Raw genomic sequence first — 72,089 nt, forward strand, 5'->3', positions numbered from 1 at the left:
ATCCAAGTGCAAGTTGGCCCAACCAATATAGAGAGTAGTATTTTGGCATAAGGGTATATGCCAAGGCATGTAGTGGAACAAGTTTATTCCACCATGCACACACACAAATGTGAATCATTGTATACAAGTTGGGATCTTTTTCCTGAACAATATCTTTTATTTTCCTGAACATGCTATCCATTTGTTCATACACCTCCCCAATCATTGGTTTATTTGTATCTACAAAACGAATCATGTTGTAATTGGGCTTGGTGAATTTCAAAACTTACTTCACACATGCCCAAAACATACCATCAAGAGCGATCTCCTCCACCTGTTCAAAACCTTGCCTGTCAATTGTGGTTGGAGCCATGTCCTTTAATACCTACCAATGTTGACTTGATACCATGCTAGCCAATGAATCTCTTACCTTCAAAAGGCGCCTGAAGGTGAGGTAATAACTAGCAAATCTAGTCTTCATAATCTTCAATAGCTCCAAACTTGAGTGATTGTGGAAAATCCCATGGGTATTGATAAGATTGGTAATAAATTTTATCATTCTCTTGCCTCTTATACAAATCATCAATCCATCTGTATTGATGTTGTTTGTTTTTAATAATATCATGCATCAAAAGGTTCATTGTGTGAACCAAACACCCAGACCAAAATATGTTGGGGTATCTATCCTAAATAATTGCTCCCACTACCTTACAATTAGAGGCATTATCAATGATGACTTGGATAACATTGTGTGAACCAATACGTTCGATTGCTTCAAGTAATGGTTATGCAATGTTGATGGCGGTCTTGAACTTTTCTGAGTAATCATATGTTGAAAGGAATATTGCACCATTATTAGATACAACAGGAACACTTATCAATGGCTTGCCTTTTACATTTGTCCATCCATTAGATACAATGGATACCCCATGCTCATTCCAAGAATTTGTCATTTTACCCAAAGAATGTGTTATTTTTTCTTTTTTCATGATCAAGTCCCACGGTTCTGACCTTTTCATACCCAGGGCTCTTGTATCCTTTGGGGGCATCATTAATGGAAAAAACCATTTCATTCCAATTAGGTAAGCGAAGAACATTGAATGGCATCCCACATGCATAGAGAAACCAATAAATTTTTGAATCCACGTTATTCCTACACCCTTCGTTAAGGAAATCTAATATGGTTCTATGCCTTAAAGGGATGTTTGTTCCTGTGCCTCCATATCCACTGCCATGGGAGGATGTTGATGGAGTTCTTTGTTCATGTGATTGTGGGCTATCATGTTCAAAGACACCCTTTGATCTTTTAGATATGTATTGAGCTTCCTCCTCCTCCCTTATATATTTGGCTCTTTGTGGTGCCGACACACTTAAACAAGTTTTGATTCCTATTTGTTTATCTCCATCCCATGGCCTTTTCCCACAGAGGTGCCTTCTGGTACAGATGTATGAACCTATGTAAGTGTTTTTGCAATGGAGGCATGTAAATTTATTGGTTCCACCACCTTTCCCTCCTTCAGGCTTAGAAACATATTTCCACAATGGGGTTTGGTCTGGTTTCATTTTTGTGCCCTCATCATCTCCACTGTCCTCTTCCTCCTCACCAATGTACTCCTCTCTAGGGTTTTCATCAAACCCACTAAAACCCACTTCTTCATCCTCTTCATCATGATCAACCCTTCTTCTTCTACTCTCCAACACCATAAATTATAACAAAAAAAGGAAGCAACAACAAGAGAATGCCAAGCCATATAGCCATGATGTTTGGAGTTTGAGCCTGCAATAAAGTGGAGGAATAAGGATGCAAAAGAGAGAAGAGAGCATTTTCATTTAGCAATGAACATATAAAAAACACAAATGTTAGATTAGAGTCTAGATCCTACCTCTTTAGCCTTCAATCCCAAGCTCTAATCTCCCTTGCAAGCTCCTCAAGCTCCCAAGCAATCCTCTCAATCTTTTTCTCAATCTCCCTCCTCAACTCAAGCTCCAATTCCAAAAGCCCTCTCTTTCTCTCTCACTGTGCAAATGGTGAAAAATGGGAGGGGAGGAGGGCCTTTTATCTTATTTTCCCCTCCCCTTCCCTCCTTAAAAATTTCGCTCTAGGAGCAAAAGGGAGCAGTGAGGGAGAAACCACTCCCTCCTAAAAATTTCGCTCCTGTCATCGAAATAGGTGTGCGGTAGACAGGTGCTCCCTCCTTAAAAATTTCACTCTGGGAGTGAAAGGGAACGGTCAGGGAGAGAACGCTCCCGACCACTCCCTCAAACAGGGAGCACAAATTTTTTTAGGGAGCATGCTCCCAAGGACGTTCATTATCCACTCTCGAGTGGAGCGCACTCCGAGAGCAGATTCTAGGGCGACGTTCCCCACAACCCTGCTTCAAATTATTATTATTTTATTATCCATTTTTAAGGTCAGACCAAGCCAGGCACCAAATTGGTGTATGAGACCCCATTGTTTGTGGGACAAAGGACCCACCTCCGCGTAACAATTTGACTACTAAATCTACAAAGACATACATACTCCACCCCTCTGATTTTGAACTTGTGATCTCTTAGGAGAAAACATATACTCTTAATCATTAGGCCCACTCAAATATCTGCCTATACATGTAAATTTTATATTAAAAAAAAATACTCTCTTAATTTAGAATTAAGAATTAACTTAAAGGGCTATTGTGAACTTGAAATTTTTCACATAAAAATAATTTCTCTGAAATTTATCCTTGCGGCTCATCATTTGACGGAAACTGTGATCCAACGTGCGTCAGGTCAGCGGCAATAAGAGCCGCAGCTTTAGAAATGTAGTGTTTGATGAGGTATTTACGTACATTATAAATTTTACTACGTGGCATTTTCCTATCCGGTATGGACAAACGAGGAAACTCCATATAGTAACATCCCTTTATAGAAAACATTGAAAAGAGCAAATATATATATATAATTTTAAAATATATATTTTTATAAATCCACCTGCTACCATTCACCAATAGAACATTTATTAAACATATATATTGTCATGTGATGGACCTCCTCGTTTGTGAAAGATCTTTCTATAAAACTCCTTACGTACCATGAACGTAGTCATGGTTGTCATGATCATGTCATATGCCACGTAAGTAATCACGTTACATGTCGTATGCCATGTAAGTAATATCACAAATAAGTTACATGCCATGTAAGTATTGTCATGATCATCTCATATGTCATGCATGGAGTTGTTTTGAGAAAGCATAAGGAGAATTGTTAGTGTGAGTAAGTGACCTAATCCCACGTCATTTGTGGATTAAATGTCTAGGTGGCCATAAGCTTATTTATAAAAATGGCATACACTATATGCCATAAGCTAATTTATAATAATGGCATACATTAAATGGATTTGTAATGTTGTTTTATGGTGTATCATAAGTTATTTCTCAGTTACATTATTATGCAATGGGGATTAGGCTTCATTTTGTTGCTAAAATTTAAAGTTGTATTTGAAGACAATATCCTTATATTATATTCAAATTTACTATCATATAAATATAATCTTAAAATAATCCCACTGCATAAATAGGATAGTAAATTTGAAATATAATGATATTATATATTAGTATAATACAAAGAAGTTATTTAAATAAAGTTTTGTTTGCGGTTTTATAAAAAATATATATGGGAAATATTATATTAAGTAACAAATAAATAATAGGTTGATTTTGTTTTGTTTTTTTGTTTTTAAATAAATAGTTTTTTTAAGTAACACATGAATAATGGGTTGATTTTATTCATTGATCTTGTTGTATTTTTTAGGAAAATAAATGTATTCTTTTCTCAATCTAATTGTAAGAGTAAAATTGATGGTATCCAACACCACATTATATGTTAATTTAAAAACATCATATAAATTGCTTTATTCAAAAACCAAGCATGTCAATTTATAGGATTTGAACTTTAGTGGGGAGGATAACAAGTATTCCTCCCAACTACTTAATCTAAACCTAATTGACTAATCTCATTGTATAATTGCATAAATATAATAATTTTAAGGAAAAAGTAGAGTTTCAAGCTTCTAAATGGATAATGATAAATATATATCAACAAAATGATAATCATAATATAGTAAAAAGGCATGGTAGTTGAAAGAAAGAAGAAGATGTCAAAATAGAATTTGAATCATTACTTAAATATCAAAATTCATGTATATAGTTGGAAAGACAATAAAATATATATTTCTTATATATTGATGTGGATGGTTCACTTTATTGTAGTTGGATAGATTGGCAAAAAATTCTAGACATGATTTTAAATTAGGATGTAAATTGCTTTGGGGTAGAACTATGGTTGCTTAATAATTGGCGATATCTAGTAGGACTACTCAGGGTAGGAGCTAAGGGCATGAGTTAGAGATGCAAACCTTGTTCAAATCGATTGAATCAACCTTTAACATGCAAAACTGAATGAGATTTTTGTTTAAAAAAGGTGTCTGCCTATGGCTAGAAACACCCTACTATTTATCACTTTATCTTTAACCCCCTAAGCATGTGGCTATATTGTAGTCGAGTTCCACCAACCTTCAAAACTAGGACTAGTTTGACCTATGTTAGTCTCTTGATTTAGGGTTAAAATATCATTGCATCAAATTTGTGAGACCTTTAACTGATACTAGGGAGAGAACTCACTATTGAGATTTGGAGGGCATCTAGAAACGCCCTAGTATAATTTCCAAAGATACACCAAGAAAAATATTTTTTCTTGGTGTTGGAAACATTCCATATGAATGACGGTCAATTAGGTGTAGCTTGGATGCACAACTGGATAAGTTGTTATGCTTCGCACCTAGATTCAAATCATACATGTGACACTTTTTTCCTTGGGCTCTTGTGAGCTTATTAGGAATAACAAGGTACCATCAATCTCCCTCTCACATAAGAATTAAGGGTGGGATGGGATGTTTCCAAACATTTTAGTCTCAAGGGATTAACTAAACTAGTTGTCATTTATATTGTTGGGTATTTGGCTAGTTTTGTGCCAACAAGTGATTAGTTCAAATCCCCTTAGGTGCAACAAACTATTCTATGCTAATAAGTCTACTAAGGATGACATCCACAAATGTGACAAATCATCCCTTTGGTTTTCCCTCAACGTTTTCCTTGGAAAAAGAAATATCTTGATGTTGGTCTAAGTATTTTGTTTGTTATTTTTATGTGTTTTCTAAACCATGATATTGTGAATCGTATGATTTCTTAAATTTCTAAAGTTATATGGGGTTTCCTGAGATGCATTTCATCGTCAATTTCTATGTAGCTCTTTTATTTGAATAAAATAAAAATTAAAAAATGTTATATTTTTTCCCTCTAGAATAGTTTTCCCAATAAAGTGCACATCCCAAGGAAATTGTTTAGGAACTTCTCTCATTCAAAGGATTTTATCCAAGATAAACTAGTAAATTAAAGTTTTTGTAACTTAACACAATGAGGATATGGTGTGAGGTCAATGATATCCATAGGGCTAGCCAACTTGGAGACTCGACCCATGACCTTCTACTTGTAATTTAGAGTGCTCAACCACTCAAGCTAACCCACTAAGCTTTCAACCCTCTAAAATATGTGTTTTTATGTGCACACATGTATAAGACATTCACCTATAACCTTCTAAATATTTTGGCAATCATGAGTAACTTTATGGTTTTGTGTTTGAAGTATGGTTGTAATCATGATGGTTAAAATCCACTAAGACCAAATTTGGTCTATTGGACCTTAAGAAAGGTAAGGGATCACTTGGGTTTCTTTATACTTTTTTTTTCTTCTTAAAAAGCATTAATAAAAGTGTTCGAAGATCAACATAGTTTTTATGAGTTAAAATATTAGGAAGGTTGATATTGTGATAAATCTTTTAAAATAAGATATAATTTGGGTATGCATATGAAATTCTAAGAGAAAGTGTTTTTCATAATCAACCATCAAAATTGATTTACTCCTTCATCCCACAACATTTTTGGGAATTCAATTTGGCACTCGTTTTAAATTTCTCAATCAACCAATTTAGATTTTATGTGATGTGTTAAAAAATTATAACATAAGGTTTTCATTTTCTTCTTATACCTCCCAACTCTATTGACCTCACCCTACCTCACCCTCATCCCTTATCACTCCACCTCACCCACCTTATCCCTTTGTTGACTCCCCACTTACCTCCACCATACTCCTCCTCACGTAATCTTTGGTTTGTTTTAGGTTTGAAATAATACGAATCGGTTTAAGGTTTTTAATAAAATATTATATTTTTATTATAATGATTATATTTTAATTATAATAATAATATAATATAATAATATTTTAAATTAATTATAAAATCAATTTTTTTAATTAATTTAATTCCATTAATAATTGATTTATAATTAATTAAGTTTAATAATGTAGCTGTAATTAATTAGCATTAATTAATTAATAACTGTAGTTTAATTTAGAATTAGATTTAATTTAAAAAAATTCAGATTTTTTTAGTCCGGGCAACAGAAATTCCAGAATTCTGACAGTTTTAATTCTCCAACTTTAGAAGCTCATAAATGGAGTTTTACTTGGCCAAATGAGGCCCATGAGGGCTCATTGGAAATATCATATTATGGAGAATATTTATGAAGTAGTTACATTTTTAGATTTGATCATTTATTGGGTTTAGAATTCAGCAGAAGATCAAGCTCCGAATTTTTAAACAAAATCAATTTTTGAGTTTTATTTTCTGCATTCTCATTTGCCCACGACTTCTTTTGAGTGCAAATCCATTCGTCAATGGTATCATTAACCAATTAAATCCTCATAGGCATCAATAGAAAACTTTGATTTCTTTCTAAATTGTTTATTTAATTAAATTTGATTAGATTTGTTTTAATCCTAGATTTGGTATTTTGATTTTATTTTTCCATTTTAATTTAGTTTTGATTTGTTTTTACAGGAAAATAGTTGAAGAGATGAGGAGAAGAAGATCTCAATAAATGAGAATGCTCCAGCAATAGAAGAATTCAGCCAATGAAAATTGATGGAGCAGATTTATTTTTCAACAAACTTTCTTATTGAGAATTCTTTTGTAAATATTATAAATAACATATTGTAGAATTAATGAAAGGCTTTTCTCCTCTGCATTTCTGGAATTCTAAAAGCACTAATGTAATAGGGATTAAGAGTTGTAGGTGAGAGGAGAGAAAATCTCAGGTTTTGGGATTATTGAGGATGTTTCTTTTGCATTCTGAATTATGTATGATGGGTAGAGCTTGCACTACTACAACGCTTGTTGTAACAACAAAGGTTCAAAGATTGTAGAGGACTCTCGGAGACCAGAGTCAGAGAAACGGATTCAATAAATTGGCATTTCTAATACTATTGTTTTAAATACTAGTTTCATTTTATGATGGCAGGAATGTGGCATTTTATTCATATTTTCTGCACTATTGTCAATATGAGTAATTTGTCTCAATCATATGTTATTATTAATCACTGCTCTTATGGGTTGAATTTTTATTTCTGAGTAACTATTTACTCATAAATTTATTAATATTGATTTAACAAATAATGATATGTTGTGAACTATTTCCTTGAGTATTATTGTTTAATTATTCGAATTATTGATTTAACAATCAATATCATTTTGTGAACTACTTCCTAAATGTTGTTGGTTGATTATTTCAATTCAGAGGTCTTTGAATAGAATGTGTTTTGGTATTCATAATGTCATTTAATTGAACTACTTCGTTAGTTTGATATTCATTATAAGCCAGACATATTTAAATCCTAATCATTTAAATACCTTTCTCTTAGTTGGGTTAGATCTATATCTGCCTAATTGAGATAGGATTAGGATTTAGTTCCTTTTGCTTACATTTTAGAATAATTTTGCATTTAGATTAATTCTACATTCCTAAAAATTCCTATTCACAAAGAGGAAAACTTTAGTTGTGGCTTGGTTGAGCCCCAGATCAGCTTAAGGATCAATTTCTGACCTAATCAACAAGAGGGATGATCTAATGTCTCTTCTCCATTGGTGGATGAAAGTCATATTTTAAGCCATTGGAGATTGAGAGAAGGTAACTCGACCTAGTTAAACCAGTCAGAACCCCCATTCTAAACAAAAAAGGAGTTTCTTCAAGAGGGCGATGTACCTTGGTTCCATCTTCCATCTTTGTTCGATGCCTTAGATCAAGCAAAGGGACTCATTATTCCCCTTTGGCTTGGTTGTTTCTCACATGCTCGACATTAGCTCCTTATCGTGCACTTGAGAATCGTATGCTTGATGGGTTCGATGATCTAGACGATTGTCCCAGTGATTCCCGGGTGTGTGTGAGATTTTCCAAACCTCATGAGGGGGTGGCCCTTTAGGTAGCCCCCCACATGCCCAGATGACCACAGAAGTTGATCCAGCCTTCGATGCAGTTCCATAGATTTGATGGGTTCGGTTTCCGCTGCTTGCAACACCCATAGCATGCATGTCTCCTCTAGATGATCCATTCAGATCTTCCAAGCCCTTTCATGTTCAGCATGGCTTCGTTGGTTGTGATCCCCCCTCCCCATGTCATCTTGAGGGGAATTATATCTCATGTACTCAGATGTTATTGTATTCGGTCCTGGCCAATGTCTTCCAGGTGCATTCTGTATATGGGATCCATTATATTATTTCCTGGCCCATTGATGCTAGTGTATCATGTATCATATATCATGTACTTTATAGCTCATTCCAACATTGTTGGCCTCCCCCACCTCATTTTTGATCATGTACTACCACATAAAAGGAGACTTTTATCAGTATTGTAGGTCTTGCCCCCTCCATTATTTGTCCATCCTTGACTTGCTTCAGATCTTTCTCACTCTCTCTGACTCCCCTTTTGGCGTCTCGTGGAAGTTTAATTTACAATGTATTTCATTCATGTAATATGCTCCTAACACTCATACGTGTGGGGGAAATCTATTGTCACAAAAAAATGATGACCTAGCCATTTCTAACTAGGTGGATCAAAATACACCATGTAGATTTAATTTTACCATAGTAAAATCACTTTCACCATGGAAAATAATTTAGTAAGCCACTTTTATTAAATTATTTTCTTATTTAAATAAAAAAACCCCATGAGAATAATTAGATAAATCATTATTTATTTATTTTTCTCTAGGAATGATTATTAAATCATTATTTAATTATTCTTTGTCACATTTGACTAAATCCCTTAGGAATATTTAAATAAATCATTATTTATTTGAATTTCCTTATTTTTGTTATTAGAATAATTATTAAATCACTATTTAATAATTATTTCGCTTTCACGTCTTTCTTGTTTCTCGCGAAATAGTTAATAAATCAATTTATTTGTTAATTATTTCTAAATAAATGTATTTAACCATTTTAAATTCCTTTTCCATCTCCAATAAATATAGTAAGGTATTCCAAGTAGTTAGATCTGAATTTGGTTAATAATATTTTATTAGTCTCTATTTTTTAGATTAACTCCATACTTTGCTATATAAACGAGGGTTTTTCATTCATTCTTCACCATGATCATTATCATCGTCAACATTATCGTCATTTTCTTTGAGCTCCCATTTTGAGTTCTTCATTTTGTTTGGGTTTTTCACGTTGAGAGAAAATATCAATTTTATGAAGCTTCAAGGATATCAAAGGACCCATCCCACGGAGGGGGACTTACAAACCAATCTGTGGATCTCCTTCACCAGGTATTATCAATAACAAATTAATTCATTTGAAATTGTCTTTCCAATTGGGTTATTATACTGGATTCTTTATATTGATGCTTTCTATTTTGGGTTATATCTTCTTTTACTACATGTTTTCTATTTGTGTTTCAGGTCTAAGACGACAACAACCATCAACTTGTTGTTAGGGTCACTTGTCACCTAGTGACTTAAGTGAAGTATTTTTGGTATAACTTCCAGGATTTTTCACACTAACAAAAGTGATAAAAATATACTCATCTTACCAACATTTAATTTAATTAAAGAGAAGGAAAAGATAGAAAGAACTCGACATTTTCATGTACATTTTATGAGCATGAAAAGATAGCAAAAGGAGCTCGAGATTTTCATGAGTTTAATGGGTCTTGAAAATAATAACCAAAATGGACTCGAGATAGGTTTCATTTTTACAAAAGCTTGAAATATAGGAAAATTTTGCTTGAGACTGGTTTCATTTTTACACAAGCTTGAAATAGAGAAACCTATGCTTGAGATAAGTTTTCATGCCCCCAGCGTAATGAATGCAAGGGCACATGCCCCCCAAACTTTGTTTCATTCACCTGATTAGACTACAAGTTATTAATAGGTGGATGAAATTAAGTCTTGTTTATGGGATCAAAAAGATTCGACTTAACATTTATGAGATCTAGTAAAAGAATCAACTCAAATAGGGGAGGATTTGTTTCATTTTTTAACGAGCTTGACACAGGAAAAGAACTATTCTCATGAAGAGTTGCTTCATTTTTTAACGAGGTTGACACAATAAAAGAACTATCCTCAAGAAGAGTTGTTTCATGTTTCAACGAGCTTGACACAGTAAAAGAACGACCCTCAAAATGATTTGCTTCATTTGTTAACAAGGATGACACAGTGAAAGAACCATACTCATAAAGAGTTGTTTCATTTTTTAACGAGATTGACACAGTAAAAGAACCATCCTCGATGCCACTTTCCAAGAGATCCTTAGCCTCTTTGAACTAGCTACTAGCATGTCAGTGAACCATTCCAAGTCCACTATCACTCTGTCTTGCATTACTCCACTTGAAGCTAGATCTGCCAATCTTCATTTTCAGTACACTCCCCACAATCTCTCAGAGGGACTCAAATATCTGGGATTCCGGATCAAACCAAACAGCTATAGGATCGTTGACTGGATCTGGTTAGTAGTCAAATTAGAAAAAAGGTTAAAAAGTTGGAATCATAGGCTACTCTCCAGAGCAGGGCGACTTGTCCTGATCAAATCAGTTCTGGAAGCCACCCCGGTTTACTGGATGTCCCTTGCATGGATCCCTCGGGGAATACTCAGCCGATTACAACATCTCTGCAGCCGATACCTTTGGAATGGGCACAAGGAAGGTAAAATATTTGCTTGGGTGTCTTGGAAAACCATTGCCCTACCTAAGAAATGGGGGGGCTGGGGGATTAAAGAGTTGCCTTACTTTGCAAAAGCACTAGCAACAAAGATGAGTTGGACTCTCCTCACTGCTAGCAATCTCTGGACAATAGTGTCATATCATAAGTACATCTGGCCACTACAGATCATGGACTAGGCGTGGCAACAAACCTAGCCTAGTGGAGGCATTTCCATTGTTTGGAAATCCATCTTACAAACAATGCCTTTCATCAGAGCTGATCTGGCATGGCGCATTAACAATGGTCATTCGGTAAGAATTGGTATCGATCCGTGGATAGGGAGCGACAACTTGTATATTCTTCCTCTGGAGCTCATCCTTTTCCTAAACCGCAGAGAGGTCAAGACAATAGCCCACATTGCAGAACAAGATCCCCGAACCTATCTCAGACAACACTGGAGATCAGCTCATGATCTGGATATCCCTGAACAGTGGCAGCAATCATGGGATATATTCTTAAGGGCTCTTCAGGAGGCACATATCATTCTCAACCAGGAACCTGATGCCCTCGTTTGGACCCCTGCTGAGCATGGGATATACAGCCCTAAGCTTGGATACCTTCATCTTATTCAGGCTCGAAAGCCCCATCACCCTCAGAGCTGGTGGCAGCAATTATGGCGGCTAAAAGCTCCCCCTCGATCCCGGCTATTCATGTGGTCTGTTCTTAATAACAAAACCCCCATGGGAGAGGCGCTCATGCATAGATCTGTATATGGGCCAAGCAGATGTGTCCTCTGTCAACAGGCATCTGAAACTAACGAGCATTTGTTCCTGCATTGTACACAAGTCTCTCATTTCTGGCAAGCCATCACCCAGTAGCTCGCAATCAGGAACACTTGGCAGGGACCTTCTCTTATACAAGCCTGGAATAGCTAGACATCTGCCCATCAAAAGAATAAAGAACAATGCCTCCCTCTTATACTCTGTTGGACTATTTGGCTCGGGCGCAATCACTTCATATTCAAAAACCAGCCTGTAAATTGGCAACTGCTCTCTGTACAGGCACTGTCCACCTTCCATGATGTCCCTGAGGACTTGCCTCCTCGCACTCGCAGTATAACAGGCCCCAGAAACATTAATAAAACCCGGCCATGGGCCTTCTTCGACAAGGCAACACAACCTCATGGATGTGGGGGATTCTGCCTATATATCTCCGATCAACATTTCTACAAAGTCAAACTTGGCCTGGGAGAAGGAACTAACAATTTTGCTGAGCTCCTTACACTTAGACACCTGCTGCATTTCACCCTCGCGCATAATTGCATATCTGTTCAGATCTTTGGAGATTCACAAATCATCATAAACTGGTTCAATGCTATTAATCAATGCCATGCCATTTCTCTTCAAAATATACTAATTGACGTGCTTAATCTCAAATCAGGTTTTAATTTGATCTCTTGTCAACACATTCACAGGGAATACAATGAGGATGCTAACAGGCTTTCCAAGGAGGGCTCATTACTTCCCAGAGGCTTGTGGATAATCAGTGAACAGGTGGACTCAAAAGTCTATCAATACCACCACAGACCGTACATAGACCAGGATTATCACAAGGTGGATCGGCCATAGACTACTATGGAGATGCGGCCGATGTTTTCTTCTTTTAGTTTATATATAGAAGCTGAACCTGTATATTTATTTTTTGCTATCACAACACAGACAATATTATTTTGAAAATGGCCAGCAAGGTCAAGGTTTTTTGCAAACGCAAAATATGTATATAGCTCTAGAATGATCATTCAGATAACGCATATGCCTACAAGCATCTACTACATGTAATTTTTCTCACATAAATGAAAGATTAGGATTTTTCTCTTCAAAAAAAAAACCATCCTCATAAAGAGTTGTTTCATTTTTTTAATGAGGTTGACACAGTAAAAGAACCATCCTCATAAATATTTGTTTCATTTTTTAACGAGGTTGACACAGTAAAAGAACCATCCTCATGATGACCTTGGTCATGGCTTCCATCTACATCCTCATAAAGAGTTGTTTCATTTTTTAATGAGGTTGACACAGTAAAAGAACCATCCTCATAAAGAGTTGTTTCATTTTTTAATGAGGTTGACACAGTAAAAGAACCATCCTCATAAAGATTTGTTTCATTTTTTAACGAGGTTGACACAGTAAAAGAACCATCCTCATGATGACCTTGGTCATGGCTTCCATCTACATCCTCATAAAGAGTTGTTTCATTTTTTAATGAGGTTGACACAGTAAAAAAACCATCCTCATAAAGATTTGTTTCATTTTTTAACGAGGTTGACATAGTAAAAGAACCATCCTCATGATGACCTTGGTCATGGCTTCCATCTAGAAGGAACACATGCCAAGGGACACATATAAATAACATCATTCCAATGGACAAATGTAAATAACATAAACCATCGATGAAATTCATCAATTAACTCATTAAAAAATGAAGTGAGAAGAAACGCTTGTTTTTATTAATGTTGTGAAGCTCCTCCCATTGATCTCAATCCTCTCCAAGAATAATAAGCTCTCCAACCTGTTTCCCCCAGCATGAAATTACTCTCAGTAGCCTCCCTCAACTCCCCCCACCTATGGCTTGATTAATAGACCAAAAGGAAGTAGTATGAGATCCTTAGTCCAAGGATGAGATCCACTAAAAAGAGGGATGAGGGTTTCTTGAAGAATGGTAATTAGTTACATCAAAAATGAGGTTAGGCTTGAATAAACATGAGTTCAAGGCTTTCTGTTGGGAATGATTCGCCCAACAATTCTTCTATATCACACTTTTTATTTTTACTTTTTATTGATTTACCTGTGGAATTTACAGTCGAAGACATAGCGTAGATATGCAAAACTTATAGTGGAAGAAACTGCACATGTGCGGATTATGTTCAGAAAAATTGCACAAATGCTAAAAAACAAGGTTTTGTACCATGAGATCCAGAAATTCCACTTTATTCAAGGTATATAAGTTGTTGACTTGCAAGGGAGTGCTTCATGACACTTGGATGGATGGTGAGAGATCTAATTTTGATGATTATTTTTCATGATGATTTTACATGGTCTATAAGTATGCAACTATCTCTAGAGCCATCTTGCGTCTTAGAACCATCAAAGTATAAAGTCCAAATATTGTTAGCCACTAGAATTCTTCCTATACTATTATTTTTATCACTATGTACATCTATATTACAAGATTTATTTGTACCAGTTGGAGAATAAGGAAGGAGCTCCAATTGTGTATCTGGTGGGATGGGTGATGGTTTTTCTTGATAACACTTGTATTCAGTTTCTAAGAAATGATTTCCAAAGATTAAATCAACAAAGGAAATAGGATCATTGTTGTCCTCGAGTGATGTCATAATGTATTTCATGTATGACTCACTTTCCACTCGAATTTGATTATTTATGCCCTTATATGGAAGCCATAAATGTGACCAATCTGTAGCAAAATACCCTTGAATTTTACTAGACTAGTCGGCTTCAGGGATGTCTACAATTACAATATTTATAAATTGGTGAAATCGGTGATCAAATGATAATCAAATAAGAACATTCTTGTGTTCACCAATAGCTTAGACAAGAGATTTGTCTAGCTAAATGATTTGTGCATTGGTTTTATCCTATTTAGCATTTACTCTCTTAGCAACAGATAATGGCATTACGTTCACAGATGCACTGGAATTAACTAAAAAATTATGTACATTGTAATTAAAATTTTCAAAAGTTAACAAAAATGGAGGGAAGAGAGTGTTAGCATCTAACGTTACAACATTAGCCATAGATTCAAGGCAACCAGAAGACTTTCCAGACACCTTTTGAGAGGTAGAATATTTGTCACCTGGTGAAGGTTGTGAAAATGATTGGAAAAGTAGTTCATGTTGTCTTGCTATGTTCACAAGCTCATAGACAGAAAAATTGGCTCGAGCTCTCTTCAAATCTTCAACTATGTTGTAATCAATTGTTTCATATTTAGTAGGTAGTGCTGAAGTGTCTGGAGGAGTAGCTTTGATATACACTTTCAGAGAGATGGACTTACTTTTACTGCTAGAGGAAATGTTCTTGGAAGTGGTTGCATTTCCATACTTACTTTGTGCATTATGAGCATGATTAATCAGTGGTGAGATTTTTTTTTTTTTACAGAAACGGTTATGGAGTGTTTATATTCATCTTGTCCTGAATGCCGAAAATTTGATTACATTGGGGATTTCTTTGTCCTGTTGCATCTCATTGCTAAGAATGAGGATGCAGCTGAAGCTTGAAGATTTCTTCCTTGATAAGGAACCCATAGCATCGATTTCAGAGATTTTCCCCCACTTGAAGATACAAACAAATTTATTTAATAACAAGCAGTAAAACATGGCAGCAACCAGCTTATGGAATGGGTTCCCATGATTCTTCTTTGTCTTTCATCTTGACCCCGACAGAGAGGAGGGAAACTTTGTTGGCTTCAATGTCCGCCTCTTTATTATGAGTTCTCAGCACATGGTAGTAGTTCAAGTTCTGAAAAGTGTTTTCCAAGCCTTTGATTCTGGTTATCAGCCTTGCTAGTTTAAGATCCAACGCTGGGGAATTGGAAACCATTGCGTTTATAATGATCTGGGAGTCACCTATAACATTAGCTTCATTTATGCTTAATTCTTTGAGGATCTTGAGACCTTGAAAGAGGGCCAAGGCCTCAACTTGAATGCTGGAAGAATATCCAAGTCCCCAAGCATAGGAATGGATTTTTTCCCCAATTGGATTTACAACAACACCTCCTGCACCAGCTTTGCCCGGATTGCCCTTTGCTGCCCCATCAAAAAAGAGGGAGTGCCTTGCTTGCGATTTGATCCAGTCTTGAAAGTCAGTTTCAGATTTCCTTATTTGCCAGTCTTTAATAGTAGGGGCTTTTCTAACTGCTGGTTGAAATTGTAGTTCTAGAATTGATCCCCAAGTGATGTCCTGTTGGCTGAGATTAGAGTCGTCTTTTATATCAGTGAAGCACTCCTTTATGTGGCATTTAATCTTGGTTTCTAAGGCCTTGTGGTTCTACTTTGTATTTCTGAAGAATCTTCTGTTACGTTCTAGCCATATCTACAACCTTTGGAAGGATAGCCCATGCAGTTTTAATTATCTGGTTTTTAGGAGGTGGGTCAGGATATCTGATTGCCCAATTAGAAAAAAGATCAGCATTGGAGCAAGGGAGCATGAAATTAAAATCACTTGAATATTGATGATTAAAATCACTATATAATGACCAATAGACAATCTCGATATTGACGCGTGGGTGTTTCAAGACATTATCCCCGCGTTTCTCTTCGTGGATAATTATTGAAAAAAGGAATAAAACACGTGTCTTATCATATTCTTTTGTTGGACGGTTCAAGGACTCCATATATTAGCTATGTGTCATATAAGATTCCTTTACTGGACGGTTCAAGGACTCCCTATATTGGTTGGTTGGTTCTTGTAATGATTACCTCGAGTCTGATGGAAAACTTTTGCAGTGAAGAGTACGAGTTCATGCTAGCAAAGCTTCTTCGTACATTCCAAAAATCATTACTCAATAAGAGGAGAGCCCAACGAACCAATCAAAAGCAGCAAAAATAAATTTAATATATATATATATATATATATAATGTTAACTTTACAAATTGCAACTTAATTTTTGATCAACCGATAAGAAATTAAAAGTTAAATGCATACCGAATGCGTTATACCCGCGGCCACATGGATGATGATAATAATAATAATAAAACTATTTAAAAAAATATATTGATGTATAAAAATATTATACATTTAATTGTTAATATTTTATTAATTTATGGTTAGGTATTTAAATTTTTTTAATAATAGATCTAATTTAATAGTGTCTGTAATTCTTATAAATTTAATAATAGATTTATCTTAATTTTGGATTGACCAAGGGCAGAGAGGGATCAATTCTCTCAAGATGCATACCTCATTTTGAGTGCAAAACTTAAAGAAAGGTTCGCACAATGAAAATTTTTGATTCCTCTCGGCTCTTGGTAAAACTGGAGTTAAAATTGATATTGGATAATGAAGAAATTACAAATCTCTATAGAAAGAACCCCTCTCTTTCTCTCTCGCGATATATATATATATATATATATATATATATATATATATATATATATATATATATATATATATATATATATATATATATATAATTTGATGTAAAATTACGTTGGAAATTAAAGTATTTTATTTATGGCTGACATTATTTTTTAATTTGTTAATCTAAATATTATTTTATTATTTTTAAATGTAATGTTACATGACAACATCTCCCCCATACTAAGTTGTAGAGCATCTGTCAACACAATAAAAGTAAGAAATAAAGTTTATCACATACAATTATATATATATGAAAAACTTTGAGATAAATTTAAAACATGGCGCTCCCTATTTGTATTTGGCTTTTGTTATCAATTTGTTGATATAAATTAGTGTATCTAATTTAAAGGGATTTGAGAATGTGATTGATTAACATCAAACTAGTCAAATTCTCAAAAATAAATATTTGAGATAACTAATTAAACTAATTCCTTAAATTCAACAATTATTACTATATTATTATACACATTTTTATATTTCCATATATATTTTTAATTTCATATAACTTTGTATGTTTATAATAGAGACAAGATAAATAAAGCTATGGAAAAAACCTTAAATCATTCTATTGCATATTGTATTAATCTCTTGGTACATAACACTTCATTTTTAAGGCACTTTCCAATTCCACTTTCCCAAGAACTTATTATATTTCTAAAAACAATTTGAAACATATAATTATATTGATGATTTTTTTTTATATAATTTAAAGAAAATGAGCCACATTTAATAGTTTAAAACTTTAATACTAAAACTACTTATGTGATGGATTAGGAAGAAGAAACTCATCATAATTCAACTCACAAAAACCTTAGTTTTAAAATATAGTTTCTATGTTGTTGTATATATATACTCTTGGGAGGACTACATCTTCATCATGTCCAATATATCACCCCGATCGGGGCGGGGAATTGAATCGGTGACTTCAAATCAAATGAGTGCCTTAACAGAGCACTCGATCACCGTCTATCCAAGGCCTATGGACAATAATATAATAATAATAATAATAATATTATTATTATTAAGGTCATATTCTAATTAAATATCAAGTTTATATATATATATATATATATATATATATATATATATATATATATATATATAATTATTTGTATTTTAAGAACATTGAATCATATTAAATTATTTAGCATACCATCAACTTCATCATTAACTCATGATTTTATTGGCCCACTGTACTTTAAAAGAACAATGACAATCATGTGCATATATTGTTGTATCCAAAAAACAATACATAATATATAATAATAACAACAACAACAACAACAACAACAATCTAATTTGAAAGTCACGGAGACCTTCTTATTTATAGGAAAAAATCCCTTCCACACTCATAAAAAGAACCCCTCCATATGATAATTCAACTAATATTTTATAAATATAACATATTTTAACCTCATTCCAAATTCAAACACATAAATGAAAAAAATACAAATTCTTTATTAAGTCTACTTCAATTATATATTTAAAAAAATCAACCATATAAAACTACCTCTTCCATATAATGATTCAAGTGCTACACATATATTAACCTCATTCCAAATTCAAATACATGAATTAAATAAAAAATACAAATTCTTAATTTAAACACATGAATTAAATAAAAAAATACATATTAAAAAAAAAAAATTGTAAGCTTAGTAGGACCTTTGTATTCATTTTCTATCGAAAGAAGGACAAGTTACAACCAAAAATCACATGTTTATGTGGACTCAACCAGCTCAGAGGGAAACCAGATATGTTGGTCACCTAACTGCATGATATGCCATCCAGAAACAAAATATTATAAGCATGTCAAGCCATGCTAGATATGTCTGAGTATCCTTATACTTCCTATATTCTAGATAACTGAAAACATACAATAAAGTTTGTAGCATCTGCATATAACAAAAACAAAACAAAGATTAAATCCCCATGCTACTAACTGTTAGATGAATCTTCTGGAGTAGGATCCTTCACACTAGAGCCTGGAAGCTCAGTTTGCGGGATACATGGGATGTGCTGCTCGATACGACTAAGACGCCCATTTTGCATCTGAAGCTGAAACTGAATCTGTTGAAGAACCTTACTGAAATGTGAGAGTTATTGAGATGTCAAAGGTGAGCCCGAAGGGATTTGCACCAAAGCTTTGGCTAATAAGTTTTTCATCAACCAATACAAATGGACAATTTGCTTGTATTGAGAAGAACGACCTCGAGAGTGATCAGGATCAAGAGCCAAGGCTTGCCAATCACCCAAATCAATTTTTGTTTCCACAGCTTGCCGATTAAGATCGGCTTCCCACTCGGCTATAAGCTGACGAACCTGAGAGGAGCTACCCTCATGGTATGCAGTGGCAGCATCGTTGATTATGTGAGCAGTAGATTTCTGACCTCGACCTCTTCCTACATTGGAGTTGGCTTGGTGGCCCACATGGGTTTGCCTTTGCTTCTTGCCACAACCACGAGATCCTCGGGTTTGATGGCCCCTCACCGAAGTAGCGGGGGCCATGGCACAATAGGGGCTTAAGCCTCTAACAATTCCGGGTTCAGACCACCACAACAAACCTAAATTAATCATGCAACGAAGAACTTTACAATTCCCAGAACCTCCCCAGATGAAAATACCTGGCAAGTAATCAAAACAAGATACCAAAAAATAATAAGTTACCTGACTGTTTATCCTGCACCAAGCAACGAGACAAAATTGGGGCAAATCCCAAAACCCAAAACCATACCACCAACCTTGCCATGAGTGTTGGGGGACAAGAATTTGAAACGAACAGCAGGAGAGTCGGAGCCAAGTAAACCTAGAGTTGTGACAACAATTAACCAGAGAAATACCATTGTCATCATGCCAGGGATTCAGATAGAGAAAAATCAACAAAAGACATAGTTTCTTCGCCCATAGAATGCCCATGCGAGAAAGCAAAATACCATAACAAACAGAGACAGGGGTACATAGTACAACTAAACCCTCATAAAAATCCTTCATTGCCATCCACAAATCCCGGTGTTGCTTCCTTTGCATTTTCAACCTCAAAACATAACCTTTCCTCCAAAAAACTAGCAGAATTATGGGACTATCCATGAGAGCGAGGCAACAAAAACATAAACTAAAAACATACTCGAAGAGCGTAACCTAAGTAAACAGAAAGACAATAATCACCCAATGGAAAATCATGAGGAACGTCTCTCCAACACCACAACTAGCTACCAACCTGCCGATATTCAAATTTCGATTGCAGAGAATAGAATGACTTACCCATTCTTAATTATTAAGTCTACTTAAATTATATATTTAAAAATTAAACAATATAAAAAATAACTTAAAGTACTACTAATGTCACCAATTACTTTAAAAATAATATTTCTTATTAAGGTTTAATCTTTTATAACTTAAAGTACTACTAATGTCACCAATTACTTTAAAAATAATATTTCTTATTAAGGTTTAATCTTCCCAGTATATTTAAGTTAAAAATAAAAAGCATCATCATTACATAAGCAAAACAAATGCAATCCAACTATAACCAAATACACACCTTTGATTTATCGTATCAATCTGAAGTAGGTAAACAAACATCCCATATTCAAATCTAACTAGAACATGCTCACTTGATAAATTATACCTGGATGTTGAATAAACAACATTAATTTTTTTCAAAGGAATAATTAACATTAATTATTCAAAAGCCATGTTGTAATCCAATTACAACATGTTCACTCCATCAATGACGAGGTTGAATAAACAACATTATTTATTCAAAGTCCTTAATGTTCTAAGCCAACTGGAACATGTTGACTGTACATCATAAGTAAAATCTCCAAGTCAAAAATTCAAATACTTTTTCCATTGAAATTATTTTTTCCAAACAAATGATGTGGACCCCTTATGAGAGGGTTAAATGAAAGCATATATCACACGTATCAAAGAAAATCCTTAGAAGTTAAACTGTGACATGGAACCTATGTCACATGTACGTAGGAAGGATGGAAAGATCCATGTTCCTCCCCTAAGCAATATTTTATGGGGTTGTTGGTGGTTGCCTTAATAGCTAGATTGTCTTTATCTTTCTCCTATTAAGAGAAGGTGGGTGGAATCTTTGACAATCTTTTAATTTTGTTTATTCTAATTAGCCTTAAGGTAATTGCATCACGATGATGTATGAATTAAAGTTATATTATTAAGACAAAGTAGAATTATAATTATTTTATAATTTAAAGATTAAAATGGAACATGGTGCAATAACCACTTGCAATTATCAAAAGTGCAACATGACAATTAATGAGTCATACCACTGTGCATATGTCATGCTAACCTCTATGAAGATGCCAGTTTGACAATTGCATAACATTCTAGAATATGAAATTCCCATTCCCCACTAGTGGAAGAGATTGCCCAATTGTTGTGCATTTATGCTTGTGAATGTCCCCACCTTGTTGTATATGATATTAAGTAATTGGAAGTTCATGTCCCCATGTCCCCACCTTGTTGTATATGATATTAAGTAATTGGAAGTTCATGTCCCCACTTGGGTTAGAGAATGCTTGTTCGTTAGGTGCATAATCTCCTCCATGTTTTTATGGGTTCCATTTTTGTTGATTAAAGGATGCCATTTATTGGTATGGTAATTTTCCTTTCATATTTGATAAGCTGAAGATATTAATATAAGATATTAACCAACATTATATAAATAAATAATAGAATATAAAGAATTAAAAACATAAAATATATCAATATAAAATTATATAAATAAACAATATATTATAATAAAAAAAAATATAAAGAATAAAATATAAAAATAATTGATGATTTTATATGGTTTTAAATTATATATATATTAATTATTTTTATTAAAGATATTTACAATTTCTTATATCAATGAATTAATTTTAATTATTATTAAAAAAATACTTAAATTCTTACGATGTTCTTATAAATTTTAGTCTTTTAAAATTATTATCTTTATTTTGAAGTATAGAATTATGTGATTTCTATTATTATTATTATCTTTATTTTGAAGCATAGAATCATGTGATTTATATTTTTATTGGATAATAAAAAGTGAAAAAAATAAAACAAAATTTTTTTAATATTAAAAAATAAAAATAAAGTCAATTTATTTTAATTATTATTAATGTTAATTTTTTAATATAAAATTATAAAATTATTATTATTATTATTATTATTTTTTATTTTTTTATAAATATATTAAAGATACATACATTACATATATTTTATTTATTGAATTGTAACAACATTTTATTTTCTTTGATGTAACGAATATAAATTTTTATTTAGAAGAATATATACATATATTATTAGAGGTCGTGTTATAATAAAAAGTTAATTAAAAAACATTTTATTTTCTTTCACGTAATGAATATGGATTTTCATTGATGATGATGATGATGATGATGATGATGATGATGATGATGATGATGATGATGATGATGATGATGATGATGATGATGATGATGATGATGATGATGATGATGGTGGTGGTTAACGTCCGCTGAGACCAAATAATGATCTATCGGACCTAAAAAGACAAATTATTTATTTTGATTTAAGATTTTATTCCTATGCTCAAAAAGCTTGGAGAGAAGCCTCCCGAGTTCACTATAATTTTGGCATTGTAAAAGGCTAGGATGATGATGATGGTGGTTAACGTCGGCTGAGACCAAATAATGATCTATCGGACCTAAAAAGACAAATTATTTATTTTGATTTAAGATTTTATTCCTATGCTCAAAAAGCTTGGAGAGAAGCCTCCCGAGTTCACTATAATTTTGGCATTGTAAAAGGCTAGGAAGGTCAGTATTGTAACAAAGGTTGTGAAATTGAGATCTAATGTGGTTGTATGCAGGGCACTCTAAGAGGAAGTGGTTTTCATCCTCGATGCTCCTATTCTCACAAATATGGCAGATCCTTTCTATCCATGGCGTTTTAGGAACTGCCCAGCGGCCAGTTTCACTATGGAGCTCATGAGAATTCGTTCTAATCTTTGCTATATTAATTTTCTTTTTTGAGCTAGTTAGAATAGAGAGATACCTTTGATCTTCAAGGGTGGGGTTGATGACCTTCTTATAATAACTTAATTTTCTTTTAGACGCTAAATCTTTCTCACACCACAATTTTTCTTTGAACTTAGAAGTAACAATATCTTTAATGTTATTTATGTTTTGCAAAGCATCATTCTCATTGATCTCCCAATAGTTTAACCAGGCCCTTGTGTCCTTATGCCATCCTCGGTTAAGCCTTAGGTGATTTTGGTTGGAATTTAAAGCTAGCTTAGGAAGTCTATGATTGTCTATGTTATTGAGCTTGTGCTTGTACATCAGAAACCTGAGCATAGCTAGGCTCTCAATAGAAGAAAGGCCTGCTTCTATAAGGAGAATAGGATAGGGTGTATTACTTTTAATTTTCAGGTTATAAGTTATAAAACGCTTCTGGATTTGCTCAATCTTCCTCCATGATTCTCTGGAGATGCTGCAGCCCCAAACTTCACAGCCATATAAGATAACAGGAGTGACTAAAGTTTCAAAGAGGAACTTCTTTTTATCCCACATTACGAGGTTTGCTGTTTTACAATTATTTTCAAGCCCAAAATAGGCTTTCCATCCCCCATTGATCCTTTTCTCAATGCTATGGTTCCAGTTGAGCTTGTGATGGATATCAATTCCTAGGTACTTGTAAGAATACACTTCCTCCAAGTTATTATTGTCATACGTAAAATTAGCGCAAGTGTCCTTTTTAGATTTGATAATTATAACTTTTGTTTTGTCTGTGTTAACAGTCATACCCATGGTAGAGCAGAAATCCTTAAGAAGCTTGAGTTGCTTATCAAGATCAGAAGGGCACCTTGCCAAAAGAACAATATCGTCAGCATAGAGAAGAAGGATAATGACTATTCCAGCTAAGATTGTGCCACCACATCCTGCTTCTTCTAAATAACCTTCGAGCTTATCGATGTAAATGCCAAATAGAGTAGGGGAGAGGGGGCAACCTTGTTTAACTCCGATGTTACACTTAATATCTTTTGACCACCCCTCATTGTTCTTTAGCTTGGCAATTACATTCTCGTATAGCCTTATAGCAGCAGCTCTTAACTCAAGAGGAACCTTTAGCTCTTCTAACCTCTTCCAAAGGTTATATATGTATGGGGTTTTATAATAAAAAATGGGGTTTTATAATAAAAAATTAATTAAAAGTTTAATCAATTTAGAAAATTTAATTTTTAAAGTTTTTTAATAATTTATTTTGCTTTAAGAAATGTAATATTGATTTTTATTTTATTTTAAAATAAAAATATATTAATATTATAAATAATTTTTAAATATAGTCGTTTAATGAAGTAAATTTTTTAATTTATTTTGGACATTTAGATGAGAAGTATATTGGTTATTTTAGAGGAAATGAGGCAATACAGACATGAACGAAATGAGGTCATAACATTTCTAAACGATTTGTAACAAAATCAGTGGGATATTCTTGACCGCTTGATGTCATTGCACAAGAGCCAACGACATACCAATGAACAATTGGATGAGATGGAGGCGCGCTTCACTCTGGAATCGAAGTCACATGGTTCGGGTTCGAGTTCAGGTTTGACAATGATTAGGTTCAATTCGAGTTCGAATTTTTTGATGAGGTGCGGATGAGGTTCGCCATTAGGTTTGTTTATATATATATATATATATTAAAATGTGGTATAGGCTAAAATAGTAAGATATCAACATACAAAAACCATAAAATGCTATCATGAACATGGAGGCTGCAAGGATAGATTACAAGCTTGAGTTGTGACATGAGGCTATGAGTTTTGATTTATGGATTTGGTCAATGGCTATGAGGTTCATTGAACCTCAAATTTTTTTTTAACGTTTGCCAAAATTCGAACCTCAACATTGAAGTTCGATGAACCTTGTGACATAGAGTGAAATTCCATGCTCATAGGGATCCCGATCCTCTCGTAGCTTCGGGTGTTGCTTATGTACCTTATTTTCCTCCTTGATCTATGCTGACGGTTGGCTGTATGTTTATTCTATGTGTTTTTTAGGTTATTTGGTTATTTTCTACTTAGTTTTTGCATCACTCTCCTAGATAACAAATCCAGTAGGGGTAAATTTGTGATAGTAATGAGCTTCATGTATATCCAATGTAACATTTTGACGAATTAATAAAAAGTTTTTGACCGAAAAAAAATAGAAAATTTTAATTTTTAAGTTATGGAGTCTATATAATTTAAAAATATTATAATTTTTCTATAAGTTAAATCAATTTCTACATTCAAATATACAATTTAAATAATTCAATATTGTCATTTCATCTAAAATAATATCACGTGAAAATGACTTAAAATAAATCAACTTATTAAACAACAAGTTTCCAAATATATTAATTATATTTTTCTATTAATACAAACTAATATGATAATATTTATATTAAATAAAATATATAAAATTATATATCTAAAATTTATAAAATTATATATCTAAAGTGATTTAAATATCTATGTGAATGATCTATGTGATGAAGTGTGTAACATCTTATATAACCGAATGGTTTGATTTTTTTTTTAATAATTAATAAATGAGTCTTAATTAATTTTTTTAAAATAAAGTTTAATGATAAAAAAACAAAAAATTCTTTATCAAAGATGTGTTTTAAATTATAAAATTATATTTATTATTTTAATTTTTTTATTACACATAAATTATATAATATGTTTTTTAAATTATAAAAATAAATTTAACATTTACAAAAATATTATACAAATTAAATAATTTAATATCTTGATTTCAACAAATACATCATACATTACAAAACTAATTTATCAATTTTTTTCAATTGTTTTATCATTCTTAAAAATACATTAATTTTATGAGTATATATATATAAAACCGTGGTGAATTGGTAACTAGTTGGAGTAATATGGGCAAGTTCAAAATAGAATATATCTAAGCAACAAAAAGAAGGGTTTTGTAAGTAAATACCTTATAAAAGTGCTTGACAAAGCACAAAAGTTACAACACATAATGTTAGACTTCATTTTCCATCAGGGAATTACAATATGTGTGATTTGGCCATTAATCTCTAATTCACCTATCTTCATTTTACACCCTTAGTTAGTATACTTGTCTCCTTCTTTGTTGAAGTCTCTTAGGGCATGAAAATATGCTTTGGATATTATATCTTCTCCAAATTTCCAGATTCTTTTTATGATGTTTTCCATAGATTTCTCCTTTAGGAGGGAGCTTTTCATCACATGATAGAGGGTTAGGAGAGAATCTCCCATAACCTTACGTGTGTCCAATTGATGTTATTTGGCTAACTAAAATCCTTAAGACTATATATATCTACTTGATTATTTGTCATATGACCAAGATCCAATAAGTACTTGAACACTTTGTTCTCTTCAAATTCATAGAGTACTTTGTCATTTTCACTATATCGATAAATAATGAAAAATGCAAACACTTTTTTATTAATAAAAAAAAATGTTTTTCCTTTCCCTAAAAAAATACTCCTTCCTTCTTACCACCCCTAATTATTATACTTAAAATAATATAAAATTAATTAAAAAAACATAATAATAATAAATGGTAAAATATTATACTAAACTCTAATTAATACATTAAAATAATTTGAAAAGTCATGGTTTGCTTTATTGAAAAATTTAATAAAAAATAAAATGAATACGATTAAAAATTATCACTAACCCATGAAACAAAATAAAAATGATTTAAGATGATAATTATCACCAACACATTGAAATAAAATGATTTTCTTGGAGTCAATTAATTAATTTATTTTTAAATTACAATAGTTTTTTTTTGAACCAAATTTTTACCAGATTAAGATATCCAAAAATTTTAACCATTTTATCCTCTAAATGATTTTGAATGAATCTTGTCATCGGCGATAAGGATGGTGTTATGTAATTCTTATCCTGCATCCTACGCCGTAATGGCGTAATGAATAAATCTATCTTACAACTGTGATCACTGTCCAAGAAACTGGGAGAATACGCAACCGTCCGATCTGGGCAGTTGACAAACTCCTTACAGACCGTGCCTATAAAATGGCCATTAGCCCTTCCAGTACCGTCGTGTAGAGCTAAATTCACTGATCGTCAGAGCTAAAATCATCTTGCTGGACGAATTATCTTGAACCCTAGCATTCTCGAGATGGCCACCAAAGTATACATAGTGTAAGATTTACTCACCATACTTATGTTATTTGCTACATATTTTGTGTATATGTTTTCATAATGAAGCAATATTTTCATTTTCTGCTGAAGATCGAGTCCTTGATCCGTTTTAATTCTTAATATCGGGGCGTAGATGGAAACTCAGGGATTTTTTGTTCTTCTCTCAGCGCCCCGCACGAATTTGCATTTCGATAGTGATTTGCTCAGATCGCCCTTATTCTAAACCAAAATTGCAGTAATAGAGTGCCAAAATCTCTCGGAGCTGGTACTTTGAATCATGTTTCATTAATAGGGAGTCGAGATCCCTTGGAATTGCGAATTTAAATCAAATTTCAGCAATAGGGAGCCAAGATTCCGCGGAATTGTTAATGAAACTCAAATTTCAGTATTAGAGAGTTAAGATCCCTCGGATTTGTTAATTTAAATCAGTTTTCAGTAATAGATAGCTAAAATTTTCAGAAATTATGGTATTAAGTTCAATTATACCCGGAAGACGCCGGTTTGGATTTTTTTGGCATGGATTTGCATTTACAAGTGTAAAGTTCAAGGTCGAGGCTATGTTGGATTAGAGCGTCGAAACCCCTACAGTTGGTTATGTCGAACTAAATCTCGCAGACAATTATGTAGATTGCAATTTTTTTTGACAATTTTTTCATCCTTCTGAATTGTTGAGTTCAATCAAATTTCAAATTTCAGTGATTGAGAGCCACAATTCTCAGAAACTATGATGATAAGTGAAATTAGACCCTGAACCATGGTTTGGTTTTGTGGTGTGCACTGTGGATTTACATTTACAAGCACAACGTTTCACGTTAAGGCTTGGCTAGATAAGAAATCAAAGCCCTGCAGTTGCTTATGTCGAACTAAATCTCGCAGGCAATTACGCAAATTGCAAAAGCCTTTAACATTTTTGTTAATTAGAGTGCCAAAATCCTTCGCAATTGTTGATTTAAATGAAATTTCAGTAATTGACAGCCACATTTTTGACAAATTATGATGATAAGTTAATTTTGTACCTAAAGACCGGGTTTGGTCTCTTGGGGTTCATTTGCATTGACAAGTACAAAGTTTAAGGTTAAGGCCATGCTTTAGAATGTCATAACCCCTGCAGTTGCTTATGTTGAACTAAATCGCGCAGGCAGTGATGTAGAGTGCAAAAACGTTACTTTTTTGTTAATTAGAGTGCCCAAATCATTTGAAATTGTTAGTGTAAATCAAATTTCAGTAATTTAAGAGCCACAATTCTCATAAATTATGATGTTGAGTTTAATTAGATCCTAAAGACCCTCGTTTGGTCTTTTGGTTTTGGATTTACATTTACAAGTACAAAGTTTAAGGTTAAGGCCATGTTAGGTAAGTAAGTCAAAAACCCTGCAGTTGCTTATATCGAACTGAATCTATCACAATAATGTAGATTGCAAAAGCATTTGACTAGTTAAGTATAACCAGCAGTTTTATTAAGTGCGTTTGTTTCTGTCTTTTCTTTTGGGTGATAGACTCTCACAGCTGTTTTATTAAGCTGAAATCACTGTTTCAACTCAATCTCGGCAGTGAGTGGAAATACACGTGGATGGTTCTTTTGATATAACTGTGGCTAATTCATCGTCTAAATATTGGAAGATGGTTATTTTAAATTCTAATAATAAATTCCAGAAGACATTTAACGATTTTGTTAATTGTTATTGGGATTTTGATTAACTTATCCAGCTGGGAACGCATCCAGTATATTGATTCATCTTGCTTAGCAATGAACGTATATGGCCAGATGAATAGGTATAGCTAGCTATGAGAACCTTTGATTTTTGAAGAATGAAGATACCTCCGAGCTTGTTACATGAAGCTGAATGTCACAGGTGGTTATCTCAAATTCGATGCAAACAATAAAGTTCCCAAATCATACTTTCCTCCTCTTCCCCTTCCCCCATCTTCCTATCCAAAACTAAATTTCAGCAATGTGTTATACTTATGACCCTCTAGTTAATATAGGGGATCACATGTATAAGTAAAGACTAGGTCAGCCTCAAACCTAGGCCTACACGACTATGAGTAATTGGTATAGAAGATTTGATATTGTTACTGTTTAGAGTTGTTGGGAGATTTTCTCCTAGAGTTGTTGGGAGATTTTCTCCTATATCATTACGCTTTGGATCCATTCTATATTCGGAGTGTATTATCGATGATTAAGCTCATAACATCAAGTGTTCAAACCTATATATATATATATCCTAAATTGAAACGATAGGAACTGAGTAAATATGCTCTTATTTCTCATTTTTTGGTTTCAACTTTTAAATCAAGCCGAAAAATATCTATGACAGATTGTGAAGGACAACATCCAAAAAGTGTAGGTTATTTATAAAAGAAGACTAGGCTGAGAAGCTCATATATCTATATCTATATATATATATATATATAGATATAGATATATGAGCTTCTCAGCCTAGTCTTCTTTTATAAATAACCTACACTTTTTGGATGTTGTCCTTCACAATCTGTCATAGATATTTTTCGGCTTGATTTAAAAGTTGAAACCAAAAAATGAGAAATAAGAGCATATTTACTCAGTTCCTATCGTTTCAATTTAGGATATAATTTGGAAGGGTAGTTTGTAGAAAGCATAGCCACAGTCAGCCTTATGTTTTAGGTAATTGTCAATCTGCTTCCCCAGCATGGGTACTCCATTTTATGGTTCTACGGTTTGTACAGTGATGGCATTTCATATAATCAGATTTACGATATTGGTTACTGCAAATGAAACTTGTTCGTTAAGAGGCTATAGGATGAAAAATATTTCGTATTAATGTTCAAAAATTGTTGTAACGTGTTAAATTTCCCCTTTACCCTTTCATGAATTAATAAACTTTATCGCTCTCATTGTGTTTAACCTTATGGAAACTTTGGATTTTTTCTGGCTCAATGTCTTTATAAATACATAACGATATGCACCTAATAGGCCACAAATATGCACCTTGCCACATACCTGACTTGTGCGAATTCAAAAGCTCTCTATTGTTTTGTGCAAAGGATCCTTATTCTTCTGATCTTTATAGATATTGGTCATGTGATATACATTGTCTTATTAGTTGCTTTTGTATAAATGTGAAGGCAAATTCATTTGAAAAATGGCAAAAGCTTAGAAAGAAAAATTGTCATTAATACAGTTGTAAGTAGAGATAGGTTATTATAATTGCCTTAGACTACTTTTTTGTTTTGCCCACGTGTCTCAAATAGGATTCCTCCCAATCAGAATTTGGAGATGTTTTATCCTTCGTCTGTATAATCACATTTGCATGTTGTCGTAATTATGTATTTAAAACTAAATTGACCTTTCTTTCCATGCAAATAAACAGTATAATTGATGAAAGAGCAGTCAGCCATTCAATATACATATATTAGAATTGCTGTAAGTTCCATACATGTAACACCCTTCTTTAAACAATGTCATTCCAGGTACTATTCCATGTATGGACATGTGGAGAAGCTTGCAGAGGAGATTAAAAAAGGTGCGGATTCTGTGGAAGGTGTAGAGGCTACTTTGTGGCAGGTTTGGGCATTTTTCCTTTTCTAATATAATAAAATCTAAGAAAATAAACGCCAGAACGTGTACAAGTTATTTACACTATCAACCTTGAAGGAAGCAAAGAAAATAACAAGGTTGATCTATTTTGTGGCAAGTTAGCGTGAATAATTTATTTGGTCAACAAAGGGTTGTTTCCCTTCATTGCAAGTTGCTGGTCATCTTGTGTGGTTGATCATCTCTTAGATTGTTCCTGTACAACTGCCAAGTTGGGGCACTATATTTGGTCATATCAACAGGGCTGGCTTGATCCCTTTTGCTCTATCTACTGGAAGTTAATTCACAATCAATAAATGAAATTGGAAGAGAAGCCAAAACGAATCCTCAGTTAATGAATCATATAAAAATGATGTGGCATGGGCTACTGCTACCCTGTATGAGTACAACCTGCAGGACCTTACAACCGGAAGAATTCATGACCTTGCTGGCAAGATTTTAGACCTAGTAAACAAACAAGAGGCATTGCTTTATTTTGCTCGTTGGTTGGTTGAGTAGCTTATAATTTCCATGGAAGGAATTCTTTTCGGCCATTATATATTATATACTTCTCTCACAAGCATGCAAAGATGTGCTCCTCACTCATATATAAAAGCTTTGTAACGTGTATCCATAGAGCACTGTGTTGAGAACGCTCTAATTTGCATTGAACAGATCCTTTAAAGTTTAACCTGACATCATCCTTGTCTCACAGTCAAGAGGCAATGTTCCCCACATACAAAAAGCATCTAGTACAGATAGTGCATAGTACAGATAATGCATAGAATTACATGGCTGACATGATGTGACCTGGAAAATGGAGGAAGGTTTAGAAAGGAAATCTGTTTGGTAAGGTGAAATGGAGGGACATTGAAAATGACAGAGAAATCAATATTACCATTGATTGTTGGAATCAATGTTGTTAAAAGCGCGATCGGGATTTAATCGGCGCCGGGAAAAAAGCGGAAAAAATCGTTAAAATCGGGAAAAAATCGGAAAAAAGCGGGAAAAAATCGTTTGGCACAAAAATATTCATTTTTTTTCATTTTTTTTCAATTTTTTTAATATCTAAACCATCTACAACATAAAATAAATACATTGACACATAAATATGATAAAAAAACTAATATATAAGATGTTTAATATCATTTCTAGCGCTAAAATCACACATAACATTGAATCATGTCCTGAATAGTAAGTCCTGAGTCCCAACTCAGCCTCAAAATATCAACAAAAAATATGATAATGTATCTCATCATGTCATAATGTCATATACAATAAAATGAAAGTCTAAGACTCTAATCCTATTGATTTCCTCTGCCCCTCTTGCGAGAAAATGTCACTGCTTTCCCTTTCCCCCTAGATGAAGATGCTGGTGCCTGTGGTGGTGGAAATGGCAGTGGAGTCTGACGTGCTCTAGAAGCTGAAGAAGTAGCTGTAGAAGTAGCAGCTACTGTAGGTAGACGGAGACCACGTCCTCTATTGGTGGTAGTGGTAGCCCGGGTAGGCGGTGTCACCTCCTCCTCCTTCTCCTCCAACTCCTCCTCCTCCTGCTCCTGCTCCTCCTCCTCCTCCTCCTCCTCCCCCTCATCCTGCACTAACCAATCCTCAGTGGGATCCATGAGAGGCCTCTCGGTCTCAACCCTCCATTCAGCAGTGGTGTCAATCCCATCCAATGAGATGGCATCCATATCAGGTGTCTTGTCTAGTTGCCTCACCCACAATCGAAGATTGTAGTAGACATAGACCATGTCATTAAGTCTTACGGGACTCCAACCTGTACAAAGTTCATGAAATAATAATTAATAATTAATATTATAAAAAAAATATTGTTTAATGAATTCAAAAATTTATTTGGAAATTTGCAATATTTTAAATGTTTAAGTGTTAAGTTGTTAACCTATTGCGCTTCTTGTTGTGTATTTTTTCAAATACACTCTAATTGCGCTCACATCCCGAGGAGCTGCATGTTTGGCTGAGGATGCGTACGGCAAGCTTTTGCAAAAGGGGTACTCTGCCACCATACATCTTCCACCATGCGTCTACAACAAAATTACAAATAAAATTTTAAATAAACATAAGAAAAAAATGGAATTTGAAGAGACAATGAAATTTGAAACAAAGTTACAAAGTACAAAGTTACAAACTAAAAAATACCTGGCATTTTGATCGTCCTATCAGTGACAGCCATCTCAAAGCCAAATGTGCCACCTGACATCTTATACGTCTCAATTTGTTTAGAGATCTCTATACGTTGTTCTGGAGATCTCACCATCTTCTGGACACAGGTTAATAATCCATCCATGATCTCAGCATCAAAATCAAACCCACATGCATAAGAAAATGTAGGGTTCAGGAAAAGCCCAACAGCATGAATGGGACGATGGAGTGTGTTGTTCCATCGCTCATCAATGACGTTCCATAGAAGGAGTTGTCTCTGGAACCCATCATCTCCCTTGTCATCATAGTAGGACCGAATGGCTTCTTTGGCCCTGTCCATGGCTTCATACAAATAGCCCATTGCGGGCTTCTCACCATCTACCAACCGAAGAACCTTTACCAAAGGTTTAGTGACAGCGCACACCTCCTGCACTCCCGCCCAGAAGTCTTCTTGGTATGAAACAAGTCTGCACACGGCCTCTCCTTCTGGTTTGCGGCTCATTGGCGAAGAACGCCACTCCTCTGAAAGAAACATTCTCTTCAAATCCCACATAGATTTCAAGAGGGATTGAAGAGATATGAAACTCGTCGCAAACCGTGTAATGGCGGGGCGCACCAACTCTTTGTTGTTGGTGCATTGTCTCATCAAGCTAAGCACAGATGTGTGATTGTAAATAAATTTTGTGATGCTTTTTGATGAGTCAACAGTCTCTTTGACAAAGGGAATTTTCCCTATGTCCTCTAACATCAAATCAATACAATGGGCAGCACAAGGTGTCCAAAATAAAGTAGGATGCCTATCCATAAGCATTCTACCAGCAGCAACATAATTTGCAGCATTGTCCGTTATGACTTGGACAACATTTTCTGCACCCACCTCCAAAATAAACACATCCAGCAAATCACATAAAGTTTTTGCATCTTTGATTTGATGAGTTGCATCAATAGATTTGATAAACATAGTCCCCTTGGGACAACTAACCAAGAAATTTATAAGGGTTCTCCCCTTTTGGTCAGTCCAACCATCTGACATAACAGTGCATCCTGTTTGTGCCCATGATGCCCTAAAATCCTCCAATCTTTGGGTGCAGTCACGCTTTTCATCTTGAAGAAGCCGGCCTCTGAAATCATGAAGAGAAGGGATTTTGTACCCCGAGCCAACACTGGCAATAGCATCAACAGTAGGTTGGAAAAATGGATTATTCCTTACAATGCTGAAAGGAATATCACTCCAGAGGAGAAATTTTGTCATCAACTTGTCAGCTTGTTGTTTTTCATTTCTTTTTAGCATTGAACCGATAGTTGGTTGTGCACCAGGTGTGGTTCGAGGAACAAAAAATGATGATGCAACTACCGGATTGACTGACGCTGCCGTAGAACCAGTGCCACTTGGCCCACTTCCTTCAGCTGACCTTTTTAGTTGCCTTTTGAGTTCTTCTTTGGCCTCTCTAGTGTGCTCTAATTCTCCCAATGCTCTCATGGCTTTTCGGATAATTTCAGCATTTGTATTTTGACAGGGCACCACATCACGTCCAGGGATTTGTGCAAGGTGGAACTTCAACCTGTACACCCCCCCGAATATCTCCTTTCCACACAACTTGCAATACAAGTTTTGTCTATCATTCGGAGTTTTAGGTTCACCATATTCCCAGAAAGGATCCAATTTCCTTGGCATGTTTGTTTTTGAATTTTGAATTTGCAAACCTATGGAAAAATAAGGATTAGGAAATAGGAATTTAGGATTACATAATACAAACTACAATTTAGCATTTACAAAATTACAAGTTAATTATTTCCAAAATCCCAATTTCCAAACCCAAGTTACCCAACCAAATGCCAATGGCAAATGCCAAAAAACAATGAAAATTCAAAAAAAATAAACAATGTTTAAAAAAAATGAGAAAATAAAAATAAAAAATTGGTTCTCATAGTCATAACAAATTACCCATCCCAAATCAATGAAAAATTTCAAAAAATTCTTTAAAAACAATGAAAAACAAAGTTTTTATAGAAGCAAAACAAAAAAAAATTAATCTACATACCTTTTTTATGGACAAATTGGTGATCTTGGCTTGGATTCCTCCTAAAAACGCTTGGATTCGCTCCCAAATCCGACGGAAACCCTTCAGCTCCTCTCCCTCACCTCTTCTCCTCCTCCTCCGCGCGGACAGCACAATGAATTAAAAAAAAAATCGATTTTGCATATAAAAAACCCGCTGCCCGCGCATAGGACGATTTTTTAGCTAAAAATCGCGATTTTTTCGAAAAAATCGCGATTTTTTTCGATAAAAATCGGTATAAAAAAAAGTGGCAATTTTTACGGATAAAAATCGCGATTTGGTCGGGTTGGGGATAAAATCGCGATTTTAACAACACTGGTTGGAATCAAAAGTTGGAGTAGAATATATTTGGAAAGACAATAGGTATGTAGTTTTGAAAACAGTTTGAGAGAGAGAAAGCAGAAGTGCACTTTACATCAATGCTTTTGGAAAAAAATGTTATAAGAAACACCATTGAGAAAAATGTTTATTTGCTAATTACAGAATCACCTGGAAAAATAAAAATTCCAAAAACTATGTTAAAGATTAGTTTCTGCTTGATTCGTTTTATTTATTTTTCTTAGATTCTGGCAAATGTTACGTTTCAAAACAGTTTTTGTAGTCAAATTAAGTGAAATGTCATAATGTCTAATGGCTGTCCTACTCTTCCCTTGTAAGAAGAAATGCTGACATTCTTGCCCAACAATGAGGAAAACTAATTAGGGAAGCACAACATGGGTTAGAATGGATAGCATAAGTTTTAGGAGGAATTAAAGGCTGTATGGCCACCTTCTTAGGGATATTAAGATAAAGACAATTTACAGCGAAAAATTCTTCCCTTGTATTTAAAGGCAAATGGGTAGAAGTAGACCTTTCAGTCTTATAATAGACATGCCTTTTGGAATCATTTGTTACATTTTAGTTTGTGAGAGATTAGCCAGGTATAGTCTCCACACTGGACTGAGCTGGCATATACGTCTTATCAGGAGTTACACTCTGAATTGTTTCTTTCCTGATATTTTTCATTATATGAGCACAAACTAGGAACCGGATGTGGCAAAATGAAAACAAAAGTTTCACTATTTCTTAGAAGCACTATGTCATTGGAAACTTGATTAGGAGATTCATTTCTTGTTTTATTCCCTTCTTTGTTCTTGTTTCCATCCAGGATATATTACTCATCATTTTATATGCATAATATATGCTGTGAGGGGGGTTTGTGTTTCTTATCCCTCGAAACCCTCTTGCTCCATTTCCCATTTCTCGTAACATAGCTTATATTTGAGCTGTTTTTATGATTATGCAAACTGCTAGATCAGGGAATTTCAAGCTTTTCACTCTTTCTTTGAATTATTTTTGTGTTTGTTGCCTGGTTTGTCATCCTTGTCTGAAGAGATGGTTGGCACAGTTCCCAGGTGAGGCCTGCCTTTGAAGAAGGCTTCTTTTAAATATCCAGGTCTTCTTTCCACAACAGCTCCAGCTTTAGTGGTAGCTGAGCTTGAGCATTTACAGTGTGCCTTGCATGGTCTTGCCTTGATACATTCTGTCAGCTTCAATCGGGTTTGGGCTTACGCAGCTATTAAATTCATGGCAAACTTCATAAGAACTTTGTGACTTCTCCTATGTTTGGCCTCTGTCTTTTGGCATTTAGCCTTTTCTTTCAGCAGGGAATCCTTCATCTCACCCATAAAGTTCTGCAGTTCCACTCTCTCCTCTGCTGTCTTTATCCGCCCTTTCCATATGGCATAGACTCTCCCAGGCCTCCAATTGTCTGGAGGAATTCGTTATTACATTCAATAGCAACTAGATAAATGTTTTTGTGGGTCTGAGAGTCTTTGGAGTTAGTCTTTTCAAAAATTTTCCCTATTCTATGGCATTGTTCTGTCCTAACTCCAGTGTTCTGTCATACCTGACCTCAGTGCCATCAGATAGTCCAATTGGGGTTCCATCGACCCCCATTTGATTGAGTACCATCCAGGAGATGATATGACCTTTGGGGGCATAATGATTGAAACCTTGGGTGAATTACACATGAATTGTGATAACAACTAATCACATCTAGAGGACTGCAACCTTGTGCAAAGACATTGTTATTACATAGCAAAAGGGCCAAACAACTTGCTAGTTGTGAGTGATGTTTCATTTTTAGTCTAGTTCTAGGAAAGGCCTGCACGTCATAAAATCACACAAGATAAAAACAGATGGAACAACTTATTGATGAGTTTGCATAAGTACCTATCTAAAAGGTTGTCATTGAATCAGGGGGCAAGAACATATCCTTTAGTGGAACTGGGGTTTAAATTGCTTTGTGTTCCTCACTACATATATCCCACCTTAAGGATAAGGTAGAAAATATGATTTAGGATTTGTTGGATATGGGTCAGATAGTGCCAAGTAGGAGTTGAGGGATATCAATTGCAACTGAATTCAATGCATCCCAACTCTTCTATGTGATCATTTATAGGTATAGCATGTCACTTTGCACTCTGCTTCCAGCTAATTTGAATGAAATCTGCTTCTGAAGCTTTGTGTGCCACTTCTCCTATTACGTAATATACTTCCGTTATGACTTTTAGTATGTACATTCTTAATCCACTTTCTTTTTCTTTTTTCAAGGAAAACCATGTGGGGAAACACGAAGGGGTGCTTCCCCACATTTGTGCATAGCATGCCTAAAACCTGTTAATGTAGATTTAGCATGACTTGCCCAGGGGGATTTGAACCAGGAACCTGTGATCACTTACTTTTATTTATTTACATATTACTTGTAATTTGTGTAAGTGACTAATTAGAAGGAAAAAAAACAAATTTCTATGGTTTTGCACTCGACAATAGAAAAGGTTGAATCACCTGTTATTGTTTTCCAGGTCACATGCAGAAATTGTCCTCAAACTCCCCTTTTCCCTTATGACTTTTAGGGGCTCTATTCAACCATGGGCTGAAGAGTCACTCACAAGAAGTAAATGATGCCACCGTGATCGAAACACATGCAGATGACCTTAAATGGGCTGCAAGATTACAATTGGGATATACTCAACGACAGTGGGAGTTAAGGACTTGGAATAACACCAAAACCAAGTACAACATTTATATTTAATTGCAACGTGAAATAAGATATTCCCAGTTATTTGAGCGAGTGAAACAATAAACCAATGAATCTGCAGTTACCATGCCCCACATCCAAAGTTTTCTATCCACAATGCACATACGACTTTTACTAAATATTCTCTTGTTACTAGTTCTTGTTATAGTGGTTCTGCTTTTGATATATGATTTCAGATCTCTTTAAAAAGTTCTCTTAAAACATTAAAAGTGCTAAATGGTTTGATCAAAAGACAGTTTCAGGTTTTGATTATAGAAATGATCTGAGTTGTGAATTTTGACTCGCAAGTTACTTTCAATTAGAAACACCAACAGATGGTTTGTGACAATGATGGTAGCATTTGTGATTCTCCAAAGGCTCTGGGTTAGTTCAAGCCCTCAACAGGAAAATAGATTAACATTATTGCCTTGAGCTGTAAGAAACGTAAGCAACTTGCAAACTTAAGGTTTTATTTAAAAGTTACCTGTAATATGTCAAAACGACTGCTAGAATTCGAGTAAGAAAACAAGCTGCAATTTTACCTTTAAAATGGTTAATTCAACTTATTTTGACGTTTTAAGTAAGTTTGAAATCATACTAGGTCTTCCCAATCAAATATTGTATGTCCATTTGTGTCAATTATGTTCAGGATTTCAGAGAAAAGAATTGCCTATATTTTGATTAAAGTCGCAGCATATTTTTGGCAATATCATGATTGTTTATGAAACTCACAGGACAGATTTATCATGATTGTTTTGTGAACTTACTAAATGGTTGCATTGAATCTATGCATATAATGTAATTCTCTGTTTAAATTCCTGTGTCTACCACATTTTGGGAATTGTTCGACATTTTATAACTCAAATACTGTATTGGATATAACATTTATAAATATTTTCTTAAATTGTTCATGCATCGAGAGGCACTTTTCAGAAATGCTGCTACATTGGACCAAAGTTCACATTTTAATGTCCATCAACGGTTCCCCCAAAATTCTGATCTCCAATGATATAAACAATACAAATATTTACAAATTTTGGGTCAAGACCCAGCATATGAGACTGTAAACACAAACTAAGAAGGGCACTACAAGGCCTGTAGGCCTGAAGGATCATTACTTCATATACAGTCCTCATAGGACTACATCAATCTTATGCAAAACTCAAAGCCCAAACTGAATATATATATATACATAAACTGATGTAGATCCATATTAACCATGGTCTCTCAAACAACGGGAGGAATCAAGTCCCTCAAGGTGCAAACCTTTACTCTAGTTTTGCATTGTTAAAAAGTTGTGTTTCAGAGGGATTTGATCACTCTTGGTGCTTTATAGATCTTGGGTTAAGATGGATTGACACTGGTACTGTTTACAATGCAGATATATTAATGGATCCTAACAGCTTCCATATGTAGCTTCAGAAGCTCTTGGATGCTTGTTAATTATTTTAGCGTCTTTACTATGTTTATACTTAATGTGTTGTATGTTAGTTCTTTTAAATACAGTACCTTGATTAGAGTCCATTGTATTTCTTTCACCTGACATTATCATATTAGTTTCTAACATGTTAGAGTTACGTTCTTAACTTTACTGTAAGGTTTGGTTTATGAACAAATGTTCCCTTAGCGTTGCAGCCTTCTTGAGTTTCAGTATCTTGCCAGAGTCTGGTGCATTAGATATTTAAATATTCAAATGCTTTTTGTCATATGCCTCATTAAATCAGTATTAATGCACATGTAAGGCATCTATCTGAATATATAAGCCTAATTCTAGAGTCTAGACATTGTATTATCATCCATTGTATAGTCAATATATCTATTTTACTTACCTCACATAATTTCGCCTCTCTTACTTGTAAATGTGGGACATTATGTGACAAACCATCAGGCTTTGCACTTTCCAAGTTCTTTTGTTTCCATCTCATTCTTGTTTCCTGCTGTCCAGAAGGCTAACAATTACTACCCTTGTATTTATTCTTATAATTTTACTAAGCAGAAGAAGCTTGGTCCCTGCAGGTTCCGGAAACACTTCCTGAGGAGGTATTGATTAAAATGAATACACCACCAAGGTCTGAAGTGCCCATCATAGAGCCGCAACAACTTGCTGATGCAGATGCCCTCATACTGGGCTTTCCCACAAGATATGGCATGATGGCAGCCCAATTTAAGGCTTTCTTGGATGCAACAGGAGGGTTATGGCGAACTCAGCAATTGGCAGGCAAACCAGCAGGCATCTTTTATAGCACAGGATCTCAGGGTGGTGGCCAAGAAACTACTCCGTAAGATCCCGAGACCCAAAAATCAAATAAAAGAGTGCAAACGTTGTAATTGTTTCTGAATCTTCTGATCATTATTTCTAAATCGCTCCCTTTTATCAATAGCAGAGGAGGTTATCTTCCCTTAAAATACTGTCATAATTTTATTTTCATGAAGTGATACATAACCACGGGAGACATTTTAATGTACCTGAAAAATAGAATATATAAAAAAAATTATAATTGGAAGGATTTAATTCCTGTACAGTGTATACTATACTCAAAGTTAGAACATGCTAAGCTTTCTTAAGTCCATTTCACACTGCAAGGACTTTTGTGGTCATACCTATCAAGTATGTGCAGCAAAGAAACAGGATTTTTGATGTAATCAGTCTCAAATCTTATTATTTTTCGGAAAGAACTGAATTCATGCCTTGCTCAGCCATTTTACTTTGAAGCTTGATTTATTTTATAATATTGGTTTCATTTGGAATACTAGGTAGACCTTCAAACAGGATGATTATTCTCTGGATTGCTTGCCCACTTAGGATATATGTCATTTTCAGAAGCTGAAACGTTTTATTATCTTCTACCACCCTAGCTTTTTAGAGGCCAAGTTGAAAAATGAAAAATGATGTTCATGGACTTCCTAAATTCAGATTCTCAAGTACACGTAATTAGATGCAATTTTTAGAGGGATTACTAGCAAGGATGACACTACATCCGTCAGGATCCATCTGCTAATGCATTCCTGTTATAAGTACTTTGCAGTTTGACTGATAATATACATCAAATAACAGATCATATAGTTCCTTTCCCAATCCTCTTCTCTTTACCATGTTAAAATGCAATGAAATTACCCGTTCACATCTTCACTGTCTGTGATATATCAGTTTATTGTGGCTTCTTTACTGATTGTGTTTCTTACAAAACATGCAGCTTTTTGGGTTCACCTTAAAGATGGCATTGTAAAATAGTAATTTTTAACCCATCAGTTTAATGTGATGGCATTCCAATGGCATGCCCCAATCTACTTATTGCGTTTATCTTGTGAAAATCATGCAACAGCCATCTGTTAGGCAGTGATGAAGCTTATCTTTAACTGCTAAGCTGTTATCGAGCAGCAACCATCCAAGCTCCTTGATCTTAAATGAAAAGTGGCAATTCTAGATATTTTGACAACTCTTAAGCCACTTAATTTCATTGTATAGGATGGCTCACTTTTTGTCAAGATATTCTGCAAAGAGATGATGTGTCATGAGCTCTGAAGATAACTCTTTAATTCTAGTCCATAAATGGATTCCTATATTACCATTTCCAATCCTTCAAAATTGGTCCCTAACCATCAAAGTCAATCTTTTGTAAGCTAGAATTAGGAGCCTGTCCAGGTGCACCTATTAGTAGTGTAAAGCCTTTTTGAATGATTGATAAACCTTCAAGCAACTGATTATCTCTATTGTTGTGCCATAAATCCCCCCAGATGTGGAAGCCCTTCTTTGGAAGTCTCTTTTCTGCAAAAGCGGGGAATTAAATCAAGTTGTCCCTTCTTCAAGAATCAAAAGGAAGGACCAAATGGATCCTTGCACTAGTTACCATCCATTTCCAAGGCTGCTCAAGTCTGAATGAAGTTCCTTGGATGCTAATTGCCAAGGCCCTACCAAATCTGCATGAGAATTTCTGATCTGGAAATTTGCAACTGCTCCAACAATATCCTGGATCCCAGACAGACATTTTAATCACCTACATGAGTAGCATTTTAAACTTGTGATATGTGATAATATGCCAATGAGCCTGCCATTCATTGCTCAATGCTCAGACAAACCATTTGGCTGCCCAGTGTCAAGTTTCCAGCAATTCCCCTGTGTTCGTATGTCAATCAAGCCTAGCTTGGTGGCTTCACTTGGCAATGTTCCAGTTGTCCCTTGAGACTAGTTGAAACTTGAATACCTTGCTTCTCTCTGAGTTTCTCCCTTGTGAACCTTTAAAATGATTTCCAACTTTCTGTATGAAGGAAGGTGGTAGGTAGAATAAAACATGTCTTGCTGCCAAAATTCTATCTACAATATTGATTCAACCTGTTGAGGGTATATTTTCATAAGACCCTTTCATTTCAGCAGTCTACAGCATCTCCCCTAGGTCAAGATTCATAACCCACAAAAAAGATTGGTTAATTTGTTGATGTACACAAATGACCAAGGAAGAAGGTCAATGGGACTATATGACTTACAATCAGTGATCTATGGACTATGGGGGTGTCAGAGACACTTCTAAAAACAAAGAATATTCTTGCTTTCATATTTGTTGAAAACACAATTTCCACAAGTCTTTGGAGACACAAATGGAAAAAGGAATACCCAAGGAGATTATGCTCTGACCTGGATGAATAATCTTCCACTGTTTGACAATTCACTCTGGAAAATCTTCTTGCCCAAGACTGCTGCTATTGCTGCTTGAGCATAAATTTCAAGGCATTGCATTTTTCCCTGAGCAGAGCAGAATCATTAGTAAAATGAACATTGAATAAAGATTTGGCATCTGGAAGAGGAATTTCCTTGAACCCCACCTTTCATTGGAGCAGTTTTAAGGAGATATCCTAACAAATCTGCTGCAATACCTTATAAAAAAGAGGCTAGTGGGAGTCCTTGCCTGAAAGATTGCTGTAACACCCTTTAACACCTGACCATCAGCACAAACTGTGGTAGAGAGATTTGAAAAGGAGTGTGCTCCAGTTGAGTAAAGACGATCCTAAAACACAACCTAGAGAGCATATCAAGGATGAAATTCCAGTCAACCTATATTTATGAAAGTCAACTTTCAGGGATAATATTTTTTAACTTGTTTCCCTTGCTTCTTTAAGGCTTTCCTAGGTTGTAATATAATTGTTTAGGATGAACTGATTTTTTATAAAACTTGATTGCTCATGGTGGATAATTCTTGCAGCCGAAGGATCTATTCTTATTGGCAATGACTTTAGCTATGATCTCTAATCCAGTGATCAATCTGATTGTTCTTCAACCTCCCAGAATATCTCCTTTTCTCCTTAGGAATAAGGTTGATCAACCCTGCATTCTCTTGCTATCTATATGCTCCACCACAAAAGCCTCATTCACTTAGAGGGTAATTTGAGTTCATTACAAATTCTACAGGTAAAAGATTCTCTGGAAGAGGATTTCAAACTTGTGGGGATTTGTGGGATAAAGAGTGAGATATGTTGTTGGACTGGGGGAACCATAAACTGCTCTCAATGATTAGTAACTGCAGACAAAACGATCAGCTTGGTTTCCAGTCCCCTTTTAAACTGCGGGTGGAAGTGTAAACGGCTATATGAACAAACAATTACATGATAGGCCGAAAGTTAATTCCCCAACAGTAGAAAGACATAATAGAAGGTGTGTAGATAAGGATGTCTCTGGGATATTCCATAATGACCCCCTCTTCCAAGGGATGGTAGGGGATATTTCCTGTCCCATGTCCTTGGGATGCAGGAAATGCAGGGGATATGCCCTCCATCCTAGGGTACGAGTCCCTCAGGTATACTGCAGCAGAACTCTTTGACATCTCCTTAAACATCCCTTCTAAATTCTTTCACAAATGGATTTTCCTGAGGCCCTGTGTAAATAAAATTTTCAGAACCCTCGATTGTGAGTGGGGTGCGAAATCAATATGAACATTCCTGGAGTTTGTAAACTCTATGATTACAAGGCTACTGATCTTTATTTCAGTTAATGTTCTAAACTGTGGTATGAAATGTCCTGCTTTTTTGGTTCAGTGTTTGTGAGTTTTCTGTTTATGGTAGCTAGCACAGTTACATTTTCCATGTATCTCTAATCCAAGGATTTTTTAAAGTATTTCATTTCAATTGTCAATTATTGTTTCTTTATTAATTTCGATTTTATTTGTCATTGGAGACCGGCATATAATGATGTAATAGCTCATGAGGAGATTTGTGCTGTTATATAAAGGGTGTTACCAGATGACCTGTGAAGTTCCTATTTGCTGTGTTTTAAACTTTAATAGTTCAATTGAAAATTCAGCAAATGTGTCAACACGTTGATAATTTAACATATCTGCCCCCTGTGCAGATTAACAGCCATAACCCAATTGGTTCACCATGGACTGATCTATGTACCAATTGGCTACACTTTTGGACCTGGAATGTTTGAGATGGAACAAGTCAAGGGAGGGAGCCCATATGGTGCAGGAACATTTGCTGGTGATGGTACACGTCAGCCAACTAAGCTAGAGTTGGATCAGGCTTTCCATCAGGGAAAATATATTTCTGGTATTGCAAAAAAATTGAAAGGAAGTGCTTGATTAGCAACCTATTTTTATACCTCCTGCTTATTGCCACAATCAATTTTTTAGTCTGGTGCCTTAAAATCGGGATTTGTGTCTGTAGAAGCAAACTTTCTATCCTAAATTCCTACTGGAATGGAAATAATCTGCTTTATTATGACTTCCATGCATCATCAACGTAGTATTGACTGCCAATGGCAAAATTATTTTGATGTACATTATATCTCATGTTTTTATCATGCGAGATTTTGTCAAATTTTTTCTTGCTTGGCTTCATGTCATGATCGTGATAAAGTAGAATGAACTTTCCCACTTTTTGAAGTAAATGATAGTTTGAGATATGCTTGAGACTATTTGGCCGATAATGTTGGCCAAATAGTGTATACTACCAAGCCTGTCAGTGACCAAAATTTAAAAATAAAAAAATTGGAGGTATTTTTTTGGGATTTTTAATTATGCATCTCCAGTGTATTATTGTGCAAAAAATATTGAAATTTCTGTAGTAAGGCTCAAAATTCCTCACAAGTTTTCAAAGTGACCATAAGTTTATTACGTTTTGTAGGCTGAACATTGATTGATTCTATATTTAGAGGAGTTTCCCAGTGCACTCACTTGGATATTGCTATGTTGGATAGGCAATTAAATATGACTTGCTATTGCCTCTTATGGTTTCCTATTTCTGTAACAGAACATTCGTTTCCATTCATCTAGGTTTTTTTGCTACCAGATGGCCCATTTCTACCTTGGGTTTCTTACGCTGGAACTCTGAAGCTTATATGTTAAATGTATGATGATGTTCTTGAAAGTTGCGTTAATGTGCTTGAATCTTTTGCATCCAATCGTGTGATCACAATATCCCAAAATTTTCCTTCCATTACAACTCTGATAACTTTTCTGTTGATAATTCTTTCATGTAAGTTCTGCAAATGCATTTCTTGCAGTGAGCAACCATATTTCATTCAAATATTTTAGCTCCATATAGTTTTTGTTTTAGTTTTTCATAGACTAATTGTTCAATGCAGCTTGTTTCTCAAGCCCAGTTTTCATGTGAATTGTCTCCTAGGGAAAGAAGGTGCCAGTAATGCTAGATATGACATAATGCTGCAGTTAGTGGTTTATTGGTGTTGGGTTTAGTAGTTCATTGATTTTGCCTCTTATCATGACACATCGACATCTATTAATTGGGCAGGATACTATGCATTCACAAGAATTATTAGTGGGAAATTGAATTTTCATTGTGAACAATGAAACTTAGGCAGCTAAACACCATCAATAATATCAATAATTAAACAAGAGATGTATCAATGATTAACAATTTTTCATATAGATTGTGATCTATTTAAGTCATTTTTTGCCAGTAATGCTAGATCTATGTCATCAAGATGTTGGGTTTAGTAGTTCATTGATTTTGCCCTCATTCCATGACATATTGATGTGTTTTAGCCAGATGGGATAGTATGCATTCACTAGAACTGATGGTGTTGAGTTTGAATCTTTACTTAACTATCTAGTAAATAGGATCTTCTCTTGGATAAACTATCTAGTAAATAGCATCTTCTCTTGGATAATCAAAGAACAACAATAATTAAACCAGTGTTACTTGGGAGCGGGAGCGGGAACGAAAACGGGAGCGGGAGCAACATTTTCAGAAGCTCCCAGTTTGGGAGCGAATCCTAGAGCGTTTTTTATATAATATATATATATTTTTTATATTTTGATACATATATGTCAACAAAAACATGTAGAATAATGAATTAGATATAAAAAACATAAAAAAACATAGATTGAACCATATAACAACAATCATTTAGAAGTTATAATCTTCATCAACCACGTCCACAAGTTAGTAACATAGTAACATACAACATATTGAGTCTCATGATTCATCAATCTTAAAGTTTCAAGCTTTCAAAATTCAATATATAACATTTATCATCATTGATCACCAAGTTGTACTTGTAAGCTAAGTGTAACCATTACAACAAATAATATCTAACATGAAATGAAATGAAATGAAACAACTTTCAACTTTCATGAAGCATCATATTCATAATTCATTACTAATGAGTTATAATTGCCAACTTCAACTTAAATTGTCATATATTGTTTAAAAAATATCATCATAAATATGAAAGAGTCAATAGTTATAAAAACTACTAGAAACTAGAAAAGAGAAGTAAATCTATTATCTATTTCTTATGCTTGGGCCTCTTTCCACCATGAGAAATGTCTAATTTTTTAGTCTTGTTAGAAAATCAGGATCTTTGTCATTAATATCACCCTCTAAGCTTTAATATCCAGAGGTATCGTTGTCATTACCTCTGTATCTATATAGGGATCTTTGTCATTAATATCACCCTCTAAGCATTAACATAAGATAGAAAAAGCATAGCATGTCAAGTCAAGATTTTCTCTGAGTGATGCGTACATTTTTAAGAGGGTCATGATAGAGGAGTTCAACAACCAATGTTACTAACATCAAGGTACATAGAGGGATTGGTGCTCTTGATTAAATACGAGTTTCATACTCTAATACATGACAAAATTCAATGGAAACATTGCAATCCCCAAATCTTGAAATCTTGAAAAACTGATAAGTCTGCTGGATTTTGAATGAAATCTAAAATTCTACTTCCTCCATATGAAATCCAATGAGGCCGGAACCACTCTCAAACATCCTGAGTCATTTCATGGTAATGTTAAAAATTTAAGTGAAAGGATGAAAATGAAGATTAAAGAGAATGTCACTTTTACTTTAAGAATTTAACATTACCATGAATAACATATCAATACTAGGGACATAGACTTGATCATTAAGCTGCCCCACTCAAAAATTATTTGTTTCTTTAAAAAAAAATTGCATTTCGAACATTACTACCAAAAAATAAATTTGCAAGAGAGGCAAAACGCTCCCGAAAATGCTTCTGAAAAGGGAGGGAGTGAAAACATTTTTAGGGAGTGCGCTCCTAACCCGTTCCCAAGTCGCTCCCGCCCAGAGCGCGGATTGGGAGCAGGATCGGGGAGGGGGGGGTGGTGTGGGCGCGCTCCCCCGCAACACTGAATTAAACAAAAGATGCATCAATCATTAAGAATTCTTAATCTTGTACCAACAACCAAAAATTAAGATGTTGATAATTGATAATCAAGAAGATGCCAGGTATTTTGTCTTAAGAGACCATTTTGCAAGTTAGGTGTATACTTGCGTAATGTTTGCTTTGCAATGTTTGAAGTACTTATTAGAATCATAGGTTGGGGCTTTGGTTTCAATTAGAACGGTGTGGAATCTTAGTTTGTCTTTGCATCCTTGTAGTTTGTTATAAGATTTTTTGTGGATCTTTTATTCATTTTAGTTAGTTGCATGGCCATGTTAGTTGGCATGGGCTATACATCAGTGATGGAGTTTGAACATCAAAGTGGTATAAATATAAAAATCCAACACACCAACAATACTAAACTAATTGTGATATGTTTAAATATAAATTTTAATTACAAAAACTAGTTATAAATGTGATCCTTCCTCGTGGAATCAACAACCATTACACTGATAACCTAGGATTTTTTTTGGTCTAATGAAGGGAAATTTATATGGAGGGTCATTTCCCAATGATTGATTGTTGAGAGATGTTCATGGAATCTTATTTTCTTTTTGCATTAATATATTGATTCAAGTTGCCGTGTGGGTTGGGGCTATAGATTGGTTCCCTCTTTAAGGTTTTTACCCATATAAATATTGGTGCACTGATTTTTGTTTTGCATGTGTGGTTGCATACCTCATTTTCAAATGAGGCAAATCTTATGGGCTCTATCTAAACTAAGGAAATTGCATTCTCTTCCATGATGGCGGTCATTCCTTCACAACAATGCGAAGCTTTTCATTGCATCGGCGTGATCACACTTGTTGAGAATGATGTGAGTTACTAAATGAAAGATGCATGGCCAATCCCTTCACTTATAAAGGTGCAAGTGATCCTTCACTAGAATGGGTGTGATCCTTGTGGAGAGAGTGGTGATTGCCCTCATTTGAATTTGTTTGACCATAATTAACCAAAATACTATGAGTTCCCATTGGTCAATGTGATGTAACTTGCCTTCATTCCAAGAGATACCATTATCCCTTATCTCCACAGGTGTGATAATTCTCTCCTAATCACCATGATACCCTTCACCTAAATCACTGGGAGTTCATTCCATCATAATAATATGGTTTACCTTCAATTAAAGATGCACAAATGCCCGCTATTCCATGGGCTACGAGTGCCTTCAAGTGCATTTATGGGATTTCACCCAAATAAAATGTTGTGCGCCCATTCGTCGTCATAGATGGTACCTCTTTAGCCCATGTAATCTTTTGTGCCTACCAAATGTAATCACTAGTTTAATTGAGTAAAACACTTAGGTGCCTTGTCTGTCCATGATCCATTTTGGATTACACCTCCCTAATTGGGACATTGGTGGTCCCTAAAGGAGAGGGAACAAATAATTGACCATGTCCTCATCATTTTTTTCATCAACAATGTCGTTTGAACCCTATTTGCTAGATTGCCTGTTGCCCCTGCATGTAATTTCAACCTTCACTTGCAAGATTGAATCTTCCTACAACTCCTCAAAAGAATTCAATGTGAAATCCTCTATGGTGGAAGTTCTTTCCCTTCCTCCTCGCCCAACATAGATTGGTTCAAAGAGGTGCAAGTTTTCCACATTCACTATTGGAAACATTCACATTCAAAGAGGTGCAAGTTTTCCACATTAACTATTGGAAACATCTGCATAGGTTGTAGACTCTTTCGAAACACATTGTTGCTAACTTGTTCAACAACGTCAAAAGGTCCATGCCTAGGTGGCTTCATCTTCTTAGTTGCTCCCTGTAATCTTTCCTTGTTGAGATATTGGTCTCCAACCCGGAACTTATGATCTATCTAATGTTTAGTCATAAAGAAGCTTATGCTTTGTTTAATTTCATTCCAAATTTCCCTATGCTTGTTGATGAATCTACCTGAGTTTTTTATTGGACCTATGTTCTCTTCTCGCCTCTTGCATCTCTGAAACCTTTTCCCTTGCTACCCATAAACACCAAAAGGTTAGTGGAAAATAATTGAAGCTTGCTTTGAAAGGAGAATTTTTGGTGTTAGAATTAACTGCTCTATTATAAGCATGTTTTATATATGCCAACTACTCATCCCAAGTTTTTAGATACTTCCAATCTGTAGTTGTATTCACCATTTTTTTCCTACCCATCCATTTGTGGAATACAAAGTTGTAGAGTTTTTCAGTTTCATGTCCATTTTTTTCCACATTGTCATTTAAAACGTGCCCCAAAACCTCAAATTGATGTATGTAATCCAAAAAAGCACCTATACTTCATGACCTTTGATGGTGTTAGGTAAACTTGACTTGGGGAGAGTCAAAGTTGACCAAGTCAAACAATGGTGGTTGTGGGCACATGGTATTGTGTACCCATGATTTTCTACCCATGGGATTGCATGTAATGGAGTCTTTAAATAGTGGGGAAGACTTCATTGTAATGTGGCTAGGGAGTTAAGCAGTGAAGCCTCACTTGGCTGGGTTGGCCAGGGTTTTGCCCAAGGGCTAATGGAATTCCCGGTAAGCAAAAACTGTGTTAATTTTTGCATCTTTTATTATTATTAATGGTTGTGTTAAGATGCATCGACGATAGGCTAAGTAACCAGTGGAGCCCAAGTAGAGGAAAGAAGCGTTGGGCTTGTGAAGTGTGTGTCAAATCAACCACTACGTGGAGCCTGCGGTTGTCCAATTGTGTGTAAAGCTACTTGGAGGAGTCTGAAATCCACGACCTGTGTGAAGGAGGAGCGAATATGCATAATAGTGGGTGTGGCTTTCATAACGCATATCCCATGGGCAAATTCATAGGTAGAATCGTCGTCACTTGTCAAAGGAGAACATAAAGCCTCCTAGGCAGTAGGGTCTCTTGGCGATGGATGTCAAGAGGTGCCCACGATTGATGAAGAAAAGGAGAGAAGAGGAAATGAATACCCTCGGCTTCAAAGACTACTTAGAATCGTTCCATATATATTTGAACCAGTACAGGGAGTTCGAGAGGAAGAGGTCTTCCCTAACAACACCGCTTAGACCCTGCAACCAATAGTAACAAGAAGTTGATTTGAGAAGGCTGGGGATTGAACTTAGATGCACAGGAAGAGACGTCGGTGGTCAGCAAGCGTTGGGGGCCCTTGATATGAGTAGCTTGGATAAGGTCGGATCACTCCACAATTTCGCAGTCTATACCTGTGAAACTTTGCGGGTTTTTCCTTGATGCTTTAATTGTAGTTTATGTGAGTCTTGGTTTTGAACTCGGGAGCAATGAAGGGGGATTGACTGTGGTGGTTCCTGTGGGTTAACGATGCCATAGATTCGACAGACGCTTATGTGATGACTGAGAATGGAGAATCAAAGATGTTCCAGGGGGTGTGAGCCTGAGTGGGATAGTTTATACCCACGGGGAACAAACAAGAGCAACAAAGGTTTCCTCTCACTGTTTTCGGTGGACAAGCTTATAGCCATTGTAGGTTCGGTGATGAAGCAGCTAGTGATTTTGGAATGAGGGCTATAATGGCAACAATATTTGGTGGAATGCGACAGAGATCAACATCGACTGTTCCCATTGGACATCTCTCCGCAATTTCCATTGCACATATTTGTTGTGATAGAGGGACATTGGGTTACTCTAGGGATAATTTTTGAGGGGTAAGGGTTAGAGTGAGCGGGGTTGACTCACTTGGAAAATTTGGCTAGAATTAGATAAGAAACATCAAGTCAAGGTTTACGGGGGAATGTTAGGTAAACATGATTCGGGGAAATAGTAAAAGTTGACCAAGTCAATGTTGGGAGGAGCTTCCACACGAATAGCAAAAGAATTCAATGAGACCCTGCAAAGCTTCTATATCATTTCAGGAGCACTTATCAATAAAAGAAAAAGTGCAGTGTACAGTTGGAATACAGAGGAACAAACCATCCTTCGAATTGCTAGAATCCTGGACTTTCCGGGCTATGCCTCCTGGGACAAAATACAATACCTGGGACTACCTTTAACCCTGGGGACTAACTGAGCCTCACTCTGGACTGAAGTCATCAGCAAGATCAAAACCAAGATAGCTGCTTGGGGTGGGAAGTGGCTCAACTACGCTGGCAAGCTAATCCTCATAAAGTCTATCCTTTCCTCCCTCCCTACCTATCAGGCCTCTTTCCTCCTGGCTCCAAAGACAATCACGGATCAGATTTCACAGCTACTCAGAAACTTCCTATGGCAAGGAGGCAAAGGAAACGAGAGGAAATTCCACTTAGTCAGTTGTGTTAAAATTGGCAACTAGGGCCAAACTCCTTGTGGGTCATCTTATTTATGGCAGCTGATATTTTTATTGGATCCCTCTCATTAAGAGGTGAATGATTGATCTAAAGATCATTCGATTCCGATAAGTATTCATGGAGTTATGAATTTATTTGTGTTATAAGACAAATTGTCAAGTCGGCCAGCAACTTGTGTAGGCTCAGAAGCCCAATAGTCATGTCTATTCATCATCTACGTTTTAGTATAAATAGAAGAGGACTTGAAGTCATTTTGACACACTCTTCATGTGATCTCCTCCTCTCCACGTCTTTGGGTTTTTGGTGAAGGAGAGACACTAAGAAGATACGTTGGGCTAAGTGTATAATGCCCTAGTTGCAGATGATGCCCTAGTTGTAGTACGTTGCTCTAGCCGCAGTTGAAGGAGATCTGATCGCAGTAAAGGAGGCCTCATACGCAGCTAAAGGGAAGGCCTTATCCGCAACAAAGGAAGGCTTGGATAATGCTAGATCCATAGACATTGAGGAGACCCTAATACGTAGCAAAAGAAGCCCTAACCGCAATTCTAGAAGAGCCCTAAAGACACAGCTAAGGAGACAACAAAATAAGATCTAACCACAGATCTAAGAGGCTCTCATCCATAGCTAGATGGAGGCCTTAATTCCGCAGCAAATAGACCCTAATACACACAACAAGCAAAGGATAGGACAACAAGGAATGGAACGCTATTTCCGGTAGGCCGAGGTGTTGCCTTGCAGGTTGCAGTCTTGATCTTGAAGGCCGAGAATGAAAGAACTGTCTCAGAGCATTGCTGAAGGGTGAACAATTCTGTTAAGAGAATGTCGCAATCAGTTTTGGGGTGAAAGGTTTATGCGTTGGGATTGAAACTGCCATTAAAGAGTAGCGTGGAGGGTAGCACCCTATTGGAGGAGTCACAGTAAGAAGAAGCAATTTTGGGTTAGTTTAAGGGTTGTTAGGGACTATGGTTGGGTTCCCTAACCAGTGCAGAATTGCTGCAGCCTAATTACCCTCCAATAGTGAGCTAATGCACACATTCTGAAGTGTATCTTGTATGTGTTGGGACAACTAGTTTGCTGTGATAAAAGAAGGTATTTTTCATATGCCTTAAGGACTATTTGATAAGCCACAATTATATAGTAAAGGGCAGCATGATGATGAATGAGATCTTGGGCATGTTAGTAAAGGGTAGCATGATGATGAATGAGATCATGGGCATGTCAATAAGGGGCAACATGATGATAGGAGCAGATGGGAGTAGCTCAGTGACTAGGTGCAACACAACAACATGAGTACAAGCTGCAACACTAAGTTAGGTGAAGTCGTCACCTTGGAGAATCAGTTGAAGTAGAATGTCTTCAACTGATCTCATGTATCATCATGATAGGAGATGATCCATGCTCATATCTAGATAAGTCAAAGTGTTGACTTCTGTTGTATATGTACTATCTCTCTCTCTCTGCTGAATTATTGAAGAACATAAAAGAAGAATTGATCAAGGGTTTCCCCACATTGGGGTTTGTCCCTGGCTGGCACCACATCTTGTGTCCTCTTGTCTTGGCTTGTCTTTTGCGATTTATATTTATGTTCTATCTGCAGTTTACTTTAATGCTGATGTGATTGCTAATCTGGAAAAGATATTGAGCTAACTATGAAAATTGAAATAAATTGCTCTAGCATAGAACATACCTAAAATTAACATGGTATCAGAGCTGAGGTGAAGACAATGCCCAAGCAAGAGCGAAAGAGCAATCACCGAAGACAGTTGGGAAAGGACAAAAGGATCAGTTGATTCCTCATCCCTCTTCAAATTCACCGAGGGTGAAGCCGAAGCAGAGAATATTATCAGAATGGTCGCAGCGGAAGTTTCTGATGACCTACCTTAAGATCACTTCATTGGGAAGTCCGGATCTAAAGGTGGAAGGAAAGGCAGATGCCTTGGTTGTAATAAGTTCGACCATTATGCGAAGGAGTGTCTGAGGTAGGGACACATCACTTGATGATGATAACAATCATTCCAGGGACATCTTCAATGATTAAAGGAATGACAAGTAATGCAGGTCATCAAGGAAATGGCCGACTCTTCAGAGAAAGCAAGGAACCCCAGGTATGAAGAATCAAATGTTGTTTCTGATAAGATAAAGAAGTGTTATCTTGCATTGGCCCTCTCCTTCAGATTCTTTGGGAATCTGGCTTATTGATTGTAGTGCTTCAAGGCACTTCATCGGATAGATGGGTGCACTCTCTAATTTGGTAGAGATGGAAACAATCGTGGGATTATACTTGGAGCCGATGCCACCTATCCCGGAAAGGGTGTAGGGAATGTTATCCCTCAATTGAATAAGGGTAACTCAATTCATTATGTACCTGATCGCAAGAAGAACCTGGTGTCCATTTCAGCAATGGAAGTCAAAGGTTTCAGGGTGGCACTCATCGATGGAAAGGTCCACAGGTTTGGAACAACCCGAGGGGTTTGAGATTCATGATCGGGAATCTCATGTATACAGGTGGAAGACAACCCTCTATGGCTTGAAGCAAAACACCCCGGGCATAGTATGAGAGGATTGATAGCTGTCTGATGAAGCTGAGATTCACTAGGAGTGAAACCGATACAAACCATTACTCAAAGGTTGTGGATGATAGACCTCTCATACCGGCACCTTATGAGGACGATCTATTTCTGACAGGTGTAGACCCTCTCATTTGCAGAAGTAAGAGGGAGTTGGATTCCAGATGTGGAATGATAAACTACAAGCCTGTGACTACCTCGAGGATCTTAACTTTCAGAAGTTATATGGTAGTGACGTCGGACGAGATTTGGGAAATGCCTCTGAGTTTCATAAACTCATTCGTGTTGATGTTCTTGGTGAACTTCTGTCCGGATATATGTTTTGCAGATAGCATGGTGAGTTCATATTTGGTTGAGCCTCACTGGATTGATGCCAAGAATCTTTTGAGATATCTCCAGGGCACAATCTCTCATGGATTGAGATACACTGTCGGAAATATGAAACTACATGATTATTCGAATGCTGACTAGACAGGTAGTGTGGAGGAACACTAGAGCACTTCCCAGTGCTGGTTCTCTTTGGATTCTGCTTTGATATCATGGACGAGCAGGAAGTAGAAGTCGATTGCTATAAGCATCGCCGAGACCGAATACACAGCTGCATGATTGTAGAAGCTCTTAAGTGAGTTGTTGTACACATGATGAATACCATTGTGATTCTCTGTGATAACCAGAGGTGGGATTCAATTATCGAGGAATCCCGTATTTGATAGTTGCTCCAGCAGACAGACATCAGATACTGCATTATCTGGGATATGGTAAGTCGATGAACAAGGAGGCTCCATCACACTGATATGATGTATAGGTCGCAGACATTTTGTCAAAGCCCCGAGGAAAGGTCAAATCTGTGACTTTCCCGAACAACTTGGAGTTGTTGAGAACCTTCTTATAAGGGTCCTACATGTTGCATGCATTGAGCTCTGGGAGCTCTGGGGGCTTGGGGTACTTAATGGAGCAACATATAACGACAGGGTGACTCACCCTCCCCTGGTGGTGCACTATGAACAGGATGATTAGTTCTCCTATGGGCCAGGATGATTTGTTCTTCGTGGCGACTATGGAATAAGATGATTAGTTCTCCTGTGGGCCTGGATGATGTGTTCTCCATGGCGATTGTGGGACAGGATGATTCACTCTCCTGTGGACAGGATGATTCACTCTCCTATGGACAAGATGATTCGCTCTCTTGTGGGACAGGATGATTCACTCTCCTGTGGATAGGATGATTCGCTCTCCTGTGGACAAGATGATTCGCTCTCCTGTGGATGGGATGATTCACTCTCCTGTGGACAAGATGATTTGCTCTCTTGTGGGACAAGATGATTCGCTCTCCTATGGGAAGGATGATTCGCTCTCTTGTGGACAAGATGATTCGCTCTCCAATGGACAAGATGATTCGCTCTCCTGTGGGACAGGATGATTCGCTCTCCTGTGGACAGGATGATTCACTCTCCTGTGGACAAGATGATTCACTCTCTTGTGGGATAGGATGATTTACTCTCCTGTGGATAGGATGATTAGTTCTCCTGTCGAGGCATCCTACCCATGTAATCTGGGACTCATGGGAAGTACCTCTCATCTGATCAATGAGCAGGGAAATGAGGATAGGGACCATAGTAGTACCGATGGACGCATCGTTGTATCTACCATACTCCCTATGCTAGGATGACCTTCATTGATCTAGGATCAATGATACTGGTTTGGGACCAGTGAGAGTGGTACCCACTATGACACTGACTTCGGGTCGGTAGAGGACTGGTCTGGGACCAGTGGTACACACTCTGAGATTGACTTCGGGTCAGTGGAGAATGGTATGAGACATTCTTGATCAATTCTTCTTCTTCATGGTTGAGCAGAGCTAGCAGAGTTGAACAGAGCTAAGCAGAGCTAGCAGAGCTAAGCAGAGCTGCGCAGAACAGAGCAGAGCTGAGAAAAGCAAAGCAGAACTGCGCAGAGCTGGGCAATGCAGAGCAGAGCAGTGCAGGGCACTGATGGCAGAGATAGTACAGTCAGACATATGGATCAATGGATGGAGTTCTCCCTAGTTGAGAGGGAGTGTTAAAATTGGAAACTAGGGCCAAAATCCATGTGGGTCATCTTATTTATGGCAGCTGATATTTTTATTGGATCCCTCTCATCAAGAGGTGTAGGATTGATCTAAAGATCATTCGATTCTGATAAGTATTCATGGAGTTATGAATTTATTTGTGTTATAAGACAAATTGTCAAGTCGGCCAACAACTTGTGTAGGCTCAGAAGCCCAATAGTCATGTCTATTCATCATCTACGTTTTAGTATAAATAGAAGAGGACTTGAAGTCATGTGATCTCCTCCTCTCCACGTCTTTGGGTTTTTGGTGAAGGAGAGACACTAAGAAGATATGTTGGGCTAAGTGTATAATGCCCTAGTTGTAGTACGTTGCTCTAGCCGCAGTTGAAGGAGATCTGGCCATAGTAAAGGAGGCCTCATATGCAGCTAAAGGGAAGGCCCTATCCGCAACAAAGGAAGGCTTGGATAAGGCTAGATCCACAGACATTGAGGAGACCCTAATACGCAGCAAAAGAAGCCCTAGCCGCAATTCTAGAAGAGCCCTAAAGACACAGCTAAGGAGACAACAAAAGAAGACCTAACCGCAGATCTAAGAGGCTCTCATCCATAGCCAGAGGGAGGCCCTAATTCCGCAACAAATAGACCCTAATACGCACAGCAAGCAAAGGATAGGATAGCAAGGAATGGAACGCTGTTTCAGGCAGGCCGAGGTGTTGCCTTGCAGGTTGCAGTCTTGATCTTGAAGGCCGAGAATGAAAGGATTGTCTCAGAGCATTGCTGAAGGGTGAACAATTCTGTTAAGAGAATGCCGCAGTCAGTTTTGGGGTGAAAGGTTTATGCGTTGGGCTTGAAACTGCCCTTAAAGAGTAGCATGGAGGGCAACACCCTATTGGAGGACAACCACAGTAAGAAGAAGCAATTCTGGGTTAGTTTAAGGGTTGTTAGGGACTATGGTTGGGTGCCCTAACCAGTCCAGAATTGCTGCAACCTAATTACCCTCCAACAGTGAGCTAATGCACACATTCTGAAGTGTATCTTGTATGTGTTGGGACAACTAGTTTGCTGTGATAAAAGAAGGTATTTTTCATATGCCTTAAGGACTGTTTGATAAGCCACAATTATATAGTAAAGGGCAACATGATGATGAATGAGATCATGGCATGTTAGTAAAGGGCAACATGATGATGAATGAGATCATGGGCATGTTAGTAAAGGGTAGCATGATGATGAATGAGATCATGGGCATGTTAGTAAAGGGCAGCATGATGATGAATGAGATCATGGGCATGTCAGTAAGGGGCAGCATGATGATAGGAGCAACACAACAACATGAGTACAAGATGCAACACTAAGTTAGGTGAAGTCGTCACCTTGGAGAATCAATTGAAGCAGAATGTCTTCAACTGATCTCATGTATCATCATGACAGGGGATGATCCATGCTCATATCTAGATAAGTCAAAGTTTTGACTTCTGTTGTATATGTACTATCTCTCTCTGTTGAATTATTAAAGAACATAAAAAGAAGAATTGATCAGAGGTTTCCCCACATTGGGGTTTGTCCCTGGCTGGCGCCACATCTTGTGTCCTCTTGTCTTCTGCGATTTATATTTATGTTCTATCTGCAGTTTACTTTAATGCTAATGTGATTGTTAATCTGGAAAAGATATTGAGCTAACTATGAAAATTGAAATAAATTGCTCTAGCATAGAACATACCTAAAATTAACAAGTTGGGACACAATGAAAAGGCCAAAGCTAGAAGGAGGTCTCCAGATTAGAGACCCTGGCCTGGCCAATATTGCCTTAGGTGGCAAAATCCTTTGGCAGATCTACTCCAACAAAAACCATCCAGTCAGCCAATTACTTCGGAATAAATACTTCAAAGGAGTCTCATTGAGAAACCTCCAAGCGGATAGTATTCCCAAAGGCACGCCGTTGTGGAACCTATGTAGAAAAGGGCTTGCCACCTTCCAAAACCAGCTTTACAGAGTGCCTGGAAAAGGAGCAAATACTTTGATATGGCAAGACAAAATCATGGGCAATCCCCCTCTAAAACATTCAGTGGAATTAGCCGACCTTCGTGACTGGCTCTCCCAGAACGGCCTGCTCAGTCTTGCTGACATTTCTGCCTGGGACAGACAAGGAAAATGGGAGGACTGGGTCCTCCCCAATCTGCCAGCACATTTACTTCACCAAAAGCACCTTCTCTTGGACAAGTTGAAGGGCTCGGCACCTGTTAACATACATGCCTCGGATCTTTGGAGGTGGGGGAAGACTGGAGTCTACACCCCTGCGCTTGGTTTTGCAGCCTTGCTTCCCACACAAAATCAAGCTCACAACCCTTCCATCTGGCAGCGTACATGGGACACATACGGAATCCCCAAGGTGAATTTTTTCACTTGGCTTCTCATTCACAGGAAAGTGTTGACAGGTGAGAATCTTGCCCACAGAGGCATAATAGGGCCGCATTGGTGCACCATGTGTAGATCCGCACCTGAAAACGTGGACCACCTCTTTGTAAGCTGTGCCTTTGCCCAAACGGTATGGGCCCTTGTCCTTCACGGCCTCAACGCACCCGCCCCTCTCCAGGGTATAGTCGTGGACCTCTTCTCCACCTGGACCACAAGGTATCCTAGGACTCTTAGCGCACAATCACTGTGGAACCGGATCTGGCACTCCATTCCCAAGTTCATTTGCTGGAAACTCTGGCTCGCCTGAAATAACTGGATATTCAACAATGTAAAGTCCTCACCCTTGACAGTGGTGGCCAGAGCTAAGGCGTCCTTGATGGAAGCTCTTGGAAACTACCCCAACAAGTTAGATGACAATCTCATAACTGAGGAATGAAACTGGCTGGGAACCCTTCTCGTTCGGGATAGTAAAAAAGCACCTACCCGCCCCACATTCAACCCTGACTGGCGCATTAGAACAATAGATGCAGAGTTCCAAACCTGGTGGAGGAAGCAGGGAAAGGTAACAGTTTTCTTTGATGGCGCCTCTAAAGGCAATCCAGGGATCTCTGGTGCAGGAGGTGTGGTCTACTCTCAGGATGGCTCCCGAATAGACAGCTACAGTTGGGGACTAGGGCAGAACACAAACAACCAGGAAGAAATTCTCGGGCTTCTTAAAGGTTTCCAGATCGCACAGGAACAGGGACACAAAGCTCTTCAAGTCTTCGGGGACTCATAACTCTTGATAAAAACGTTAAACTCAGAGGAGCATTTTAGCAACCTGGCTGTCAACAATACTCTCCAAAGGCTGCGGGGCCTGCTGGTTGATTTCACCTCCTCCTTTTTTCACATCCTCCGCAGCTCAAACAAGGAAGCAGACATCAAAGCCAATGAGGGATGCTGGCTCAAGGTTTTTAAAAAGAAAACTCAGAAGAACCAGTATGGACAACCATACCATAGCTAAATCAGCGTTGTGCAGACCAAACTTCGCAAATATCGAAAACAAAAAAGGAAAGGTTGCTTGGCGTAATCTAGATTTGTGTATTCATGCCTCCATGTAATGTCGGTTGATTAGGCTGCGGCCCAACCGTTGATTTATCAATATATTAATCGTTTTAGTTATAAAAAAAAAAGTTGACCAAGTCAAACAATGGTGTTTTGGGCACTTGGTATAACGTATTTATGGTTTTCTGTCTATCGGATTGCATGTAATGGAGCCTTTAAAACACTAAGAAGACTTCATTGTAATGTGGCTAAGGAGGTGAGCAGTGAATGCTCATCTGGCCGAGTTGGCTACGGTTTTGGCCAAGGGCTAATGGAATTCCGTAATGATGGATTTTTTCCCAGACTTGGGTTTTCCCAAGGTAAAATTATGTTAATGTTTGCATTTTTTATTATTGTTATTGGTTGTGTGTTGGGTCCCTATAATACTAGTGATTACCCCATTACTATTGTAGTTATACCCCTTATTTATATTGTTGTGCCCCTATTACCCCCATATTGTTATTTCTGTGCCCCATAGAATCCCTCTATTGTTATTTTTGTGGCTTTATATTATTATTGTTAGGTCGGCTGGATTATATTGTGACTCCTTAGACTCCTATATATAGAAAGGAGGTTTTGTCATTTGTATCATCCAAAATTGTTCATTTATGTAATGTAAAGGAGGTTGCCCCCTCGAAGAGGCTGAATTCTAAGGCGTGGATCTCTCTTTTCTATCTTTTTGTGAGCTGGTTTCATAACATTTGGTATCAGAGCTTTGGATTCTAGGGTTTCACTGCTCCAAACAGGTCATCGTGGCATTTTCGCTATAACTTTTTTCTGTGACATTTCAGAAGTCACAAAAAAAACCCATTTGAGAAGAAATCGCGCTGAACCTTGGGTCCGAATTTCAGAGCTTTTTGCGCGATATTTGCGGAGATATGATCTGAGGAAGTTGGTTTTTTTGCAGACTCCTGAATTACATTCAAAACAGGTGACCTGGGGAAAATCGTCATAACTTTCTCTCTGGGGATCAGATTGAAATTTTGTAAGAAGGTACAGAAAGAGGACGGACTGTAGTTTCTTGTGTGTGTGTTTCAGATTCAAAGGTTGAAACAGTGACTCGTGGCACGTCGTACAAGTTCGCTCTACTGAACCAGTCTAAAAGCAAGTCACTGTGGGAGATTTCACATAACTCTTCCTTGGAGAATCCAATTTGGCTCAGACTTGTGGCATTGGAAAGAGGACGCAGAAGGCTACTACAAGTAGCAATTTCAGAACTGGATGATCCGAAATTACAGAGATACATCAGATTCAATATCAGGCTTCTATAAAGTGAAAAAAGGTGTGTAGTTTTTTTTTTAAATTTTTGTGTAAGCTTGGTTTAACGGAATTCAAAGGGCATAGTAAAGCATTATTATCGGTAACTGATGCCCCGAGGAAAGAAAATGCAAACACCTAGTAAGGAACCTGAAAGCTCTAGCATGACTCATGAAGAAGAGGAAGAAATGCTACATGATATATCAAAATTACAAGAACAAGTGCAACAAATGTCACGCTCACAAAAGCTAACAGAAGCTAAGATAAGTGGCGTGGAATCTAAGATAAATGGCGTGGAATCTAAGATAAAGGGCATGGAAGCTAAGATGGAGGATTCGATGGCAGATTTGAAGATAGATTTGAAGACAGACATGGAAGAATTGAAGAAGTTGCTACAAGAAAGGGTCACTAATGGTGAAAAGGTAGTAAAGGAAACTCATGATGAGAACAAAAGAAATGTTAATCATGATTCCATAGACGCTAATGTTGGATCGAAGAATCACCATATTCCAAAAATCGATATGAGGAAGTTTGATGGCAAGGATCCCGCCACATGGATATTACAGATGGAGCAATTCTTCGATCTCAATAATGTGCAAAACGCACAAAAGGTACGTATGGCAACTGTATATTTGGAACCAAATCAGTTTGTATGGTATCAATGGCTTTGCTCTCGTAAACAATTTATCACTTGGGCAATTTTTACGGAAGAATTGATAGCACATTATGAAGATACAAAAAGCAACACTTTTTTTAGCCAATTGATAAGTCTCAAACAAAAGGGTTCAGTAATGGAGCACATTGAGGAGTTCCAAAAATTGAACATAAGGGTAAAAGATATTCCAGAGGAGCATAGGATTGATGTGTTCATAGGGTCTTTAAAGGATAATATCCAACATGATGTTCGCCTTTGGGAACCTGATTCATTAGAGAAGGCATTCAGGTTAGCAAGAAAAATGGAAAGCAAAATTATGGCAACCAGGAAGCATACCACTCACAACTATAAAGATGGAAGTGTTGTTGCCCCTAGTCTTCCACAACCTATAAGGTTGACACCACAACAATTGGAAGAAAAAAGAGCAAAAGGGCTTTGTTACAGTTGTGATAGCAAATACACTAAAGGTCATAAGTGTGCTGAGAAGAAATTATTCTACATAGATTGTGAAGAGGAAGAAGAAAAGGAGCAAGAAAGGTCAAAAGAAGAAGATATACTCCAGGAACAAAGCCTAGATGAAGAACAAATAAATCCGACCATATCTTGTAATGCATTGGCGGGAATTACCACTCCTCAAACCATCAAGATAGAAGGACAAATCAAGAAGAAAAAGGTAATAGTGTTGATTGATTCAGGAAGCACCCACAATTTTATTCATTGTAGGGTAGCAAAAGAATTGAATTGCTTCCTATATCCAGCACCAGAGTGTCAAGTGATGATTGCAAATGGAGGAACAATAAATTGCTCTGGAAAGTGCCATAATATCAAGCTATCCATGGGAGAATATGTATTGACTAGCCCAATGCTTTCCATTCCAATGGGAGGTGCTGATGTTGTACTAGGAGTCCAATGGCTACAATCCTTGGGTACAATAGCTTTTAATTTTCAAGAACTTTTCATCAAATTTTCTACGAAGGAAAGGAAGTTGAATTAAGGGGTATTGCAGGGAAACCAGGAAAGATAATCAGCTCTAATGGCATGACAAAGCTTCTAAAAAGGAGCAAAGAGGTGTAATTGCACAATTATGTTCGCTAGATCATCTATTTCTCCAGATCTCCAAAAAGTCCTGGACAATCATTCCAAGGTATTTGAGACTCCCAAAGGTCTCCCACCTATGCGTGATCATGATCATGCTATTCATCTGATTCCAGGAAGTGTTCCTCCAAACATCAGGCCGTACAGATATCCCTATGCCCAAAAAAGTGAAATTGAACGTATGGTTGCAGAAATGCTAGAGGCTGGTATAATTCAACCAAGTCAAAGTTCTTTCTCAGCTCCAGTAGTATTGGTGCACAAGAAGGATGGATCATGGCGCATGTGTCCGGATTATAGGGAGCTCAACAAGCTCACTATTAAAGATAAGTTCCCCATTCCTATTATTGATGAATTGCATGGATCAATTTACTTCACCAAGTTGGATCTTCGTTCGGGATATCATCAAATCAGAATGAAGATTGAAGACATTCCGAAAACGACATTTAGAACTCATGAGGGTCATTATGAATTTTTGGTCATGCCTTTTGGCCTTACCAATGCACCTTCAACATTTCAAGGTTTGATGAATTCAATTTTCAAACCATTCCTTAGAAAATTTGTGTTAGTATTTTTTGATGATATACTAATCTACAGCAAGTCTTGGAAGGATCATGTTGAACATGTTGACAGGGTGCTACAACTATTGGAGGAGAAACAATTATATGCAAAAAGATCCAAATGTTTCTTTGGAGTCCAGGAGGTGGAATATTTGGGTCATATTGTATCTCATGAAGGAGTTAAGGTAGACCCTAGCAAAATTAAAGCCATTAAGGAATGGAAAATCCCCACATCCATAAAGCATCTGCGAGGATTTCTTGGGTTGACAGGGTATTATCGCAAGTTTGTTAAGAATTATGGGAGAATAGCAGCACCTCTAACAACATTATTGAAGAAAGATTCATTTTCATGGACTCCGGAAGCAACAAAGGCCTTTGAACATCTTAAAGAGGCAATGTGCCAAGCACCGGTCTTAGCTACACCGGACTTCACAAAAACCTTTATTGTGGAATGTGATGCTTCAGGAAATGGAATTGGTGCTGTTCTAATGCAAGATGAAAGACCCATTGCTTTTGAAAGTCGTCCAATCAAGGGAAAGTTTTTAAGCAAAGCTATTTATGAGAAGGAAATGTTGGCAATACTCCATGCACTTAAGAAATGGCGACCCTACCTAATGGGAAGACACTTCAAGGTAAAAACGGATCATGATAGCCTTAAATACTTTTTAGAACAAAGATTATCCTCTGAAGAGCAACAAAAGTGGGTCACAAAGATGTTGGGTTATGACTTTGAAATCATCTACAAAAAAGGGAAGCAAAATGTGGTGGCAGATGCACTCTCAAGAAAGGATGAGGATGTGGAAGCATTGTTGTGTGCCATTTCTATTATCCAACCAGATTGGATAAACGAAGCAAGGGAGGAATGGAAGAACGATGAAGAAGTGTGGGCACTTATTCGAAAGCTACAACAAGATTCCATGGTACAAAGATCGCTTATACCTCTGTAAGAATTCCCAGCTAAAACAAAAGATTCTTATGGAATTGCACACTTCTCCCTTAGGAGGGCACTCAGGATTTTTAAAAACTTACCACAGGGTTAAGAAGGAATTTTTTTGGGATGGCCTTAAATCAGATATTCAAAAGTTTGTGGCGGAATGTTTGGTTTGCCAACAAAATAAAGTTGAAACAATTAAGACACCGGGTCTATTACAACCTTTATCCATTCCAAGCCAACGTTGGGAGGAGGTTTCAATGGATTTTATCACAGGTTTACCCAAGTCTGAGGGAAAGAGTGTCATCATGGTGGTAGTTGACAGACTTACCAAGTATGCACACTTTTGTGCATTATCACATCCATTTAAAGCCAGTACAGTTTCTACTGCATTTATGGAAACAGTTCAAAAGCTACATGGAAACCCAAAGATTATTGTAAGTGACAGAGATCCCATTTTCACTGGAAATTTTTGGACAGAATTATTTTCTTGTCTTGGTACTCAGTTAGCTCATAGCTCATCTTATCATCCTCAATCTGATGGGCAAACTGAGATAGTAAACAAATGTTTGGAAGGATATCTTCGTTGCTTTGTATCTGATAAACAGACACAATGGGTCAAATGGTTGCCTCTGGCTGAATGGTGGTATAACACTTCCTTCCATACAGCAACAAAAATGACCCCATTTATGGCACTTTATGGGTATCAACCACCATCCATCACATCATATTTAAGAGAAAATTCTAAGGTTCAGGCAGTGGAACATCACATCGAACATCAACAACAAGTCCTCCAACTCTTAAAGGATAACCTCGTGTTGGCACAAAATAGAATGAAACAACAGGCAGATCAACATCGCAGTGAAAGAAGTTTTGATGTAGGTGATTGGGTATTCCTACGGCTACAACCATATAAGCAAATGTCCCTAAAGCAAGCTAAGAAGGATAATAAATTATCACCAAAGTATTATGGTCCGTACAAGGTGTTGCAAAAGATTGGTACTATGGCATACAAATTGGAGCTTCCTGCAGCTTCTCGATTGCACCCAGTTTTCCATGTTTCATGTTTAAAGAAGGTTATAGGTGACAAGCTCCCAATTCAAACAATATTGCCAGAACTTGACGAGGAAGGAAAAATTATATTGGAACCGGAAGCAGTCACAGAAACAAGAACTCGACAGCTACGAAATCGATCAATTTCAGAGTATCTTATCAAGTGGAAGAACTTATCCGCTGAAGATTCCACATGGGAGGATGAGAATTTTATGCAGAAGTATCCAGAACTACTCAAGCGTTGAGGACAACACTTTTTTGAAGGAGAGGGGCATGTTGGGTCCCTATAATACTAGTGATTACCCCATTACTATTGTAGTTATACCCCTTATTTATATTGTTGTGCCCCTATTACCCCCATATTGTTATTTCTGTGCCCCATAGAATCCCTCTATTGTTATTTTTGTGGCTTTATATTATTATTGTTAGGTCGGCTGGATTATATTGTGACTCCTTAGACTCCTATATATAGAAAGGAGGTTTTGTCATTTGTATCATCCAAGAATTGTTCATTTATGTAATGTAAAGGAGGTTGCCCCCTCGAAGAGGCTGAATTCTAAGGCGTGGATCTCTCTTTTCTATCTTTTTGTGAGCTGGTTTCATAACATTGTGTTATTTTTCCTCTCCGTAAAGGTTAATATATCTCCGGTAATTTCTACACAAGACATAGAATAAACACACATGTTGCTGAATTTATCTTTCACTTTCTCACCTTGTCATTGACACTTCAACAATATCCATAAAGATACTTTCCCTTGGCTCCTTGGGAATTGGTAGAGGCATATAAGTTCGAGCTTTCTTTTGCTAGGTTTATTAGTACTCATTAGGGGAATTTTGAGGTCTAAAACGAGTCTCCTAAGAAAAATGTACAACCAAAATAAACTTTAAAAGAACCAATAGGATTCAAGACGATGATGTCAACCATGGGGGATGATTCACCATTTTTGGAGTAAAAAAATAAAAAGATTAAAAAATAATAAAATAAAAAAACTACTTTTCAACTCGTATTTTCAACTTATCTCCCTACGGTTTTACTCAAATTTTGAGCGGGAGTACTCGTTGGATGCAAAATTTAATTCCTCATCCAAGGAGTACCCATGTTGCATACTTTTGATGGACCCTACTACATGAAAAATGAAAAATACATGAAAAACATGATTGCAATCACATTTTTCATGTATTTCTCATTTTTTGTGTAGCAGGGTCCATCGAAAGTATGCAACATGGGTACTCTTTGGATGATGAATCAAATTTTGCATCCAACAAGTGTTCCTGCTCAAAATTTGAGTAAACCCATATGGAGATAAGTTGAAAATACGAGCTGAAAAAATAGTTGTCTTTTTTCCCTCTAAAATTTGATGATGTAATCTAATGTTATTTTATTATTTCCACTATTATTTTATAATTTCCTTAGGAAACCCATTTTAGACCTCAAAATTCCCCTAATCACCTCCCAATTGTGTATGAACTTCGAAACATGCTCCTACATCTTTGACTAATAGATATACCTTTTTAAAATTGTTATTGTTTTCCAACACCAAAATATCCAACAATTCTAGAAGTTTAGGCTTCTTACATATCTTGAGCCCCCTTTTTTGGGATGCAAAACTTACCCAACTTGTACAACATCTTGTCTCAAAGACGGTATTCATTCTCTTTAAGGTCAACTATTGTTTTATTCTTAGTTGTTGATATATCTATCCACAATTGACATCGCTATGGTATTCTTCCACATAAAATTCATGAGTGAATGATTCATGTTGCATTATTGATATCACCACTGCAATCTTCTTCATGGATGGTTTGGATAACAGATTTACTACATTTTTAGTTGTGCCCTTTTTATAAAGAATAAGAGAATTGAATTGCTATGTGAATCCCATCCACTTGTAATGCCTCCCTTATTGCAATCTCGTTTGACTTTACAAATACGAAGGAGGTTTATGGTTGATATGGATCATTGTGTTCTTGTCCAACATGGGTAGTATTTCCATTTCACAACTTGCACTAACACATAGAGCACTTGATCATAAATTGGATATTTCAAAACAATGTCATGGAACAATTCAAAAAGCAATTTCATAAAGCACTAGTCTCAATTTCAAGTAATTGTTGCAAATTAAACATTGCCAAATCAATGCGACATTGATCTTCTCTTTCAATTATTCAAAATATCTTTGCCATTGTTTTCTCCAATCAAAATTCTAGCTATCCATTGTGATTGTGCGAAGTGGGGCAACAATGGTGTAAAAATATGGAATGAATATTTTCAAGTATTGTGCTATCCCAACAAAGTTTCTCACGTCTATATAAAATTAAAAAGTGTGGGGCATTTGTTAATTCCCTCAATCGTTGTTGGATCAATATTCAATTCATTTCCATTGATCACACACACATGGTAAACCAAGGATTAATTAACAAACTTGCATTTATTAAAGTTTACCAACTAATAATGTTTCATCAGTCCTCTGGTACTTGTTTCAAATGGGAGACATGTTCTCCTGCATGGCACTGGATATAAATATGCCATTGAAATATATAATTCCAAAAGAATTGAAAAAAGGATGATGTACATGTTTCATCAAACACACAAAACTCACTGGTGCATTACAAACCAAAAGACATAACTAAGTAACCAAAAGACAACTAACAAGTGATAATGACCTCATCATGTTTCAAAATAGTTTTTTGAAATTGTCATGTTTCCAAAGCAAATTTAGAAATGTCTTTTTCTTTTATCCATACTTGGTGGTATCTAAACTTCAGGGCTAGCTTGGTGAAGTACTTTGCTTGTTGCAAATGATTTAGTAGAGTTATCAATCCATGGCGATGTGTAATGATTATTCATTAGGGGAATTATAAGGTAAAAATGGACCTCAAGATAGAAAATGTACTATCAAAATCAACTTTAGAAGAACCAAAAGGATTAAGGTGATGATGTTATCACTAAGGGAAAATGTTTTGGAGAGAAAAGAAGAAAACTAATTTTTTCAATAGTATTTTCAACTTATCTCTTGATATGTTTACTAGAAATTGAAATGTAGACACTTGTTAAATGGAAAATTAAATTTCATATCCAACGAGTACCTACTCTTATGGTTCTGAGTAGATCCACACCAATAAAATTTGAAAATACATGAAAAAATGTATGCATTTTTATACTTGACATTTGAATAAACATATAAGGAAATAAGTAAAAAATACAATTAAAAAAATAGTTTTCTTTCTTTTCTTTTAAAAATTCATTTCTTAGCAGGTTCCTAGACCTCAAAATTTCTCCGATGGTCATTTTTTTTAGAACATGGTAGTCAATCCATATTCACCAACTTGTTCTTCTTAGGCACAATAAGGATTAGTGACCTGAAAAGTAAAGTGAAGTTGGCATTATGATGCCTTGTTCAAATAAATATTGCATTTATCACTTTAATTCATCTTCGTCAAACAATGAACGACGATATAATGCAATGTCAATCAATGAATATTTTCCATTGGCGACTAAATTTCATGTTCAACTCCTCTTTGGTGGCAACTCTTTGTGTCCTGAAACATTTCATTGCATGGTTCCAAAACTTTATCTAGTTGTTGCTACCTCCCATTGCAACCTTCTAAGGGTGCTTCAACCTCCATATTACCTTCATTTTGTTGATCCTCTCTCAAGAACAACACAAACTTCTTGTTTGTACTTAACATCCTTCTTGCTTGGCGCACACTCATTAAGGAGAGCTTTGATTTTCCTTTGTGAGCATTGAAAATTGAAGTAAGCCCATCCTTTACCAAGCAATATTTTTCCTTTGTCTCAAGACAACATCTCACACATACATGTATGGGCTCCCAAGTATTACTCCACACACATCAAATACTAAAAGAGACATTCATAACGACCTCATTAATGTAGTCTGCATCAATGGAAAAGCTGAACTTGCATTTGCTTATGGACTAAGATAAAAAAGATAAAATCAATCTTTGTTTTCTTGAGTTGAATTTTTATGATGGAATAATTGGGACATGTCCCATTCCTCTTCAAGACTAAAAAAATTTATGTTTACCTCCTTTTGAGTGGACGTGCGTGCTATCCTTATGTCTACATCATAATTGCTTTCAATCTAGTTTCTAGTTTCAGTTGATAACAAAGCCTTCCTTTTTCGTTGCTTGTGTTTCTTTGGACTAATTCTAGATGCAAATTCCAACATTTTCCTCTATGTGCCCATTGAAATCATGATGTTTACAATGAGGTTTAGAATCTAGGTTTTGTTGATTCGTTGCCATCTTCTTCTCTTTACTTTTATTATTTTTCCAGCTTGGAATCCCTTTGTTGTTTATCTCTGATTTAGTGCACCAAAATGTGTTTTCTTATCCCCTTCAATGCACATAGCTTGAACACAAGCCTCATCCAACATATTTGACTTGAAGAGCATAAGGTATCTAAATATGACTATACAAACCTCCTAAACATTTAATGAACACTTTTAGATTGTTAAGTGAAATATCCGACTGAATCTCTCTTGCAAAAGTTCATGGTGTAATATTTCACATTTTGTACCCACCTTTCCTTGAGATGGGGGCCCAATGTATCTTTTGTTCCTTCTCTAATCCAATGGGGTAAAATTTGCTGAGAAATCTATAACACTCCAATTAAGATGATTTCTCTTAAACATGATAACTGCTTGTGATGTATTTTTACTTTTTCTTACTTATTATATTCTTCTCTTATTATTACGTTATTCTTATCAAACAACTACCAAAACAATAATATCAACAATACACAAGAACATAGGTTATAGGCTACAAGCTAGGGCCAAAACCTTTCCACTTGAGAGGAAAACCCACAAATCTCTTCTCTTCTTATAGATTTTTCAAATGACGAATTTCAACCTCTAGACCAAGGCTAACACCCTTCCAAGACCAAGTTTGACCTTCTTGATGATGTGCTTCCTCTGTCCAAGTCACAACAAGTCAAATCTCTTCCAACTGCACAACTTCGACCCCAACTACAAAATTTTGGCCTCAAGTGCAGGTTTGAAAATTTTGGCCCCTGCAATAGTCACTACTTCCACATGTGTGAACAATTTTAGGGATTCTAAGGCTTCCTTTGAACTTCACTTGGGTTCCTCCTTCTAGGGCTTAATGCGACCTAGTAGACCTTCCTTTGACCTTATTTTTGCAAATTCCTTAATTTTGATCTTGGAGCATAAAATCCCTAGCCTTCCTTCTTCGCATGTGTGAGAAAGAGAGAAATAACCTAAATCTTTTTCCTTCATCCTTCTTCCTTCTTTGCAAGCCTTCTTCTACTTCTCCTTCACTTAGATGATGAGGAGGGAGTGTCCATAGGAGGTCAAGTTTTCTCCTCCTATATAAGCTTCCTTCCAAGGAGGACGACATGCCCTAATGAGGCCAACTTCTTCGCTGCTAGGACGACTTCGTCTTGGAGTGTATTTTGACAGTTTTAAATACAAAAATATTATTTTTTTACATGTTACAATGTGCCAATGGGATCTTCTTCATATGAAAATGACTCTATGACTTCTTGAAACTAGGACAAACTCTGTAAGCACTCAATGGGTGCTTGAACTCTAAATAAAAAAATCTTGAGCATGAAACTCATGCTACAAAAATAACAATAATATATTTTCTTTCTTTTTACATCATACAAGAATCCAGAGTACATTTCATATTTATGAAGATCAAACCTAGTTATACATTTCAACACTTCCTCTTAACTAGGGAGTTATTCATAAATGGTACTTGGACATTGTCAAACTAAAGAGATGTCATAAGAAGAGTCGGATTGGTAAGCCATCTCATAAGCTATCATTTCAGCTTATATCTTTGCATCATACCAACTAGCATTGTCAAATAGCAAGGCCATGACTAACAACTTTATCTCTCCACAAGATCAAAGCACAATGCTAGTGAGACCAATGATTGATAAACACCATCTTCATTGTCTCTCAAGGCACATACCCTACCCGGGTGTTCACAAGGTATGTCCTTTTAGGACAATTCCTATCTTGGAATAACACATCCTCAAGGAATTTCCTCTTCGACTACTCTTACTTCTTGGATGGCCTACTGCATCCTCAAAGAGTATTAGAAACTAGATGCTTACCCAATCCTCCATTCTTTTTTCACAAAATGAAGTCAAGAATGATGTGTCTATCTATCCCTCTCAACTAGGGAGGATATATCAACCAAGCCAAGCTTGTCTCTCAAATACACAAACTTCTTACTAGGAAGAGATTTTGTCAAGATGTCAGCGACCTGCTCATTGGTGGAGGTATACTATAGCTGCAA

The 72,089-nt window shown here is 36.3% G+C and overlaps 2 protein-coding genes across 2 annotated transcripts; one reads left to right on the forward strand and one right to left on the reverse strand.

Moving 5' to 3' along the window:
* The first annotated feature begins 27,170 nt into the window (after positions 1-27,170).
* Positions 27,171-45,057, forward strand: LOC149187967 (putative NAD(P)H dehydrogenase (quinone) FQR1-like 1). Its single transcript, XM_089411520.1, has 4 exons — positions 27,171-27,416; positions 30,867-30,960; positions 40,267-40,529; positions 44,588-45,057. The coding sequence occupies exons 1-4, from the start codon at positions 27,394-27,396 to the stop codon at positions 44,817-44,819; spliced, it is 612 nt and encodes a 203-aa protein (XP_089267646.1). The 5' UTR covers positions 27,171-27,393; the 3' UTR covers positions 44,820-45,057.
* LOC149187968 (uncharacterized) lies at positions 32,908-34,090 on the reverse strand. The gene is made up of 2 exons (XM_089412379.1): positions 33,127-34,090; positions 32,908-33,011 (listed from the first exon to the last, which is right to left on the reverse strand). The coding sequence occupies exons 1-2, from the start codon at positions 34,088-34,090 to the stop codon at positions 32,908-32,910; spliced, it is 1,068 nt and encodes a 355-aa protein (XP_089268505.1).
* Positions 45,058-72,089: the final 27,032 nt, after the last annotated feature.

Source organism: Pinus tabuliformis, chromosome 3_1 (genome assembly GCF_031772625.1).
Source record: "Pinus tabuliformis cultivar Carrire ecotype Pingquan chromosome 3_1, CPIR1, whole genome shotgun sequence".
Taxonomy (NCBI): domain Eukaryota; kingdom Viridiplantae; phylum Streptophyta; class Pinopsida; order Pinales; family Pinaceae; genus Pinus; species Pinus tabuliformis.

Bases quoted from the DNA above. Each gene is read 5' to 3' on its own strand.
- LOC149187967 (XM_089411520.1), top strand. From the start codon at position 27,394: ATGGCCACCAAAGTATACATAGT. The intron at 27,417-30,866 runs GTAAGATTTACT...ATGTCATTCCAG, and splicing joins GCCACCAAAGTATACATAGT to GTACTATTCCATGTATGGAC. The intron at 30,961-40,266 runs GTTTGGGCATTT...TGGTCCCTGCAG, and splicing joins TAGAGGCTACTTTGTGGCAG to GTTCCGGAAACACTTCCTGA.
- LOC149187968 (XM_089412379.1), bottom strand. From the start codon at position 34,090: ATGTTTATCAAATCTATTGATGCAACTCATCAAATCAAAGATGCAAAA. The intron at 33,012-33,126 runs GTATTTTTTAGT...ATTTTGTTGTAG, and splicing joins TAGGACGATCAAAATGCCAG to ACGCATGGTGGAAGATGTAT.